This window comes from Cupressus sempervirens, chromosome 3 (genome assembly GCF_028749045.1).
Source record: "Cupressus sempervirens isolate cs-2001-9-10 chromosome 3, ASM2874904v1, whole genome shotgun sequence".
Lineage (NCBI taxonomy): Eukaryota > Viridiplantae > Streptophyta > Pinopsida > Cupressales > Cupressaceae > Cupressus > Cupressus sempervirens.
This window is the reverse complement of record NC_143120.1, coordinates 1,122,172,900-1,122,244,988: the sequence shown is the minus strand read 5'-3', so window position 1 is coordinate 1,122,244,988 and position 72,089 is coordinate 1,122,172,900. Positions and strand designations below refer to the sequence as shown.

At 34.8% G+C, this 72,089-nt stretch overlaps 1 protein-coding gene across 1 annotated transcript; it reads right to left on the bottom strand.

Annotated features, from left to right (window-relative positions):
- Nucleotides 1–14,697: 14,697 nt before the first annotated feature.
- LOC149570749 (heat shock protein 90-5, chloroplastic-like) lies at nucleotides 14,698–56,614 on the bottom strand. The gene is made up of 18 exons (XM_089823297.1): nucleotides 56,104–56,614; nucleotides 55,904–55,977; nucleotides 21,557–21,685; nucleotides 21,375–21,468; nucleotides 21,198–21,278; nucleotides 20,913–21,056; nucleotides 20,720–20,836; nucleotides 20,469–20,576; nucleotides 20,162–20,266; nucleotides 19,899–20,039; nucleotides 19,637–19,729; nucleotides 18,929–19,006; nucleotides 17,893–18,147; nucleotides 17,699–17,801; nucleotides 16,391–16,565; nucleotides 16,106–16,211; nucleotides 15,381–15,470; nucleotides 14,698–15,257 (listed from the first exon to the last, which is right to left on the bottom strand). Exons 1-18 carry the CDS (start codon nucleotides 56,392–56,394, stop codon nucleotides 15,060–15,062), a joined length of 2,382 nt encoding a protein of 793 aa, XP_089679423.1. The 5' UTR covers nucleotides 56,395–56,614; the 3' UTR covers nucleotides 14,698–15,059.
- Nucleotides 56,615–72,089: the final 15,475 nt, after the last annotated feature.

Below are 72,089 nucleotides of genomic sequence, written 5' to 3'. Positions count from 1 at the left end.
TTTTCTTTGTTTCAGCCTTGGGTGCTTCTTTCTTGGCACCTTCCTCTTCTTCAGCATCTTTCCCCATACCTTTGGATAATGCAAGTGTTTCCTAACCTTGTTCCTCTTCATCATCATCGGCTTCTTCACCTTCTTCTTCTTTTGTTGTACCCTCACCAAATTTGGCTTTTAACTTCTTAACAAGTTTATATATCTTTTTTAGTGTGGAGGCAGTCTTCAACTCCATATCCACCTTTGATCTAACCACGTCATAGGTTCCAAAATGTGGTGCACTTTTGTCCACTTACTCAACTAATAATGTTTTTATTGTTGTTGATGCCTCATCTATATTTACTTTATAGCCTAGAGGTCTTAACCATCTGACTCTTGGTATGGTAGCTTGTATGTATGTATAATCAATATCTACAAGAAAGAAAACATCATTTACATGTTTCTCTACTAATGACACTAGAATTCTCAGCCTTTGCTTCATTGTCTTCTTGAAGTCTTCAAAATAGCTAGTCATTAGGGTCTCAAAATTAGCTCCCATCTACTCTATGTATTCATTGACTTGAGCTATGATTGACCTATTTGTTTTTCATGCAAATTTTTCAAAAGAAGGAAACTCATTCTGAACATAAAAGAATATACAAATCAAAATAGCACAAAATTTGCATTGTGCTCCCTTGGTTCTTCTTATAGCTACTAGATTCTCATTAATCTATTGTAGTTGCAGTTCTGCAAGATCATAAGTATGATCTTTTTTCACTAATTTGTAGCCTACATCTACTTTAATGCAAGGCACACTGTTAAGTCTACTGGATTGGTAGAATTTGTGTGCAATAACCCTAATAGCAAAATTGACAAGAGGGTCTTGGATGGTATCAATTGTCATCCCTCTTTTGTTATACTTAGCACTAGTATTTTTCTCAATTGCCTCCTTAGAATCACTCCTAAGGGTCTTTGGCCAATCTAGGGTTGGGTACCCTATCACTCTATGCACAATTATCTTTGTAATTTTCACTGGCCCATCCTCCAACCATAAGCTTCCCTCATGTATTTTTCTTAGCACTAGTCTGATCCATTCACTCTTGAAAATGGTGGGGAATTCTAGGGCACACGTCAAACCCTTTTTTCAACAATCTGGTACTCTTCCTTCAACACTCCATTTTCACACAATTTTTCATAAGCTTCCCTCATGTCCATGTCTCCTATGGATCCAATCCTGCAATTGTAGCATCTCCTAACATCTTGAATTATAACTACCTTAGGAGGTATGATAGATATGGCTCTAGCTGGGTCATTTTTATATGCTACTTCTAGTATTGGGCAAAAATCAGGTTGTTTTACCTCATTTGACACTAGCTGGACTTCAAAAGGTTCCTTCTCCTAAGTTTTCTTAGAGTTAGAAGCCATTTTGTGCAATCTAGGGTTTGTACATGAAAATTTGAAATTGTGTATCTTGGCACAAATGTAAATACCTGGAAATCAATGAAATCATGCTGAAATGTTGTTGAAACTACTTAAATATTGGATTCTCTACTGTGAAGTCACTTTGCATTCTTTTTCTTCTTTGTTCTTCATTTGCGGTGACGAAAAATGATTGAAAATGCAATAATATACCCTATTTTCACTGCATTTAATGCTTAGTGCGTTTACAGTTGTCCACTCAACTTCTGAAGGATTTCTAAATTACTCGGCTTCCATTGGCTTTTCATTACTTGGCATCCTCGGGAGTATTACTCACTCAACTTCAACTAAATTTTCCTCTTTACTTGGTTACCACTACCAACTCGGCTCCAACTAATCATTTGGCCTCTACTGTCTTTGACAATCAACTCGGCATGTACTAGATTTTTACTCGGCATCTGAGGGCAACTTGGAAACACTTGTAAAATCTTGAAAATTTAACTTTACATCTCTATTTATGTTGAAGATTTGTAAATCAGTCCCTCATGCCTTCTCTTTGCTTAGTTTGATGAAATCTAACCACTTGACCTATTAGATGAAGTGATCCCTTCATTTGTTGTACTACTCCCATCTTTCTTCTTCTATGTCTTATTCATTTATCCTCTGATGTGTTCAACATTTACCTTCTCTTTATCTTTGTTGTTCTTTGAGTTGGATGCCTTTGACCTTGTTGGGAAATTGCTACTGATATAACCAGTCTTCAAGCAACTGAAACATGTGATTTGGCTCAACAATCTACTATAGTTCCCTCTAAAATGTGTTCTTATGCAATTTTCAAAAATGTGTCCATATTCCTAATAGTAATGAAAGCTATACTTGGTGTTGTAGTCCCAATTGTAGTGATGTCCATGGTTATTTCCCCTTGCTGGTTGATTGGGTGTCCACATAGGCTTTGATCTGCACTTAAAAGCTTTATGTCCATACTTCTTGCAATTGTAGCAGTGACTTTCAAATATTGGTGTTCTTATAGTCCTAGTCCTACAATTATGTGCTTGATGTCCTTGCTTTTTGCACTTATGACAATGACTCACATTCTTCGGTTTGTCATGCTGATGAGCATTCTTGCTTCTGCAAACATTAGAGGTATGTCCCTTTTTACCATAGAAATGACAAGTAGGTTTAGTGTTCTTACCTTTGTTACTCCTTTCTTCTGCAGTCTTGGAGGACTCTCCTTGTTTAGTGCTAATGTATCCTAGTCTTGAAGTATCATTGCTAGCCCTTGGTGATTTTAGTAGTTTCTCAAAGTACTTGATGGCCTCATTGGATTTGTTGAAGCTCTTTGCAATCTCCTTCTCTCTTTTTAGATCATTTTGCAGTTATTCATTTTGCATCTTTAGTGTAGAGATCTCAATGTCCTTGACATTCAGTTCATGATGTGCATTCATCATCTGACTTAGGGTGTCTAGCTGCATGTTTGAAATTCTTGCAAGCTCAATTGACTTTTCTTCCAGTCTATTGGCAAGGTTTCTCTTGTCTTCTTCTAGCATAGCCTTGTCTTCAATGGCTCTTGTCTTCTGTTCAGTCACCTCACAAAGCATCATTGCTTGTGATTCTTGTTCAAGCTTGAGTATTATGATCTCTTCTGCTTGGGCTCTATTTTTCTCCATTAGGTCTGCTATTGTTGCATCAAACTCTTTGGAATCTCCATTTGAAAAAAAAATTGAGGTGTCAATCTCCTTGTATTGTGTATCATTCTCAGTTATGGCAATCTCTCTTCTTCTCTTTAAGGATTTTCGCAGTTCCTCTCTAGCTTCTTCCAAAGCATGTAAAGCAAGTTGTATGTCAATTGCCTGATTTTCTATTATCTTCCCAAGTTTTTAGACTTCCATTTCTAGATCTTTACTCCAAGCGGTAAGGCCCCTCCTTGTGAGAACTTGGCTCTAATACCAATTGTTGGAATTTACAAGTGGAAAGATTTACTTCTTGGGGGGGTGAATCAGAAGTAACTAACTTTAACCTCTTTAAAACCTTATAACTAAAAACATTCTCATGCATCTAATTAATCACAAAAGTAAAGTCATGCATGAAAATAGATAACACACGAATTTGGTAAGTCATGCATCTAATTGATCTATAAACATAAAAGTAAAGACATGCATGAAAATAGATAACACACTAATTTGGTAACCCGAAAACCCTCCAAAATGAGAAGGTAAAACTAGGGTGTGGATGACACCCACAAAGTATCACTACAATAATATGTAACTGTTTAAGGTTACAAAGTTTCACCACTTCCAATGGTCTGCCCTGTGAAAGGTTTTTCTTGTTAAAGACTTTACACCCTGTTAAAAGTGACTTGGTTAAAGGATTTACAAACATTCACTTGGAATGCTACCCTGATAAAGGATTTACAATCCTATTAAGGATCTACAATATGGCTGCTAAACCAATATAGTTGCTAATCCAACCTATCAACATAGGATTTTCATTCTCACAATACAATGATTAGAAATTATGGTAGAATGTCTTGACCTGATGACTTGCAATCCTTAATTATTGATTCTAGATCCTCATTATGCTCTGACTGCTCTAATCCTTGCTTGATCTGATATGTCACTCTTTGCAACTCTAATACTCTATTCTTGATCAATTGGATTCTGCAATGTTGTTCTACTCTTCTCTAAGTCTTTACACCCTTCTACACTTCGTTATAATTCACCCTTACACTTCTCTCATGTCTATGCATACAATGGGGTTTCGTCTGCCTTTTAAAGATTTTGAATACTTAGGGTTAGGTATGAATCTACGATCAATATTTAGTCTTCATTTCTCACTCAATTCTTGCACTTTTCCTATTGGTTGCATGCCTTCTCCATTTTTCTTATTGGTTTCATTTTGATTACATAGGTAATGAAAAAGATTCAATCTTATCTTCAAAATCCTTCAAGATTCATCCTATGTTGGCTTCAAAAGCGGTTTACATCTGAGTTTATGAAGATACAAACTCATATGTTGATTATGTGTTACTCGGCACTTACTAATTGTTGATGCTCTGGCTCGGCACACACTGTAGCTCAGCTTCTGTATTATACTCAGCATCATCTTGAGAATTGGTTAAGTGTGTTGATACTCAAATGTCAAAAACAATCTGAGACCAACAACTTGGCCTATACATAAGTTTGATATTTGGGGTACTCAGTCCATATTGCAATGCTCGGTCAATATAGACAATTTACTAACGTTCAGCATCCAATGGTTAAATTATTATTTTGCACTATTATTTTCATAGATATGTTCTAATACATCTTTTCTCATGCATATATGAACTTTTGCACATTTTATGTTAGGAACTGATGTAAGATAAATCATTTAGTATACAGTTCCTTACATACCTTTCTTGATTAGTTTGAAGTGGTGTGATCACCTTCTCCATTGGAATGGGTGACCTTAATTTCATTTGTTTCACTATTTTCTTCCTCCGACTTTTTTCTTCCAGGTTTTATGCATCTCCTTCTTTGTTTGTTTAACATCTACTTTGTCTTTGCCTTTGTTGTCTTCATTGTTTGGTACTAATACTCGAATCCTAAAGTTCTTACTCACATGTCCACTATTATGACAATTAAAAAAAACTTTCTTAGGTGCATTGTTCTTCCTTCTATTTGTCCAGTAGGGTTTTTCTTATGATCTGCATTCATATGCTCTATGTCTAAACTTTTGACAATTGTAACAATATCCCTCAAATCTAAGTGCAGTACATCTATTATTCATTTTTTATCTACACTCACATATTTGATAACCTTCCTTCTTGCAATAAAAATAATAACAAGTAAACTTAGGTTTAGGGTTTTGCATACCATTCTTGCTTTTGCAAATGTTTGTAGTATATCCAAGTTTACTACAATGATAGCGTGTAGGTCTATCTTTTGACTTTGCATTCTTTAGCTCTCCACTCTTTAATGATTCTCCTTCTTTAGTCGATGAATGTTGCTTTGTATGTCCTAGTCCAAAGGTGCTACCATATGACCTAGGTGATCTCATTCAAAGTATCTTAATGCTTCACTAGGATTTTTCATTACTTCCACAAATTCTTTCTCAAATCTTAGCTCATTCCTCAGCAGATCAATATGTGATCTCATATTTTCTATCTCCATGTCTTTCTTGTTCAATTCCTAATTTGCAAGCATTAGTTGATTCATTGTGTCTAGCTGAGTGTTTGTAAGATTTTGCACATCAAATGACCTTTCCTCAAGTCTGATAGCCATTTTTCCTTTGTCTTCTACAACTGAAACTTTTTCTTCTTCAGCTTTCTTCTTTTGTTTGGATTTTATGCTCTCTCTTCAAAATGTTCTCTCTTCAATCCTCCAATAGATCTGCAATGGTTGCATCACTTTCATTAGAATTTCTAGTGACAAACAATCCTTGTGTATGAAATTCTTCATAAAGTGTGTCATTTTGTTGAATGTCATATCCTTTCTCTTTCTAGGTGATTTTCTCAATTCCTCTCTTGCTACTTCAATTTGTTGTAGTTTGAGCCAGATGTCAATCACTTAATTGTCAATAACCTTTCCCAATTTGTAAGCCTCCATCTCCAAGATTTGAATTCACAAGTTGTTAGGCTTCCTTCAAGAGAACCAAATGCTCTGATACCAATTGTTGGAAATTTAATTGAGAAATTGAGATACTAAAAGGGGGTTGAAATGGGATCTATAAATATTTTATCCTTCAAAACAACTTTATTATATTCACCATATTAACCATCTCATATCTAATTTATGCATAACATAAATCAAATGTTGTAATAAATCTACCTGAGTGTCATATTCATGAAACATAAACACGTAACAGAAAATATTTGGTTACCTAGAAACCCTCCAAGGTGAAGGTAAAAATGGGGTGGGGATGACATCCACAAATCTCTACTAATATAGTAATAAAGTAACCTATTAGAGTTACAATTTTTATCACTTTTGATGATCTACCTTGTGAGGGATCTGCTTTGTTAAAAGCTTTTAAGACTATTAGGCCTTACCTTGATTAAAGGATTTTACACTTCCAATGAAGTAAGGACTCTGTTAAGAGATTTACAAAGGTCTGTTAAAACCACTTTGTTAAGAGATTTTCCCTAATTCATTTTGTTAAAACTAAGTACCTGATCCTTCGGTCTACACTTATAATTGTTGATTACAGATCTCCATCCAATCTGTTATATGATCTCCAGTATAATATAGCTTTGCTCAGTCCTTCACTGCTTCATTAGGTCACTAAATTATGTTCTTCACAACTTTCCCATGCAACATCCAAAACTTAACTCCTTAACACAATACTTTACTTCCTTTGCAATCTCTTCTGTGATAGCTCACTCCACACTTGTCAAAAATAAGGTTTAGATCTACCTATTTAAAGACATAAGTAGAGTCTTCTAGATGCTTCCCTTTTTGCCCCTTCATCTGATTAGTTTTTGTTTCCTCATAGGGATCGATGATCCATGTCAGAATGTGTAACAAACTCTATGATCATTAAATGTCGTGTTCATGTCGACTCGAAATATTTTACCTCAAAGTTTTTATTATTCTAGAGTTTTATGTTCTCTCTGTGTTACTCAACACTCATTGTCTCTGATGCTTGATAATAACTACTCTTTTTGTTGTTGTCCGGCCTTGATTTTACTCGACTCCTATATAACTTGGCATCTATTTTCTCTATCTACTCTGTATTCACTAGGCTCAACATATACTAAAAATAGTCAAGGACCAAAGACTTGCTCGGCTTCTATAGAGCTTGACATATACATGATTATTTACAAGTCTTTACAACCTCATCTAAGATTTGAGAGGACCCAAACTATGTCATGATTGTGGGCAGTGGAAGTTGTGACCATGTTCAATTTGCAGGAAGTTGTGAGTCGAGTGTTGAGTGCAAGTCGCAATGAGGACGTAGGCTGGAATGTCGTGAATGTCATGACCTCGTGTGTGTCATGGGTTCTCTATTGTGGTTTCTCTACTACTCGTCAGTACCATGGGTTCCCAGAAACTTGAGTAACCCCCCTTCAATGTTGCTCTCTGTTGGGGTCATGTTGTTGCTAGTGTCATGGGTTATCAAGCTGGATGAGTGTGCCTAGTGTTTGTCATAATACCACAAACAGATATTCTACAAACACAATGAATATGGTGGTGCATGTGAACTACTTGAAAGAATATCTAACTTGGGTTGAAGTTGGGAATTCAGCGGCAACATTCAATTGTTTGATAGTATACCACCAGTGCGGGTCTCTATTGCAAGGGTAAGTGGTCGGAAAACTATTTGACAAAATTCCTAAGTTGTATTAACGTAGTGAGTCTTTAATAGTAGACTTCTTATGGCTAGTGTGCACCTCCTTATGCACCATGGACCCCCTACTCAACCCTATTACTCTCCAGCATCTCGTTGACCACTTGACAATAGTGAAGTCTAAGAATGCAATCTTGAAAGATGTAGTTCTATTGTCATCCTCACTCTCTAATAAAATGCTTGATCACTTGGCTATATTGGAAGCTAAGAAACATACTCTTCAAAATACTGTGTAGTCCCTAGTCACTAAAAATGCAGGCCTTAGATCAGATCTAAACTCCATTATCGAGCTCAAGGAATTAAATACTATCAAATAGATACAATCTGAGGTTGTGCAAAGGCATTCCTCTCTGTTGACAGAAACTAAAGCCATTGTAAATACTTGGGCTTCTTTGTGTAACTCAATTGTTGTTGCACCACTTTTAGATGTTGAGAAGTTGGTTCAAGGGAATATGGATGATGAGTGTGTGAGGCAAATTGTGAGTTAAACCTAAGGGTTTGTGGTCTCTCCTCCAATGTCAACCCCTCAGCGGCTGGGCACTCCTTCCTTAAGGACCAACTTGGCATCTCAAACATCACACTAGACAAGTGTTGGTTAGGCCCGGATGGCACTCTATTTGTCTGGTTTCTCTCCCTCTTTGATACGTTGCGGACTCTTAGAGTGAAGAGGAAGATTTGTTCCCTCTTTCCCCAAAGATTTACTTAAACAAGGATCTTACAAAATCCCTGTTGGCAGAGCTGAAACATTCCAAGAGCCTTGTGGCTGAGGCGAGGCGCAATGGTAAGGGTGATTATCCGCAACCTCAAGGAAGTAATTTGGGATTCTCCTCCTAGTGGTTGGGAATCGAGACAGACTCCCAAGGTCACATGATGCCCTCAAAAGTAGGTGGTCAAGGATGGACCCTCCTCTAACTCTCTTCTTATCAACTGTTGGAATGGTAATAACTCTTTGTGGTCCCTCTCAAGTCTCCTTCATGATGTTGTTGGTTCTGTAGATACCCTGGTAGTCACCGAGACACATGAGAGTCTTGTTCATCCTCTTCCAAGTTACGCTAGATATCAGTGGCTTTTAGTTTGTACAGATGAGGTTTGTGCTTCTGGGGGTGTGTATGGCTTTGGTGGCATTGCTTGTTTGATTAGAGATTATCTGTTCAGCACTTCGTCAGTGGTTCATTCTAATACTTATGTTAGATTTATGTGGATCTGCATTGGTCACACCAACTGTTGTTAGAGAAATATTTTCATTGTTGCTTGTTACTTCCCGTCAGTTTGCTCGCCTTACACCTTGTAGAATGTGGAGGATTGGGACCCTTTTGTTGACTTATATGACGCCATCTCCAAGTTTGGGGCTATAGGTGTTGTAATCATCTTAGGGGACTTCAATGTGCAGACTAGAGATCTTCAAATTCCTCAACATGACTGCGGTTCCGACTTGTACTTTGAATAGAGATCTTACCAGTATGGGGCCTCAACACTTATTTAAGGATGATAGTGGGCCTCTTTCTTGCTACAGTCGCCACCTTCTCCATCTTTATGAGTCCTTTGACTTGGTGATCCTGAACGACCTAGCTTGTTTCTCGAGCTTAGAGACTTTTACCTATTGGCCTCATAGTGGGAGTGCGAGTGTGGTTGACTACATTCTTAGTTTTGCTTCCTTCATCCCCCTCATTCACAACTTTACCATTTCTTGCCTCCCCTTGGCCGATCATGCTCTCCTCAACCTCTTGGTTCATGTCTCTTCTTCTTCCCACCCTCTACCTCCCATCTCTCACCCCCCCATTGCTTTGCTCTTTCCCCCTACTTGTTTCTGCTTCTATGAGAGTGACCATGACCTTTTCATCCTCCATCTAAGAAGATTGCTTTGCTCTGGTAACTTTACTGATCACAGCCAAGTGTCCACCATGTTCCACTTGCTTGCCTCTGCGATATGAGAGTCATCTCTCCTCTCTATCCCCTACTGTCCCTCTCCCTGCACCCCTAGGTCTACACAGTAGAATGCATGCCCCATGAACCAATGCTATGATAATACATGTAAAACTTTCCACTGCTCCTTGTGCTTGGTCTTCGATGCTCATTCCCCCACTTTCATGGACTTACGACTCTCTTACTATCGCTTTCTTTGCCATAAGAAGTGGTTATTCATTGCCTCACAGTGTAGGTCCCTCTACGACATGCTTACTCAGTGTCCCAAGTTATATTGGGGCATCATGTTCCCTCGTTGCTCCCAACCCCTATCCACCCCAAGTCTTCGCTCCCTCGCCTCCCACGTTTCCATGCTTTATGACACACTTGGTCAGCTTGCTCCCTGTCCCATCCTGCCTCCCCATTGTCACTTGTTCTCCACCTCCAGCATTCATGAGCCCATCAAACTTATGAGATGTAGCAGGGAAGCTAATGAGGAGGGTTTCGGGTTGAGCTCTTTAAGCTCAGTGCCTCGATCCTAGGCCATTTCCTCTCTACACTCTTTAATAGAGTGGTTTGTACTAGGTTTTCGGGCTCTTGGTCGATGCACACTATCCACCAATCCATAAGTTTGAGTTGGTTTTAGACCCTGACAACTATAGGACCATCATGATCGGCCATACCTTTTCCAAACTCTATGCCACAACTTTGAGTATTATTTTATCTAGCGAAGGTGCAGGGCTAAGGGTAAGGCAGTCTCCCGAGCAGACTACCAGACCATGGACCATATTTTCACACTACGAGCTATTATAGAGAAGGCCCGCCACCACAAGACGAAAGTCTACTGCTAGTTTGTGGACTTTTGTAACGCTTTCAACTCCATCCCTTGTACGGCCTTTTTTAGAGGCTTAAAGATATTGATATTTTTGAGATCTTATTAACATCGATTGTAAGGTTATATAAGAAGGTGGTTGGTAGACTCGAGACTCCTGAGGGCCTCTTTGATCTTATCTAGAGCACCATTAGGGTGAAGCAGGGTTGCCCACTCTCACCCACCTTGTTCAAGATCTACATTGATGAGTTCGAGACCTTTCTCAGTAACTCCTCTTCCTCGAGTAACAACTGCCATCTACACCAGGTACTGATCTCCATTCTCCTTTTTGTTGATGATGTGGTTCTTTTAGCTTCTTCTCCTGAGGGGCTTCAAAGGCTCCTTGATAGACTTGCATCTTTTTGTGACTTGAGACAGCTAGTTGTGAACCTGGAGAAGACTTGTGTTATGGTCTTCAACTATTTGAAGACCTCACATCTCCATTTTCATCTCTAGGGTCGGGAAGTTGAGATTGCTTCATCTTACACATACCTTGGGGTTAAGCTTTATGGGCCCCATTTCAGCTTGCGACCAGCCATTCAACCTCATATTTGCAAAGCGTTGGGTTCCCTTGCCACACTTGAGATACAATGCTTTACACATCACTTCTAGGACATCTCGACTAAGTTATTGCTCCTGGATTCTTTAGTCAGACCCATAGTCCTCTATGGTTCGATGGTATGGGGGGCTTCCCTTTTCAACTCAGATTAGGCCTCAATCGAGTGTATCTAGATTTTGCTCCTTCATCAGATTATCAGATGCCAGAGATCCACCCCTAACAGTGTTATTTTGGCTAAGTTTGGTGCCCACCCTTTCAGACTAGCGGCCATTTTTGACCTGATTTGATTCCTCCACCACCTTCATGGCTTTGCAGACTTTGTTGAAGGCCAACATAGATACCATCACTTGGCATACTGCTCTTCAGTTGCTATTAAAGAATCTGATCCCACATCTAGGGCCCGTTGTTGGTACAGTCAGGCTACTATCCTACTGAGATCGGTCAAGATAGACATCGATAAGTAAGAGATAGACATCGATAAGTAAGAGATAGACATCAACAATCTCCGTCCCTACCAATTCTCACTGGATGCTCCAACTCACCTCCTCCCCTCTCGGTAGGAGTTGAATAGATATATCAAACTTGACATCTACAAACAATTGATTATCCAGACCTGGGTTGATCCTCCAAGAGGTCTACACCCAAGGATGGCATTCTATGTTGAACACTTCTTGGATATTCGAGATGGGATCATTTGGCACCCAGACTACTTACATGGATAGTGGACCCATGCCCTACATATCTCTCTTGCCTCCATTAGGGTGGGTTCACACTGACTCTAGATTAAGATCAACTACCATATAGATAGAGAGGATCGAGTTTGTAGACATTGTACCATGGCAGAGGCAGAATTTGAGACCCATTTCCTTTTCAGATGCCCCATATACTACGAGATCAGAGGGAGATTTTACTATTTGTTTAGAGAGTGCAAATCCCTCTCAAACTTCTTCAGGTACACAAATTAGTGTTGCTTGCACTATATCTTCGAGAATCCATGCAACTTCGTGACCACACTATGCCACTATCTTTCCCCCACGGGTCAAACCCAGGTATAGCTTATCATGTCGTCCTCGCGCTTATCTCCTATTCGGGGTACGAAGTGACTGTATAGTTTCCCTAGCACTAGCCACTCCAGATCAATAAAACCCCGTAGTGTTCCTCTCCACCAACGACACTCCTGCAACACTCAGCTACAGAACAGAGCCCCTGGTTGCCCTCATCCTTTTCATTCATTGTTGTCCTTCCCTTTGAGAAGGATCCCTAAAACCTAATCATGTTAATGGTGACTTGCTCTCTTCCTCATCTTCTATTTTAGGTTTTGTGCTTACTCATTTATCAACGCCGTTTGGTGTTCCGTTTGGTGTTATCTTCTCGGTTGTAAGCTCCCAATCCCTTAGACCCAAGTTGTGGTCTCTTGTTGGACATTAATATTATCTTTACATGACTCAACCTATATAGTGTAGCTTGGTCGTAGTGGTGACCAACAGACTCTGCCTTATATATGACTAAGTGTTTGACACTAATAGACAATAAAACTTAGAGATACAGTACATCTACCCTACTCTACCACCAAATCAAAAATTACAAAGTTTAGATGTCCATTATGTTTCCAATCATCATTTTCTATTAGGATTCAATTGTGTAGTTTTTTAGTCAAACCTATTGACCCATGTTTTGTGAGTAATGGTTCACAAGAACCCATCTCTCATAAGAATGAATGCATTACATCTGGGTGATGCTCACAGAATGAGTAGGAGACATTTTTCATGGCAAGTCAAATTGTTGTTAGTTTGTGGTAACTAATCAAGGAAGTATTGTACATACTTCATAAATTCTTTGAGGTTCGAGGCATCACCCCGAAAAAAAATTTGGTTGGTGGCCGATGTTGTGGCCGACATGTTATAACCCTAAAGAGGCATAAAATAACTTGTATAAAAGGGCTTACGATTAGGGATTGTTTCATTGTGGTGATGTGAATATTGGTTCTTGTGGCAATATTTAGCTGTAAGAGATTACAGATTGTAATCAGGTTGTAATCACTAGATCATAATAATATCAAACTTATTGTTTGGTGGACATAGCCCAAGGATTGGGTGAAACACGTTAAATCTTGGTGTCTTGTGTTCTTTTCTGTATGATCTATTATTTTCTCATATTGGTTATATTTGCATATAATTGTTATTTACGTCTGTGGTTTAATCCTAACAATTGTGATATTGTCAATTTTGCTATCATGATTCAACTATATAATTTTTTAATCAAACTTCGTCACTCGTGTTTCATTAGTAGTTCTCAAAAGCCTCTCATGAAAATGAATAGAGCACTTTGTACTCGTTGCATTTAGGTGATGCAAACAAAGGCCACTCGTCCCAATGCTCCTCCAACTCCAATGCATGTCACAATGAAGTTTCCTCCATGATTAAGTCCACTTTGCTTGCAACCCCATTTGACAATGTTTGAATATTGTTAAGCAACTTGAGTAGTACTGGGATGGGTGACATCTAAAGAAGTCCAAGTACTTTACCCGAGTAGTGTCACCTAGATGCAACAAGTGCTAATTCTCATGAGATGTGGTTTCTTGTAAACTACTACTAAAATATGAGTCAACAAGTTTAACTCAAAAATAACACAAAACTAAATCGTAATAGTGATATCATAATTAGACTTGTCACAAAAAATATATCCTACTTATCAATTGATTAGCTTAAAAGACCTTTATAATGAATAATTCATAAGGAACAATTATTTTTAAAAGTTTTGCAAATGGTGTTGCAAAGAAAGTGAGTAACCTTAAAATAAACTTCATAGCTAAGGTCTTTGAACTAGAGTAGTGTTTGATAGATAGCCTCTTAGAAGTCTCAATGCTTCACCTCTGTGAGCAAGTCTTCGATGCAGTAAGTGATAAGATTCCGTCTATTGTCCCAAGGGATAGGTTTTGTTAACCAAGAGCCATTAAACATAGGTTAATAAATGTCACTCACTAAACAATTAAATCTTTAATTGACAGCAATATCACAATTTAACTAGTTGAAAATATCCAATATCTAATAAATTCTTTCATTCTAATTACAATTGTATAATTAACAAAGAAAACTGAACTCTTTTTAAAACTCTTTTTAACATTATCACATTTGCCAACTTGCAGTTAGAATATATTCATTCATTCTCATTTTATAAGTATACCATAACTCTCCCTTCCCGAGATAAATAAATCAATTCTATAAATCATTTCCACTACACCCAACAAATCATTTTATTAAAATATTTTTAAAAATAGTGAGATACCCTAGTCTGATATAATTAATATTTGAAAGTTTTTATGTAAATTTAATACATTTCTATTAATATGTGAACCATTGATCAATAAGTTTTAAATTTTGATTCTAAAACTACTCTGCTGTGTCATGATTTGAATTGCTACAGAAAGTATCTCCTACTACTTATCAATAGTTGAATAATTTTATATAAAATCAAATGTTAAATTGTTTTATATAAAATGTAACTGTTACACCAACCTTAATTACCTTAATTTCATTTCAGACATACTGCAAACTCTGCATGTTCATCAACAAATCTGCAAATAGGACACCGTGCTCATGCAATGCAGAGTACAGATTCACAAGACTTCTCAAAGATCCAACGAGAAATCTTTTAAAAGTTCAGTTGTCAAAATTATTGATTAAATCACAAATTAAGGCCTGAAATATTTAACAGGCCTAAGGTACCCGATAACATTAAAAGTTTGAAACCTTTCAAGCATTTTACATACTCCAATATACGAGCTTAACAACCGAATCATGCGCCTATCCCAACCTTTCCCTCAAATAAATTATGTCGTCTAACAAAATTCCTCGATAGATACAAGATGCAACTCAATACAGCGGCTTCCAAAAGCTCTCAAATTTTCACCTTTTCAAGAATGAAGTAATCATTTCCTACACTAAATAGAAAAAAAAAATTGCATCTGAAGCCTGTAACATCTCCTTTCCAAGATGTTTAGGAATATGCTTCTTAATCCTTCCAAGGATCACCATCAGTTAAAACTTCAGATGGCTCAACAACCTCGGTCTCTGGAGCTTCAGAATCTCCGGTTGCAGGTGAAGACTCAACTTCGCCTGATTCTGACGTAGTACTTTGGTTCCATCTTCCGCCAAGTGCCGCTGCCATCATCTCGTATATTTTACCCCCCAACTCAGCTGGACTCTCAGGCTGTTAAATTGTCATAAAAAAGGAATCAATTGTCAGGCTCAACTAGACTTTCGTATCCCATCCCCCACTCGTACATCCACCGCCTCCAATATATCAAATCAGAATAAACATTTGAGAACTTACCGCAAATCCACTCGATATCAAAGCAGTATCATATAAAAGGTCGACTGCCCTCTTTGCTTCGTAGTTGTCGGGATCATGTCTGCATGCAGACTGCAGAGAAAAATTTTGAAAATAAAAACATACAGTGAGCATAAGTAAATTTACGTGGCTACTTTTTCAAAATGTAAAAAGCCAATGGCATTGCAAGCTACATCCGAGGCTACAATGAACACAAACAAAATGTCCATACCATACTGTCTCAACATAAGAGGCCAAAATCTATCGAATTGCAACCTAAATTAAGGCTCCAAGAGTATTAGGTACTACGTTAATTGTAGACCAGTTTTCCGTAAGTACATTGAATGCATCGACTCTTACTACATTAAAGTTTGATTGTTTTTAGAAAAGCAACCAAGATCAAGTAATCTAAATTTTTCTGATTTAAACTGTATTCTTCCAATTTCTCATTTTCTGTTCTCCACACTCTATCCCTTTATTATTTCACAGACCTAGATCTACAAGCCACTTCGTTTTAGCTCTCTTCGCTGTGATGAGGAATCAATTAGTGTGATCCAGAATGTTGATGACAAAAATCAGAGTTTAAACCAGAAGCACTCATCATATCTCCAACCATAATTATTGTTAACAGTACAATCAAAAACTGAATGTGTAAATTGTTTTCACCACAAAAAAGTAAATTCCAGCAGTAGTTTTCACCATAAAAAGGTAAAATCCAGCAGTCTTACATTGAGATCTTGAATGATCGGATGATCTGGGTTGATCTCCAAGATTCGCCTCCCACGCATGAACTCGAGTGTAGATGTATCCCCTAGTGTCTGTGCTTTCATAAGCCTTCAGAAACAACTCAAGTCATCAGTGTGAATTATAAATGCGATTCTGTCCATCAAAAATTAAATTAGAGGTAAAAAGCACAATGGTTATCAAATATTCACATAGTACCATATTGTGCAATGGTAATGACTTGCAGATAGCATTTCCATCTTTTTATTAACTGAATTTCAATTAATTACCTTTCCATATTTGCTGACCACCCAAATTTTCCTGCAACAAGCACACATGGAGATGAGCTCAAGCGTTTTGATATTTGAACTTTTGCTACTTTCTCCCCCAGTTGCTGCTTCATCCAATCACAAAGGACTACATATTTCTTTTCATCTTCTCTATCCTTCAGTTCATCTGCGTCACCTATTAACAAGTTCAACAAGTTGCATAAGCAAATTAATTTAAGCTCTATATTCAAATGAACTAGATTGCACTAGAGAATTGAAATATTTTGCAGAAATCATGACAACATGTGCATTTGATGTAAACGAGGATTCCACATCCCATGAACTGACAAGATGAAAGTGCTACTCAAAAGTGAGTGAAACACACTAACAATTGGCAGGCAGCCTGATCTCACCAACTTCACTTAAGGACATAAAATATGAAGTAAAAATAAATGATCTGATAACATGAAGTGCTATTCAAATGCTCAAAAGTGAGTGAAACACACTAACAATTGGCAGGCAGCCTGATCTCACCAACTTCACTTAAGGACATAAAATATGAAGTAAAAATAAATGATCTGATAACATGAAGTGCTATTCAAATGCACAATTGCCACGCAACCCAGCCATACAAAGTTTCCTCCAGAACGTACAATATGAAGCAAAGAAAAAAGACTTTGGTCCAGCAACCAACAAGAAAAGATCAAAATATCCATATGATAATTTCCACATATATTTACAAATTAACATCAAAATTGCTATCTTCTGATGTTCAAAACCTAGTCACTAAACATATTCATACCCATACTTAGCTTCCTCTTGGGATAAATTCATCCAAAGATGTGATGAATTGCCAAACATGAATACAGTTACCCATCTAAACCAAATAAATGTGAACAGATACAAATGCTCCACTGAAGACAAAGGCAGCACATTTTGCTTTGCGAAGACGATGGTTACAAATCCTAGAGACAAAACTGCCAGGTAACATAATATTTCGCATAGAACAGATTTCTCACTTAAATTGGTGCCCCTTCCACAGCTACTAGAAATCAGTTCTATCAACATTTGCTGTTAAAGCAAGTCACTCTCCAACGTAAGAAATGAACTAATGGCGGCCTAGAATGCCATATTATCCTTCTAATGTTTTCTAAAGGCAAGAATTCATCAAAGATCATATACAAAACAATACATATATTTTTCAATATTGACAGACGGTTTCTTTCCATTTTAAGAACTTTACTAGCGTCAGCATACAATGCCAGCTTGCCCTCCTAATGTCTCTTAAGGCAAATATGTCTTATAGATCACATGTAAAAAATTACTTACCCAGGTCTAAATCTTCTTTACTGATATCAACAAATTTCTTTTCCTTGTAACTCTGAAGATTTTGAATAGCAACCTCATCAATGGGATCCACAAGATAAAGAACCTGAGTGGGCAAGAAGGTAGGATTACAAATTAAAATCTCTAGATTATTTCTGAAGTAGATGGCAAAAAAAAATTCTGGCAGAAATCTATACCTCGATATCTTTTTGGAGAAGTTTTTCCAAAAATGGAGCACTCTTGGCACTTTTGATACTGTCTGATGCAATATAATAAATGGCATTTTGATTTTCTTTCATGTTTTCAATATAATCATCAAGGCTAATCAACTCATCTTCAATAGAGGAGGAGAAGAACCGTAAAAGCGGAGCAATACGCTTGTGATTGTTTGAGTCCTCAATGCAGCCTAACTTAATATACTTTCCAAAGTTCTCCCAGAATTTTTTATATTCCTGTATCAAAGGTTTAAGAAAGATCAAGTAGAAGAGCAAAAATCCAGTTCTTGAGGTGATTTTTCTTAGTTGATGAACATAAGTAAGCAAACTTTCAGAATTAAATTTCCGATTTCAAGAAATGCAAACTAATTACACGATTAATTCCAAAGCTTCACTAACAGTAACCCACCAACGCAGTTATCAAGAAATCATCAAGTGCAGTAAAGCATAATTGCCAGTCAAAACCTCAAAAATATTGAAGTGGCAAATTCAAACACCAGAAGATCAGAAACATCAATTACATTTTATGCACTAAATATTTGAGAAATTCCACATCAAACAGAAGTTAATCCCTCAAGAGAACACTCAGAATTGCTATTTTATCAAAGAAAAACATTTCAACTTTTTCAAGGCATTGAAGCAAACAATTCATATATATGCAATTTGTATAGAGCTGAATATCAGAGTTTAGTAAGCAATTCATATAAGTGCAATCTGTATACCATAGACAATTTCAGATTTCAGATTTTATTATAGCAAAGGAAACACGTGGATATCAATATATTTACAAGAGACTATAAAGTTATAAACAGAGAGGGCTAAAGTACAGAAGGTCTCTTCTGAAACTGTGAATAGCAACCAATCAATCCACTCTTAAGATTTTTAAAAAACATTTCTTTGATTTCCAACCTTCCCAAAGTAGGTAGCACTTAATAAGCACCTAATTTTTGGCATATAGCTTTAAATCAACTACACCAATGCCATTAACCCCGTAGACATATTTTTCCAACTGCCTTACCTCTTTATTTTCACGCTGTGCAATATCCTGAACCATATCAAATGTCTTGCGAACAAGTCGCTTCTTCATAATTCGAACCTGGTATACAAAGTAGAAGTTTCAGATCACAATCAAATACAACCAAGGTCCACAGCCCAAAATAAAAGGAATACTAGAATGAAAATAATCAGTTAAATCATTTGATCTTTACTTTTAGGAACATATAGGTGGATTAGTCCCACTAAATTGAAATTACAGAAAATTTTAACTTTTAACCATCATTCACATAATGTTCCTGGATTCTAACTGTGTCAGCTTTTTTAGCATCAGCGTTTCGGAACTCTGTGATCCATCATCAGGATAAATTAGAGCTGCTGATGGATCACAGAGTGTGATCCAAGATGTTGATGTTATAAAATCTCACACAGTTGGAATCCAGAAACAAATTATGAATTATTACTACGGGCTGTGGAAATCTAGTGTTTTTAAATCTAACCATCATGTTCACCAGAATGCTGTGGATTATGTTAATTGATGCCAAATAGTTACCATTTACAGCTACAAGAAAAATGAGATCTCCATCCTTTTTTCATCAATTTATAAAAACTGTATTCATGTAATTGCTAGCGGCCTTTTCATCCAAGAGTAGATGTCTTTTGGATATTAATACTTCACATTTGAAACATCATAGTCAGAGAGTTTAAAAACAGATCTGAAGAAAGAACTTACAATACGGCTTTCTTGAAGGATCTCTCTTGAGACATTAAGAGGAAGATCATTCGAGTCTACAACCCCCTTGACAAAGCCCAAGTAGCGTGGAAACTACACAATTACAGAAATTTATTTAAAAGCAATGATATACGATCTTCAATAAATATCAGACACACAAACATGTCTACAATAATATATGAAAATGCATGCCTATATAAAACAAAAAAACATTTGCAACCCATACATGCTTCACAAAACTCCACAACACCTAAGGTCTTACCAATTCACCATCAAAGTCGTCAGAAATAAAAACTCGCTTTACATATAGACGAATGTTTTTTGTCTTGGGTTGCATTACTTCATCCGAGCTAAGAGGAGCCATACCAGGGATGTAGAGAACACTTCTGAACTCAACTTCACCCTGTTTTACGACGGGACAAGACCAATTTGCATATTAATCTTAGGTATACTAGTTATCTCAACTTAAAAAATACAAAAATTTCATGGTTTATCTCTAAAAATACTGGCAGGTCTAAGGTATACCTCAGTTGTGAAATGAGAATATGCCAAAGGATCCAAAAAGTCATTGAATGTCTTTTTATAAAACTCATTGTATTCTTCTGCTGGGACATCTTTTGGATTGCGCATCTAGAAAGGAAAACCAATAGACATGAGACTAAGCACCACCGAAGACAATATACAAGGACTGCTCTTCTGCTCTAGGGAAGAATAAAATGTAGTATATGCAACATTAAAATATGAAATTGAACCAAAATGTTTTAGCATTCCCAGTGAGAACCATGACACATAAAACTTGATTTTTGAGATCCATAATGTAAATAAACTTTACCCAGATAGGTTTCGTTTCATTTGCCAACTCCCAGTCCCAATATTTTTCTGTAACTGTCTTAGTTTTCTTCTCCTCCCCTTCTTTAACTTCTGCAGAATCATCCTCAACCTTCAAGACAATCACAAATAGATTCAGAAAACAAATTGAACCTAATATAAACAGTTCTTTGTACATCCAAAATTAGGAAAATCAGAAAGTTCAATTCCCTCATCAAAAGAAACTGCAAAATACATATAGCACATCCCAGTTACCTCTTTTGTCTGAGATTTTTCTTGCCATGTGTATATTGGGAAAGAAACAAACTGTGAATAATTTTTTACAAGCTTCTGAATCCTTTGAGGGTCGGCATAGTCAAACTTGTCATCCGGCTGCACGGAAAAAATGGAAATTAATACAAGTTTATATAGGTGTTTTACAGCCAATTACAGTTATTAAATACTTTACCTTTAAATAAAGAGTAATCTTAGTACCCCTAAGAATAAGATTTTCTGGCTCTGCCTCTTCTCTTATTATGTAGGAGCTAGTATCTGCTGCTCCCTCCCACACATACTGCTTGTCAGATTTTGGACTTTTTGTGGAAACAACAACCTGACAATGAACAAATACCAAAATTACTTGTTTGCATGCTGTTTAGGTTTAAACTATCCTCAAATAACAGATGAACAATAGTATCAAAGAATTTTTCCTTGAATAACCTTGCAAGAATTTTTAAGAAAATTCAAAAAATACCTTTTCAGCAACCAGAAAGGCAGAATAAAACCCTACACCAAATTGCCCAATCAAGTTGTTGTCAGGACCAGCCTGGTTTTCCTACAACATAACATGCAACCAAGTGTATTTAGATGAGTTGTAGTATGTTGAGAACACACGTTGTCATGGAGTGTTTAGAGGCATAAAACTATCAACCTTCAAAGCTTGTAAGAACTTTTTGGTTCCACTCTGAGCTATAGTTCCAAGACAGTCAATTAGTTCTTCTTTGGTCATGCCAATGCCATTATCCCTGTGGATTAAAAAAATAAGCCTCTTTCAACCAAAAGTTACAAGTTACAAGCAGATGTTTATTTTCAACTTGGTCATAGAAGACTTACATTACAGTAACGGTCCCATTCTCGGGGTCTGCTTTGATACGAATTTCCAAGTCACTACCCCCTTCTGCAAGTAACTCTGGCTCGGTTACACTCAAGAAACGCAGCTTATCAAGAGCGTCACTTGCATTACTGTGAGAAACAGCGAAGAGTTATTTTATTAGCTTAGTGATTAATTACGTAATTAGTTGAGAAATTAACTGATGCAGTCAAGATCTGGATGAGAAATAAACTGATGCAGCCAAGATTCTACGAGCAACTTCCACTGAAAACTTCTAACTTTTATATGATCTTAAAAGCTAAATGCACTACTTCAAGAGATGCTAGATCACAGTGTAGTTAAGTGGAAAGGACTTCCTATCCTATTTCTGCCAGTAATTCTGGGAGAGATATAGTTCCTCAATATAGAGTTCCAATATACACGAGTGGCTGCAATAATTGTTAAAAAAATCTTAGCTGTTGTTAGAGAAGGATACTGAAGATATGCCACGGAATGTTCAGTTGCAAAACTTGATCCTAACTAAATTATTTATCACTATAAAATATCTAATTGTTTTAATTATGTTTTGGGAATTTCTAGCTTCACCCAAGCCAACCAGGTCACAAACAGGGTGGCTCATTACTGAACTGAACCATGTCATCTGTTACGAACCAACATTACCAATTAATACATTCCACCAGCCTTGAATATCAAGTTTAGGATTTGAATTTGGGTCTTCAAAATGAGAACCCAACACTTCCACCAATGAGTTCTTCCCCTTTGGTTATATCCTACGTCATCTGTTGAGCAGTCTAGGATTGAATCACCTGGATAATATCCAATTTGTTATATTTCTCTAATTGTTTGCAAACCTGCTCATATATACAGAGCAGTGCATTCCCTCCAACTGTTTTGGTCTCTATATTCTGAGTCAACTTGGCTATTTGTTGCTAAAATCAATTAATTGACACTTGTTAAGAAGCTGAAACAGTAAAATAATATATTTCCTTCATGGAGTACCGGAGTGAGGAAGGGTGCAACAGTTTTCAACCCGCTCATTATTCAATATTTGTTTACAATATAGTTAGAAAACTCGCCAGGGCCTCAAAACAAAAAATGGGGAAAAACTTGGCCAGCTTTCAGTTAAAAAACTTGGGAACTTAAAAAATTGCTTAAATTTAATTAGGAATTCTTTTGTTTTTGCAAAATTCAATGAGAGGGTGCATCCAATGACTCCATGACTCAGAATGCAAAAGAAACATGCTTAGTCTAGATTTATTTAAAAGCGAAGTGGGTACAAAATCACATTCTTGTGAGGAATGCTGATGGCTGGAAGCAAAATAGTAAATAATTTATGTAAAACTAAAAGTAAATACATCATTACAATTGGATCTTTCTCATCCCAGCTCTTGTAAGAACCAAGGGAGAGGTAGAACTAGAGGGTCTAGATGTAGAAGTCTGCACTGGGTATGACCATCTCCTCACTCGGAATGTCTGACTCAGTCTGTGGCTCGTCCTGCATCTGAGATATAGCTCTACCTCAAGCTTCTCTCAGCACTAGCATTGACTACTCATATCATATAGTCAGAAACTGAACCCACCCCCCTAATAAACCTACATGCCTTCCCACACATAGATAAGCATGACTCTACTATTTTCTAATCCTTCAAGATCTTGTAGATAATAATATTTCTCTTAGTATTAAGCACTAACACTAGATGACACGAAAATAATTAAATATTTTTTATTAATGATGTACGAAAAATAGAAAGATATAAAAATGATAGCATGTAGACAAGAGTACTAAAGTGGTTCTCAAGACAAAATGAGGGGAAATTGTTGAAGAAATTACATTGTTGTTGGTTAGTTTGAATAATTAATAATATTAGGTTGGTTAGTTTTTGGCGAGTATTATTATAAGAGAAAATAAGTCTTTAAAAAGCCACTACACTATAATGTAGGAATGGACAGAACCAAATCAAGCTTTTATTGCAAGCCCTATTTTTTGCTCTATTGTGTGTGGTTTTCCTATGGTGTGACTAAGAAGTTTTCTATGGCTTCTACTATGGGAAGAGATCATAATTGTTTGTAGCCAATTATCTACGTAGAGTTAGGATTATTAGACATAAATGTAACCATTGTACATGCAAATAAAATTAATAATGCAAAGGAATAAAGAACATAGAAATAGAATAGAAGATGCAAAGATTTAATGTGGCTCATCCAATCTTGGGCCACATCTATGAAAGAGAGAGCCCAATATTCTTATCTAGTAATTGAACCTAAATACAATCTGCAATCCCTTTAAACTCAATACCACTACAAGAAGCTACAATGTTGCCATATAAGAATCCCTATCCCTAAGTCACTTTATCCAATGTCTTATGTCGGTTATAAAATTAGGGGTAGAATACGGTGTCCAATAGAAAAATAACACCTCTCCAAATCATTTAGTCACACTGTTCAAAAATCACCTCAAACCCCCTCAAACATGCTTCAAGTCCACCTCAAATCTGCTTCAAATCAATAGAAATCAGTGTGCAAGTGTTTGGAAGATTATTTTCCCACTCTAGGCAAAATACAAGTCAAGAAGTGAGAAATTAAATTAAATTGGGCCATTTTTTTGCCTTTAAACTGTTCTTATAAAACTGCGACTGAGTTTTTAACAAAAAGTCCCCGAGTTTTTGGCCAAAACTCGACAAGTACTTGGCAAGTTTTTTGTGCCAGTAAATAGCATGTAAAACTCATCAATAACCATGCAAAAATGCATAAAACAGGCTCCCAAAATAAACTATATGCAAAACTGACCTTAACTGCTCCATATCTTGCCAAAAATAGCACAAAAATACTCAACTGCATGAGAAACCCAAAATATCTCCTATACTGAGAATGAACTCCATGTAATGTCCGGTTAACTCAAATAGTCTATCTTGGCTAAAAATAGAACTCCTTGGTCAAGTGTAAGCCACTTTAAGTCTTCTTTATTATTATTGCATTCAAAACTCAACATTAACAAATTGATTTATATTTATCAATTCATTAATATTGATCACATATTATATGCAAATAATAATAAATATATTCCTCTTGAATAAATATTTGCTCATTTGAAAATTTATTATTATTAGATGGCTTATAATATCAACTAAAAAAAAATTATTTTTTTAAATGGACCATAAAAAATATATAAAAATTATATGTTTATTAATATAATAGTATGTGTTATAAGTTTGATATAAAGTCGTATATTATTATCTTAATAAACATATAATTTTTCTACCATAAAAGGTCGGACCCAAGAACTCCTCCAATTTAACAAATTGGCATATAACACAAGGAAAAGTTAGATATTCTTTTCATTTTTTCACTTGTCGATTTATGAAAGAGGGGAAATATGTTTTGGAGAAACCCTTAGCTGTCATGCAAGAAACTCTAGTTTTTCTTTTTCTATTGTTTGTCATTCTCCATGCTTGATGCCATAAGTGCTTGGACGTTGTTTGTCGTGAGCTTCATGGGGTTTCTTATTTCTGTTTCGAGGGTTGTTCTTCTCTGCTATTACATGGCTTCCAAAAGCCATGAGTTTCATATTTGTTCTTTTAAACGCCATAATGGCTGGTTTATTCTTCAGATTTCATAGCTAATATTTCTATGGTTGCCATGAGTGTTGATGTATTTGAGTTCTTTAAGTCATGAGCTTATTCTTCATGCTGGGAACGCCATATGTGTTCACGGGTTCCTCCATTTCTTCTGAGATATTGGCTGCCGTGAGCTCCATATTCTTCTCCTTCACTTGTCGTGACCTTCCATTACTGTTTTACGGGTCTCATGCTGTAGATTTCTGGTTTCTTGCTAGGCTGGGTTATTACTTCAAATGTGGGTGATCACTGGTATTTTATGTAAGTTATTTTACCTCCATTTTGTGCCATATGATCTTCTTCACTATAGTATTCTCTGTTGCATTGGAGGGTTTGTCGTAGTTGTTGTTTTTACTCCATTGTTAGCTTAGATCTGTAGTTCCTTTAATATGGATTACATCACTTGTATTTCACAGTTGCTTACACAGAACCGCTCCTCTATTCTGGTTTGTTTTACCATGATTTGGTTCAAAACCTCACTCCATGAACTACAGCAAGATATGCATCACAGAGGACTCCAACAAGCTCTATTTTGTAGGGTTTCCTCCTTTTGGAAAGCTTAGTATCTTCCACTAGCTCCCAATATCTTTCTATAACAGACCCACCCTCAGCTCTTTGATACCCTAGACCCCTCCTATGTTGTTTCTCATGAAGTGATGAGAGATTCTCTACATTGATCGATGCTTAATGAACCAGTTCTAATATTTCCAATAAATCATGATGCTCACTTGAATTCAAGGCTTGATACACAACATTAATTTCCTTAAAAGCATCCACTTCTACTACCACAGCATATTTTGCTGCATTTGACCAGAAACAACTGTTCATTATATCTTTAACTGCAGTACTCTTTTGGTAGCCCGTGCACACACATGTTGTTATACTGAAAAATACATATAAATGAAATGTTCCTCCTTCATGACAGTGCAGTATCATACTTATATTTCTACCATAGAAGCTTACATACTTTCATTGTTTTGATTGTTAAAAATCATTGCTCTTTGAAACTTCTCTTGTAGATATACTCAATTTACTATTATCCTATAGCATCTTGCACTTCAAACTCTGAAAATCATGTTTACCTTGAAGCTCTTGCTAATTGCATCATAACAAATCTATAACTGATATTCCTTCTTGTTTGAGCATTGAACAATCAAAACTTAATCTGGGAATTACTGATTCTACATTTTGATTTCAACTTGCATCCAAAAAGATAATGATTATAAAATAGTTATGCACAATATCTTTTTGCTTGACTGTAATAAATTCCAGTCTTTATCTGCTACCGAATCAACCTTTAAGACTTTATGAATGAACATTCGTTTGAGCATCTTTGTTTCTAGTTTAGCTTGTGGCTATGGTTGCTTGCTAAAAACTTTATCTCTGATTGTGCACTCGTAAACTTTCCAATCCCTCCATGATTCAACTGAAAGGTTTCAAACCTGTAACATATGTATATCCCTTTAACAATCTCCTCATGTCTTCAGTGGACTACTTTGGTTCAGCCAGAAGGTCTCATACTTGTAACATATGCATGCCCCCTCAACGGTCTCTCAGGTCTTCAGTCTTTACCTCTACATGATTTGACCAGAAGGTTTCACACCTATAATTTACGTGTGTCCCTTCAATAGTCTCCTCAGTCCTTCAGTCTTGGCCTCTACAAATCTCAGTTGAAAGGCTTCATGCGTGTAACTTATGCATGATCCTTCAACAACCTCAAACTTCATACCTGTACCTACACATGAAACAAACTTATTAGCATAAAACCTGCTTTGCTTTCAGATATTTCTCTTGCCTTTGCATATTTTCATGCAGTTAACTGAATAATTACGTTGTAGGACCACTAAGTAGTGTAGAGATAACTGGAATGATTTCCATTGCTCAATTTGTATGAATTGACCCTCTCTCTTTTTTTTACATTTTGCAGGTCTATTCCCAAATGGAGATGCGGGCTCAAATCTCCTTCAACATTCAAATCAACGATCCTTCTATTCAAGCAATGGAGGCTCTTACCCTTATTTCTTCAGTACTTTTATGTTTATGCAATGTGTTTATTCAAATATTATATTAGGAGCTGCCACAACTTATGTGGTATATGAATGCATTGTATCAAGCACTGTTTAAAATTTGAACATTTTGTACCTTACGAAACAATTCTGAAATATATTTCAACAAAAGTGTACTATTTTAGTACTTATAAAAAATGATCAATTTCTCTTGTTTATTGATTTATGTACTTCATATTCAACATCCAAACTATTCTGAAATATGCATGACTAAAGACTTAAAACCATGGTTACAAGGAGACCCGTCTCCCCCCCTAAAAGTCGCATCTCGGTCTCAGAGACTTTTCGCATCTCCGGAGACCTCAAAAATGGTTGGAGACTTCATGACAAAGTCTCCTGAAGTCTCCCCGTCTCCTAATCCAAAAAGTGAAGTCTCCTGATAAAATATAAATGTAAAATATAATATTAAATAATTTTATATATTTTAGCCCTCTTTTTAATGTTTTTAATGCAAAAATTAAGACCAAAGACAATTTAAATGATTAAATCATTTAAAATATTTTATTTAATAAATTAATAACTTTAAATGGTCTTAATGATTTGCCCCCGATTGTACTACCATCAGAGGAACCTAAGTTGGAGAGTGATGATTTTTTGGAGAGCATGATAGTTGAAGACCTTGATATGGATGATCACAACCTTGTGGAGTAGATGATAGTACCATCGACATACTAATACTAGATATATTTCTGTTTTTTGTTTTTTGTACAAAGTGTTCATTTTTGTTTGCATATCAACAATTCAGCATCAAACTATACTTTTTTGAATTTAAAATTTGAATATGTAATGATAATCTCAGCGATTATCAATCTGATATGATGGTGATCATATGCAATATTCGAAAAACAAATGTCTATGAGATACAATATTGTTATCATGTGAGTTTTGAAATCTTTGACTCTATGAGTCTATTTTAATTTTTAATGTGACATTACTATTATTATTTACTTTAGTCTTTTATTCTTACAGTATTACTATTTTCAAATTTTGTATTTACTTTTAGTATTAGACTCTTTAAACTATTAAAAAAATAAAAATAAAGAAATTCCCGTCTCCAAGTACCCCATCTCCTATTTGAAAAATTGTCATACCGGTACCATTACTAGTACCAAAGACCTCAAAGTCTCCCCGAAGTCTCCCCTTCTCCCGGTGACCTTGCTTAAAACACATAATGCAGTATATAAACAATTTTAACATAGCAATTTAGGGGGTAGGCTAAATTGGTCACAATTTTGAAACAGTTGGCTATTTGTTAGGAGATTTTCTAACAGTGGAAGATTTTTCTTCCAATCTCTTTCATTCTGCTTATGTTTGCATTTTGGTAGAAATGGGATGTATCTGAGGGGCTTCCAGCTCAGATTTCAATCAACATTTTATTGGGGTGTTGGGTTGAGTCCCTAGACTATGAAGGGTTTCTCTTCGAGTGTAGGCGATGAAGGGGTTCCCCATCTTAAAATATAATTTTAATAATAATTAAATAAATAATGATAAGAAAATCATATTCAAGTACAAAAATTAAAAATAAAAATTTGATATAATATATTATCAATAAAATAATATTTAGTATAACATTTTAAACAATTAAATAATAATAAATTTAATATGAATAAATAAATAAATAAAATTAAATAAAAGAGAATATTGTAGAAAGTATGTTATCCCTCTAAATAAGATTCAATAATAAATGATAATAAATACAAAAAGGACAAATAAATAAATAATATAATATAAACTAACTAAATCTAATAAAAAGTCAAGAGATGTAATAAAAAGATGTGTCTCTTTAAAAATAAGATCTCAAAGGGAGGAGAGTTCATTTTAAAGAATAAGGAAGAGGAGAAGAAGAGAAGAGTTAAAGAAGGATCGGAATGAGAAGAAAACAAGTTACTTTTTCAAATATTTTCAATGATGAAAGGATATGACTCTTCAAAAATATTTTAACTATGAAGAGTTAAGAATTTTCAAAAGGATTCTGATTATGAAAGGTTGTGACTATTTGATGATACCATGATTACAAAGTGTTGTGAACTTTTTGGTAGTATTGTGATTAGGAAGTGTTATGACTTTTCAAAGGATTTTGATTATGAAATGTTATGACTTTTCCAAAGGATTGTGATTATTAAGGGTTGTGACTTTTCAAAAGGATTGTGATTATGCAAGTTTGCAACTCTTTGAAAAGGACATAGATGATAAATGAAAAATGGGAGGATTAAAAAACAAATATACTTAGAGTTGAACTACAAAACCATCAAGCTAGAGGAAGTAAAGAAACTAAACTAATATATACTGAATGTTGAGAATTGAAATAATATATATTTTATGAAGGATAATAAAATGAAAAACTAGAAGGAACTAGAGGTATGTTCATTTGATGCATTTATTTCATAAATAAATATGAATCATTTGGTAGATAAAATTATCAAGATCAAGGATTGAGATGAGATATTTATAGTTCTCATAGAGATAAGGTAAGAACTTGGTAGAGGGCATTCATTATAATGTTGAGTTTCTTTTAAGAAAACTCAAAGATTAGAGGGCATTCTTGATTGAATGTCAAGATTCCAAATTGGAACCCAGAGAGAGATTTGTAGAGAATCTCTTAGAGACAATATATATTGTAGTGGTTAATCATATGCATATGTTAGAGACAAGAGGCTTGGTTAGAGATGGGATCTCTACCGTGTGTGTATTGTAAATGATTTACTCATTAATAAAGATCCCAAAGGCCTTAGAAGGTGCTCTTAACATGGTTTCCTAACTGAGAGTTATTCTCATTAGAAGGTTAGGTAAGTCTGAGCAGAGCCTCCTTCAAAGGATTAGGTGGGTTTAGTATGGGAGTTATTGCTTAGATGATTTAATAATATTCATCTTGTTGATTTCTAATAATTGTTTTATACTCATATATTTATGTCAACTTGTCCATCTACTAACATTTGTTATAGGTTTTAAGCATCAAATATTCTAGATGGGAGAAGGGACAATAAACTCGACAACAATATACAGTCAAGAAGAAGGGTGTGAAGAAATAGAGTTTTTGGTTGTTGAGGAAATGTGTCAAAATCTGTTGCAAAGTAAATATAATCAATGTAAGTACATTGAAACTAACCCAATTGGAGGTACAAGTTGCACAATGATAATGGTTTGATTGGAGCCAGAGGTATAAGAAAATCAATATAAGTTAAAGATGTACCCATGAGAGAAGAGAGACAAAGGTAGATCCTCCAAGTTGCAAGGGATGGAGAGGACTACACGACTAGTAAATGGTATAGTTTAACAGGAAGATGATTGTTTGGAGAACCACAAGAATACTCCCAAGGTTTTATTTTTTGACTGGCAGAATGAGGCTGCCAAAATTGAAGATGCTTGGCACATTGTGAAAGGGAAAAAAGAAATAAAATTGAAGAAAGACACTCTCAATAAGGTACTATGATCTCACTCAAAGGGGGGTGTCAATTTTAAACAAAAATCTTAAACTTGTGTATTGTTGTATTTTGGGATGTTATGATTTGTTAATGGATCCTTCCAGTATTCATGCTCTTCGAGATTATGGTACCCTTAGTTAACCCATCCTTGGTCTCAACCAAGTTTTTCAAGATTCTTCAATAAAATAAAATCAATATTACTAAGCAAAAAATAGATTAATAAATAAATTTGATTTACCAAAATACTTTAAAAGTGAAAAGGCACAATTTTTACTTTCATTTACATTAAATATTATTTTAATTTGATTTTCCAAAATAATTGCAGTAAAAGCTATTAAATAATATCTCCATTTATTACTATTTTTTATGGTCAATATTGTAAATCTTGTAGATATTAGAATGTTTATAATATTGTTTTTATTCTTTCCCCATTAGAATGTTTCTAATAACAATGATGTTTCCTAATAGAAACAAATGATTGTAGTAAAAGGTATTAAATATTCTCCATTTATTACTATTTTTATTGTCAATATTGTACTTATAGATATTAGAATGTTTATAATATTGCTTTTATTCATTCCTTATCAGAATGTTTCTAATAACAACGATATTTCCTAATAGAAGCATTATCTTTATAAACTATAAATGAGCATATTGCTCATTCATTAATTTACTAAATATTTTACCAATTACCTGTGTAATATTGTATCAGAGAAATTAAATTTTTCTCAAATATTTATAATTTCTAAATTGAAATTATCTTCTCTAAATTTTCAAAAAAAAAAAATTGCAAAACCTAACTAGGGTTTTTGCATTGGTATTAACATCATTTCTACTAACTTTTCTAGGTTGAGAGTTTCCATTTGTGGTTTTCTTTCCTAGCTCGTGACCTTTGAGCGACTATTTTCGTGGCTTTATCTACAACCTACGACATTTGAACTCAATGTCACCTGCTCACTTTCATTCTTGTGGATTTTGACCTATTGTTTATGACCAATTTGATGTCTTTTTGGTTCCTCCAATGGGTAGTAAAGGCTCAAAATGAATTCATTTGCTTAAAATGATTCTCGGATGATATTTGTTTGCCTTATATTAAGCTTTAGGAGATCCAATACTATCTTAAAGCAAAAAATATTCTTATTGCTCAAACCTTAAAACTAACGCATAAGCCATATATTGCCCAACCATTAAAATTGACCAATATTACCCTTCTTTACACAACATTTTTGACCTCTAATGAGCCTCTCTATGTCAACAACATCCAACAACATGTAGAATCGATGATATTCAAAGACTCAATCTGTGCTAAGTATCTTTTTTCTCTAATACAAAGATTATTGATTCTTATTGCTCAAACCTTATAACCCTAACGGGTAAGCTATATATTTCCCAACCATTAAAAATGACCAATATTACCCTTCTTTACACAACAGTTTTCACCTCTCATGAGTCTCTCTATGTCGACAACATCCAACAACATGTAGAATCGATGATATTCAAAGACTCAACCTGTGCTAAGTAGCTTTTTCTCTAATACAAAGATTATTGTCTAAGTATGTGTAGTGTCGTGGCAATTAGATTTGGCTCTGGTAAACACGTGATGAAGGGTTGCTTAAGAAGACCTGTCTCTTCCTTGACGGCACCTTTACATATTAAACATTATTCCTTAACATGCTAATGAGCTGATACAATAGTTAGTATTCTTACTATTGAGACCTAAGTTACTAATGTTGGTTCTGATGCTGATGCAGGTGCAGGGTGCTGATGCACAAATGCACAATTTTTTTAGGGGGGATTTTGGATGTGTTTGGGTCCGTCCATACATTTTTATTTTATTTTTAAAGATATATATGTATACTATAATTTATGTATGCAAAGAAATACAAGAAATATACAAAAAATAAACCATTATGTAGCAATTAGCATAATCAAATTGATATAACAGTAATGTCTAATTAGTAAATTACTCAAGTTCAAGATTCTGAATTACAAAATCAAAACATAGTTCATGGTGCAATGTTTGATCAATCAAGAGTCGAGGCTCAAAATTCACAAATCAAATTCAGTCAATCAAAATCATAAGGATTCTCAAAAAAATCCACATTGTCATCATCTCCTTCTGCTGCAACACTTGCAAGTTCATTTGAACCAAACATAGTTCCAATTGTGCTAGATGCACGTGCTATGATGTTATCAACATCAACCTCTGTCATCACAATAAGATCCCGAAGTGTTGCATCCAAGTTTGCAAATTCAAGGGCTACATCCCAAAGCTTGGTTGACCCTTCCTTGTATCCATCCTCCTTAAATGACAAAAGATGCAAGTTGGTATGTATAGTTAGTATCATTATAGTTTTAGATATATGTCTCTAATGGGATGATAATGATCTATGAGATTTGATTACTATGAGGTAGAAGTATTAAAATATTACTTTTAAGTATGGTTTATTTATTTATTAATATAATATTATATATTATACTATTATTTTATGGATATTTATTATTATATTGAGAATATTTTATTTTATTTTATTTCTCAAATTCTCTTTTATTATTGTCATTTATTTAATAAAGTTTTATTATTTAATTATTATTTGTTATTGAATCCTATTATTTAGTCTTTAGTTTCCCACTACACTGAGTTAAGGTTGGCTCAAAAGGATCGGGCCCTACATTTAAATTAATTGCCAAACTTTAGACCCACAATTAAAAATACTATTCTTAAAAATAAAACAATGTAATTGGGCACAATACAAAATATCACCAAATATCTTATTAGAGACTCCATCACAAATCCACCCCTTTGGAAGAACTAGGTTTTTGTCTAGACGACCTATTAAAACCCCTGAAAGGCTTCATCTCCAAAAATTATAAATCATTGTATCAAACCCATAAGCATTACCCATACAATACCAAGAACCCCCTTTATAACAATCACCAGAGGCATCTAGAAAATGAGCCAACTTGGCATAACCAAATAAATATATTTAATAAAGTGACCTGATTATAATATTTTATTATTATATAATTAACTAAATTAATATTAAGTCATTATTTGATGTTTTTTGACAACTAGATAAAAATCAATTTAATTAATTGTCACCTTAAAAATTGGAGATATTACAACACAATGGATCCATGAGCTGAAAGTCACAGGGTTTCCAACCAAATAGTATAGGGAGCTAACTATTACAAATGGCAAACATCTTAACAGTCTCAACCAAGGAAACTTGGTGACATGTCCACATTTCCAAGGCATTTTAGGATGGGGAGACCCTTGGGGGACGACCCTAACCATGCCCAAAATCTGGAAAGTCACAGGAAACATCCCAGACCCAAGGGAATTCACCGGGAGACTAGAAGGAATGGTTGGGAATGTCTATGAAGTCCTCCAAACCTCCCAGGGTCAACCAACCATCCACTTCCAAAAGTGACATTAAAGGATGCAGAAATGAGTTTTATTTTGATGATGCCATACTCATTATAACTTAGAGATGATGACATGCGAATAGATAACGAAATTACGGCTAATTTCTTGATTCTGAGAAAACATGAAGTGCAATTCCCCATTTAATAGGAATGTGCTAAAATATGGCAAGGGAGCTATTGTTTAAAACTTATAAAAATGGCCCATATTTCTTTAGCGAATTTTCACTCACCCTCTTAGAATGTCCACACTAAGATTTCTACTCATCTTTTCTCATGCAATGTGCTTTATCTAAATAATTTTCTAATTTTAGCCAATTGTATATAACTAGGAATGCCTTGCAATATAAATTCTATGTAGAATTCTCATCTATTAGTTCTTTTTTGCACTAAACCAAAAAACCCAATTCTTTTTTGGAGTCTGAATTTTGGTTGTGTGATAATATCCTTGCTTGTTGGGATTGCAAAGTGCTTTCCACTAAGCTTGGGTGCTTTATATGTCATTGAAAGCTTTTGATGTCAAAAGTTTTGGGAATTCACAGGCAACAAGTGTCAATTAAAGGGATTTTGCTTCATTTGTTGAAGGATCAGTTCTAGGCACATCACCAAACTCAAAGTGATCTATCATGTTCTATTACCAATTGTGTATCAAGTAAGACAGTTTGCATTTTCATACTAATTTTTAGTATCATATGATATTGATGATGAACCATGAATTTGAATTAAGTTTTGACATTGTCTAATTTGTTTGTTGGTAACTCTCATGTGAAATCTCAATTTGACAACATTGCTATGCTAAGTTTGATAATGTAAATATTATTTATGTTATGGTAAATTGGTGTTATTGTAGTTGTATTAAACAAAGGAGATGAAAGCTCCTTATATAGATTTACAAAGATTGTTTCTAAAAGAAACACTCGTAAACTAAAGACAAAAAAATAAAAACTACTGAATAAACTAAAGATTAACTAAGATGACCGTTAAAAAATCGTAAGAATATTTTGATACCCTTCCTTGATAGTCAACGTCTAACTGTTGTCTTTTGGTCACAAATTTTTCAAAACATTTTGTTGCTACTAAGACCCTCCCAAGATCTGTAAAATGTAAATGACCAAGAAGACAAACCTCGTCAAAAAATGAACAAAAAAAGGTACCCCCTTCTTCAAGATGCTCTACAAAAAGCGACAATAGCTTGCCACTAACTCTACCACTAAGATGAGTCTACTACTAACCCTCCCAAAATCAGCAAAATATCTAACCAAAAAAATCACAAAACATCCAACTTGATGTTGGATAACGAAGTTGTTCTGCCCTAGAGACAGACAAACACAAAGTACAACTAGCACGATTGAGGAAAAATCGACAAGCAAACCCTCCAAAATTTGCAAATGAGCATGATGCTCCAAAACAAACTACAAAATGCCATGATTTTTTTTGGAGAAAAATCATCGAAAACCCAACATAATTTTGAACTGAGAATTTTATCAAAACCTAGTATGATTTTTGAGGTAAAAAATCAATCAAAAACCAAACAAAATCTGAGTCACGAATAATAGATTTTTGAGGAAAAACGATAAAACCCAAGAGATAGTTTTTAAGGAAAAATTTATAAACCCATTAATTAATTTTTTAGTAGAAATTAAAACCCACAAAGGAATCCAACGCAACTTTGTAAATTACAAAATCAAAAAAAAATTGAGGGGGAAAAATGTGAAACCTCATCATAAATTATTTTAAGAGAAAAATTTATGAAATCCGTCAAAGAAACCTTCATGCAGCAAAATATGAGACTTCGCATGGTAAAATAGTACACATGCAAGTAACAAAATGCACATTCAAGCAACATGAAAGAACATGCAACTCTCATGCAAATACATGCCACCTTCAAAAATCAAACTCTTGCTGAAACCAAGAAATCATGCGATCAAACCTTCAACTAGGCTTGCGATTTCCAGCTAAAATCTTAGAAGACAAACCACAAATTTCATAAAATACCACTTACAATTTTTTCTAAAATCAAAAAACAAATTTCTGCAAAATAATAAAGATTAGAAGAGGCTTGAATTTTTCTTTAAAAAGTTCCCAAATTTTATGAAACCTCATCAACGACTCTAATACCATGTTATGGTAAATCAATGTTATTGTAGTTGTATTAGACAAAGAAGATGAAAGCTTCTTATATAGAATTATAAATACGTTGCTTCTAAAAGAAACATCCTGCACCAAATACAAAAATAAAAACTACCTAGTAAACTAAAGACTAACTAAGATAACCATTAAAGAAACATTAGAATATTTTAATAATTTATTGATGCCTATATCAATGTTAGCAAATGAATATATTTAAAACTTTTCATGTTTTTTATACAGCCCTCTCCTTTGCCATTCCTTGGCCATCCCCAAAAATAGCACAAAAAGTCAGGCTCGAAAATGTGTCCCCACATTCTTGTCATCCCTATCCTAAAAGCTCAGGATAACATAGGTCTCAGATGATGGTTTCAAGCATAAGCTTAGTGCTTCATGGATTATGTTTAATTGTTCAAAACAGCCAACAGTTAAATGTGTTAATAAATTCAATCCATTACATTTTTAAATTGACACCTTTTTATTAATAATATTATAATTATTACAATGGTCATCTTAGGTTCTATATTTAGATTCATATAATTTTAGCACATTAGTTTGTTTTTTTAGTGTCACTATTTTTAACGACTTCTTCCTTGTAATTTATTATTTAAGGAGATTGTCTCCTCGGTTTAATGCAATCATGAATTCCATTTTTCAATTCATTCAATTTAACTAGTTCATGGTATTAAAGCAAGTATTCTAGGAGTTCTTTTTTTCGTAATTCATGTTTGAAAGTGAAGAAAAAATTAATTAATATTTCTCCATGAAAATTTGGCTTAAACCCATTTGGGGTTACCTGCTTGAGAGCAACTTTTGGAGATTGTATCGCTTCACCCAACATCTCTGATTTTTTTAAAGTCCCCAAGATTTTCGTTTGGCTGTTATTGTGTCTTTGAACTACGTTTTTTGCTTTGACGAATAACAAATTTGACTTTCCTTCCTTGGCTACGAGCAGTCCTTGGCTCAAGGGCACCCAACAATCAAACTTCTATGTACGAGCACCCACATCAACCATGATTTCAGCCTTTTGTGAAAACAATCTAGCACCCAATATCTTTTCAAGACTTGCAACCAGGCAAAGATTTATTTTTTCCCATCTCCAATGCCCCAACATTTCACCACACGTCTGTCTTCTGAACCATGTCAACAATGTTTGATTAAAACAAACAACCCATCTACCAGGACCGCGTAAGGCATAAGTCCCAATTATTTCACCATTTTTTGCCCACATGTCTTCAGCGGTAGCTCCTTCAAATTTTTGGCATTTTCTGCAACAAAAAATTCAGAAAATTTTTATTCCAATTTTTTTTTAGAATTAGTTTTGGGATTTTTTAGATTTCGGTTTTCTTTTAGAATTTCTTCCAAATCCTAAACCTACTTATTTTGGGTTTTTAGTTTTCAGTTTCTAGTTTTGTAACCCTAAAACAGATAAAGATTTTTATATTTTTTAAATTAAAAATGTTTTTTTTTCCTAATGATATTTTTGCAAGTTCATCTACCTTCCTTTTTTCCAACATTTTTTATTTGTCTCCATTTCTGAGTCTTCACTAGGTTGACCAGCAACCTCAGTTTCAATGATGGCCTCTTTGACCGACATTATGTTGGACGGGAATCAGCAGTTGAATGGCTGCAGTTACAACACGTGAAAGCAACGCATGATGACAATATTTGAATATTGTTTTCTTGCGAATATGGTTTTGGGTACAGAACCACGTCCTACAACAATTCAAACAAATCAAGATAAATGGGATGAATGAAATAGCTCCCTCAAGTGCCTTACAATAAAAACAACTAAAAAGATCTGGCACATCTTAAAGGATCTTTATGAGATGTGCAACAAGAATCGCACTTTCTTTTTAGAGAATTTGTTGTTTTCTATCATAATGGATGAGAAGACAACTCTCCAAGCACATCTCCTGACAATCAAAGATATATACGACCAGTTAGAGGCTACTGGCTACAAGATGGAGGAAGAAGATATGGTAGTGATCACACTGAAAAGCTTGTCTCAATCCTATGCGCACTTTATAGAGACACTCAATATCACTTCTACTAGAATTGTCCTAACATTCTCTGATCTCTATAGCAAGATAGATGGAAGCAACAGTTGAAAATCATGACAGCTCCTCTTTTAAACAAGTGGCCTTTCCAACGCAAACCTCAAACAAGAACACAGGGACCTCTTAGTTCCCTTAATAGAAAGGATCAGGCGAACCTTTGGCATCTTCAAAGAAGAAGAGTGTTTAATGTAATTATTGCCACGAGCTTGGTTACACAGAAAAAGATAGCAGTAAACGGTTGGTAGCTGCACAATCTTCACAAGAATGGTCTCAATAGAATCCGCCAACTACTCTATGTTCAGATGAGGAGATTGCCTCCTATGCATTTTGATCAGCTCATATTATGGGAGGGTTTTAACAATTTTTACTCAAAAGTTATCTAGAGGGTTTTCATAATTTTTTCCCTTTCAAAAATTCAATTGGGTTCTACTCTATATTCAGATGAGAAGATTGCCTCCTATGCATCTGATCAGCACATATTATGGGAGGAATTTAATAATTTATACTCAAAAATTATCTGATGGATTTTCATAATTTTTTCCCTTTAAAAAATTCAATTGGGCTTTACCGTTTTCCCTCAAAAACAGAGTTTTGCATTCTTTGATCTGCATCTTTACTTATGTTTGCTTTTGATCAATTTTTCAACTCAAATGTTGTGTTTGGTTTTGCTCGATATTTCTCCTCAAAAATTGTTCTTGGATTCTATCATACGCAAAGTTCGCTTGAGATGTTATTTCAGAGCTTTTACTCTTCAAATTATGGTATTTTACTATTTTGCAATCTGTTTTGGGGCATTCTACTCATTGACAATAGTTTGGAGGGTTCCCCAACTGTTCTCAATGTATCTTTGTTTCCAAGGTAGAACAGTTCAGTCATCCAACATTAGATTAAATGTTTTTGTGATGATTTTTGCTGAATTGTTTTTCAGACTCTAGGAGGGTTGGTTGAAGAGTCAATTGCAGGCTCTACTCTCTTGTTGCAAATCATTCTAAAGGAGGAGACAACGTTCTCTATACTCTTGGTCATTTACACTCTATAGACCCAAGGAGGAGTCTCAGCAGCAACAGAATGTTCTGAAGAATTTGTTACCACAAGATGTGTAGTCTTTTGTAGGGTAGTATGATGACCATTAAGGGAGAGTATTAAAATTAAAATTATATTTATTTTAATGGTCATCTTAGGTTCTATATTTAGATTTAGATATTTTTAGTGCTTCAGTCTGCTTTTTTTAGTGACACTATTTTTAGTGACTTCTGCCTTGTAATCTGTTATTCTTTGTCTCCTCAATTTAATGCAACCATGAATTCCATTTTTCCGTTCATTCATTTCCTAAGAATTTCACTTAATTATTCTTTGTGGAATGATGTACAATTGAAACTAAGCTGCTAAAGAAGGTTTCTAAAACTGAACTTTGACAGAGCAGCACGGGAAATCCACCTCAAGCTAGTGAATGTGTTGTCAATTTTAACCCTCCGGCTGTTTTATTGGAGAAAGCTTCTTTTTATTTTGGTTCCAAGTCAAACAGCATAGTAAAATCTTTGGTAATTCTAGAAGGTTTCAAAAGCTTTGGCTATACTAGAAGGTTTAAAGATGGCTATCAGCTTGAGTGTTGGGAAGTGTGTCGTATACCTTGCATAAAATATTAAACCTTGCAAAGTTATGTTCTACATTTAAGTAGGGTTCCACACTTTGGGCATGCAATTATTTTCTCCGTAGTTGTTGTTAATAGCTATATGACATTGAAAATGTGTTTAATTAAGGAAGTCATTTAAAATGCATTTAATATAAAGCATTTTATGTTTTCCTTAGAGGTAGTAATGACTCCCGAGTGTAAAGTCAAAGTTGAATGCCCACCTTGGGAAATCAATCAGGTGCATTGATTAGACTTGATAATTTATTTTAGTTATACAAATAAGTGCTTGGGATGAAGAAGAAAGGTAATTGAGAGATGGTAAATGCTGCTAAAATAGCTCCACCAAGCAAGTTAAGATCCACTTGACAGTTTAAGCAACTTCACTTTCATGTTTTATGGGTATATGCTTTTGTTACATTAATTAAATATGGTATCAATTCCTACATTGATTATATAGTTAGTTTCAATTTGTTTGATCGTGGCAGAAATGGTAGTTTTGGCCCTAATTTTAATCTCTGTTTCAAGGTTAATATTTTGTATAGGTGAGTGTTTTTCAAGTTTGCAAAGGTAACTAGCACTTACAGAAAAATGGAAATTGAAAATCTTTATCGAAGTTTTGAGTTTATGAGGCTCCAAATGAAAGACATATTGATGAATCAAGATCAATGAATTAAAGTGACTAGTTTTATTCCTCAAAGTGCGAACATTTACAGAGAAGATGCTGTGCAATATTTGTGGTACAGTAAATTATTATTGGGCAAAGCCCCTACTAAAAACTTTATCCGTGGGTTAAAAATGGTTCATAAAAATTCATTAACTGTGCATTTAAATGCTTATAATACCCTTATCAATAAACTTTTATCAGTATACATCAAGATATATGAGGACCATAAGCATATTACTTTACTTTGTTACTTGTCAGATTTGTGGTCGACATGACGTTTGGTAGGACTACTTCTAAGTTGAAACTTCCAGTTTTCAATTCCTTGTTTTAAGCGAGACTGAAATCAATGATGACTGTTAAAGATGCTTTGATTGACTGTTCAAAGGAAAAGGAGAAAGGTGATCTCGAAAAATATCTATCTAAAACCACCTAAGGTAGGTTTTTTAAACTTAACTTTGTTGAAGCAGCCAAAAGTAATCCAACTAAAGCAGGTGCAGTTGCTGTCATTGACTCCACCTCTGGTTGTCTCATCAAAGTATCCAACTCGAGCCATCTTTTTATTTTGAAGCTAACCTGAACACTGAAGTGGAGGCAAACTGAACAATGAAGTGGAGGCTTTAGTGATTCTTGTTATTATATAGCTTAGTCGGATAATTATAATATTATTGAAAATTATATTGATGTACACTATATTTCTATTATTATGCTATTATTGCACAGTAAATGATTGATATATATATATATAAAATGAAACTTAAAATCAAATGTAAATTTAATAAAATTAGAGACCGATCAAGTTATGTAATCATAAATATGGTCAATTGCTGACAAATCTATGGTCAGCAGTTTGTTTAGCTTTTGTTTTATTTATACTAGCACTATGAGTCATGTGCCCGATGAGATGTGACTCCACAGTGGAGTCACTTCCCATTGGAGACCTGACTCCCACCTTGCACATATATACTTTGTCATCGACCTGCAGTTTAACATATATCGAACAAGACAAAAATACGTCAGCCTTCTACATATCTGCAGTGCTCAGGCATCACCATCAAAACATATAAGTCATCTGTATAATCTGGGGCATTTGAGCATTCTCAGTCTTGGACAAATCTGCTATTCTACTGCAGAGATCGACCAAGTCTTAGGTCACTGTATATTCATTAACTCAGTCAAATTAGGATTACAGTCTTTCGTGTTTATCAGAGATAAATCAAGGTTGTTTTACAGTTCAATTGCTACCTCACTCAAGTGTAATAACAGGAACCATGGATAGATATTAGAATATCTGAAACAGAATTTTCTCTATTTCTTATAAACATTCATCCGTCTCATCTTATTACATGCATACTTACATATACCAGGAATTTGGGATAAGAATATATTTCACAGAAATAACGAATTTATCCTTCACAGATAAATCTGATAATTTCAACAATTATTAAAGGCAAGACTCTCACCTTAGTTGCTAACGAACTGGAAATCTGAAAGTGGAAGAAGACTGTATGATAGTTATTCAAGGTTTGACAATAACTCCATCAAAGGTTGGAGATTGCAGAATATTCTAGAAACAGTGTGTATGTTATATCAAAGCTTGGAGAATGCTTCCACTTACACAGAACTTTTACTTGGACATGCTAACAAGATAATTCACTTGGGCATCAATATAGAAAATGCAATCATGTTGTAAATCAAGTAGCAAATGGTGGCATTCATTAATTCTGTAAAATCAGCGACATCTCAAACAAATGGGAGATATCTCTTTGCTAAACAAAAAAAGGTTTTACGTCTTCTCAATTTCCAAACCCAATAAGAGTTGGATGATCTTGAATTTTCATTATTTAGAGGCGTAGGGCTTTGGCATGTACACCATTTCCACCAATGTTTTCCTCATGTCTGCTTTTATCATTTTTGGATTTCATGAGGACCTCCAGAGAACCTTCTACCATCACAAGGCAGCCCCTATCAAATTTCTCAAAATGAATTTGGGGTGTGAGGAATAGAAGATTAGGTTGCAAAAAAGCCTGATGAAGCTACTACAGGCTGGATCCTCAACCATATTACCCCAGTGTTAATAATGTCATTTTCCTTGGCATCTGCTCAGAATTTGCAAAGCCAGAGACAGTGTAAAGATATAAACCATTGTGTTGTCACAGGAGACAGATGCAATTAAAGATTGAGACCAAATTCTCCATCATGAGCTAAAAAGTAATCTGACTAAGCTTTACATTTATCATTGTAAGTAGCAATCTCCACTTCATTGTAACCTGGCTTATCTATCTAACAAGCTCTGATCTATTTCATAATCACCATTCTGATGCCAGACCATGTTATATATTCAAGAATTCTTTTAATTTTCTGTACACAAATTTTCTGAAAGCTGTGTTACTAAAAATTGAGTTTTTTATTATATAGAGGAAGCTTCTTTGTCTATTTATTAAAAAATAATCTCTCTTGCCCTGTGTACAAAAGCAACCAATACTTCAAAGTAACATTGCATCTAAAGCGAATTTCATTTTGACGAAACCAATAGTTTACCTATTAGAAACCCTGATACAACAAACCACTTGAGGCAGAAAGAACTTGACAGCTAGACAATGAATAGTTAGCATTTTAAATGTTACATCCCAATTTTTGACCTAATTTGAAATAGAGCCGTTGAGGTTCGCATGAAGTCAGTTGGCAGTTTAATTTGTTATAATCTGGCGAAATGGTAAGATGGTTACTCGTTATGATTTCAAGTGAAGATGACATGTTAGTTGATTGTTAATCACGAATTCATGGAATAAAGATGAAGGTTAACTTTTATGATTATTAAATTTAATTACGGAGAAATTCCTTGCAGGAAGCATGTTGAAGGGTGGAAGCATTGTCAAAAAAGAATTACGCAGGGCATCACCATCACTGGACAGACGGGTAAAGGACCTAGCGATTTGTAACAGGATACATCTGTGGAACCGCATGAGTTATTTAAATAAATAATTTAATTAAAATAATTGGGTTAAAATATATAAAGTATCTCAAAAGATTTTAATTTATCTTTCATCATATTATTTTAATAAATATTTAATAAAGTGATGTTTAGTTGTACATTATAATAATGTTCGAATTACAATAATTGAATTATTATAATTTTCAAATTATAATCGTCCAATTCTTCTTTCCAACTTCTTATTTGCTTTTATTCTTTTCTCTCTTCATAGTTGATTTTTTAATTAGGAATTCGAATGGTTTTACATCTTTTATGTTTTGGAAGCCAATAAGTCATGGGTAGTTCCTTATATTGGAAGCCGTGAGTAGAGCCAGGGGATATAGAACATTAACATAAATGTTTAGCCTTTTTAGCGATAAAAACGAAATTACCTTCACTCATGGTTCGGCTTTCTTTTCCTCCTCCTCCTTTTCTGTAAACGTTTTGTATAGCATTTGAATGAAATCTTGTAACTATTGGGAAGCCGATGAGTCAAATTAAACTTTATATTAGTCTCTTGAGTTATCGACTCACACACCATATTTCCTCTCTAATCCCAATGAAACTCGGCTCAAATCCTTGAAGGAGATTACCTGCGAAGTATTCTGATTGCTATTTTCCTTGCACAAAACTCTCCCGTCCTCAAAACTGCAAATCAACCTAGGCTCAAGGCCATAACTTGTCGTAACAGGATACGGGACAGTCACGTAAGGGTATTCTTTTCTCTTGCACATTTTTAATATACTTTCATATGCCAACTGTATGCATCATCCATATTATCATTGCTATGCCGACTATAAGCATCTTCCATAACATTTGCTATGCCGATTGTAAACATCTTTCCTATTATTTGCTATATAGCCTGTAAGTATTTTCCTTATCATTGCTATGCCAACTGTATGCATAAACCTTACTAATTGCCATGCCAACTGCATCATTTTGTTATGCTCACTGTAAGCTTGTCTATTTGATGAAATCTGGCTGAAGTTGGAATCAAATTATAATTAAATCCCAAGTTGTGAATGTGCTACATTTTAAATTAAATACTGAACCCACCTTTTTCCTTCCACTCTGAAATCGATTTGATAAGAGAAGATTCTTGTTCAATTATTTTGTTCAATATCTCCTTGATAATCTTTGTTTTAACTTAGAGTATCAACATTGAATAAGCCACAATAACCTTGCATAATAATTTTGATCAAAACTTAATACACTCTTTCCTTTCATAATGAGATGATAAATGAATCCACACAGAGGAATTCACGGGCGATAATGCCATAATAGGTGGAGAGGTGTATGGTGGATACAACTCATGAGCACCTGGGAATCACCGGCATGGTAGCCTGAAATGATGAGGAGGTGTAGAAGGTCTACAAGAACGCGGAAGAGAATTCAGTTCTGATTAAATTAAGTAATTAAGCATTCAAATTTTGAAATCTTTAAAAAACATAATTTATGTAAACATAGAATGTGAAATGATGGTTGTATGTAATCTTCTTGAATAATTGATAGAGTCGTCTGCTCTGAGAATTCCAAATACCTGGGACTCACCGGATTGTGTAGCCAAGAAGATGAGTGATGAGGTGTGAGAAAGGAATCATCAATAATATGAATCAGTATCAATTATGAAACTTCAATATTTATCATTTAATATGAATTAATTAATAGCTCATGCATATTCCTGTTATTGTGATCTCCTGCTGCCAAGTCGTATGGTGAGTTAATTACTAGGAAGCCCAATAGATGGCAAGATAACCCCTGTCTATTCCGGGTAGGGAGGGCCTTTCTCGTTAGAGATCGTGTAGGGATAAGTTCTAGTCTAAGGTTGGGTGGTTAAGCCCCTAACAATGTTTCATCTCTCCCCAAGAAGTTGAGTCAGACAGAGATAAGCTATGCAGTCAATTGTTTAACGGAAACAGGTAATATCACTTTTATTTATAAGGAGGTAAGATTAAATTGAGTTATATCATTCTTACTATTATTTTACACCTAGATATAAGAGATAGATTCATGGATTGCTTTTCATTTATATGAATATCGAATATAAGTACATTTCTAATCTTGAAATACTATCACAGTTAAGTAATCGGATGGAAAGGAATCTGAAGCCCTAATTGATTGAGTGATAGTTGGAACCCTAAATGATATAGCAGTATCGAAAGCCCTAAATGAATCCAGCAGTATTAGAAGCCCTAATTGAATCCATGGTATCGAAAGCCCTAATTGAATCCATGGTATTGGAAGCCCTATTTCAGTGGTATCGGAAGCCCTAAGTGATACAACAATCCTAAAAGACTCCAATGGTAATCGATGCCCTAATGATTTCAGTGGTATGTGATGCCCTAATTTAAAATATAGTGGTATTTAATTGTAATTATCATTTGATTTTAAGATAGCGGTTTCTAGATGATAGTCATCATGTGAAATTGTTATAGTGTATTTGTGGACTAACCCGGGTGGTTACAGAAGCATCCATAGTTGATTTCGATCTCAATTTTCCGAGGTATGTGGTTTTCAATTTCTGTAGTAATTTTATTTGATGGTATTTCAAGTTTTTAGTTAAGAAATTTTGATTCATTGATTTTAACGGTAAATCTTATTCACATGAACATGAATGATATAACTATCTTCCTATGGAACGAAGTAATAATTGTATTTGAGTATGTTAGATGTTAATTTAGACCCAAGAAAATCGGATGTTACATTAAATGTCATAAAGCAATCCACCAATAAGAATCAAAACAAGCAATGGCTAGCTTGTATGAGTTAATTTTCCATTCAGTTGCAAGGACGCTAAATTTGATTAGTAACTAGGACTTGAACTCACGCACCTTGAAGATTGAGGATTCAATTTTCAATCTTCCAACATATTGAATATTGCAAGAAATGCAAGAAATGAACACCCTTTCGTGTTTTCTGTACCTGCCACACATCTACAATGCAAGCGGTAGATGTGAAAGGCAATTTTGTTTTGCTTTACAAAATGCAATAGCAGATTTTGACACACTCTTTCTTTGCTCTGATTTATGTATGATCCTTTGAAACATTGTTCAACTTAGCCTTGTCCTCCTAGGTCCCAAAGGCCTCCCAAATTATTCATTTCTTTTTTAACATTTAAAAAAAAAAAACTCAACTAATAATAATCATTAGAAAGATTCGCTGGAATAAGAATGTGACAACCGTGGGCATTTCCACGTGACATTGAATTTCAGTTTTAGGTAATTTTATCATCTCATCTTTGGTTGTAAGACTAGGATATCATCAAAAGCATTGTGGATGTACACAATTACATGTTTAATTAGAGGCGTTTATCGACTTATAAGCGCAGCCAAGTAGAAATAGGGAATGAAAATTTAGCTAAATGTACACAATTACATGTTTAATTAGAGGCATTTATCGACTTATAAGTGCAGCCAAGTAGAAATAGGGAATGAAAATTTAGCTAACAGGTCTCTATTAGTTCATAGAAGGGGTTGATGGAAGTCAAAATGAAGTGATTTCTTCATTCTCTATAGATATGTTAGTTACTCACATAATATTTGTATGTTTAGAGTAATCAACCTTAGACATACACATGCCCATAATCATAGTTTTGGTGGATTTTTTGGTTTAATTGCTAAAGAAAATAAGAAAAATGTTTAACGTAAAGAATATAAATGTGAGGGAAAATGCTTTCTACTTCATTTCTTATGTGCAACCTTTACATAACTTTGCTCATTTTGTTGCCCGTTTAGGGGCTGAAGGGATATAATCCCTCTTTGGAGGCAATCAATCTTGTGAAATAGTCTCCTCTGAAGGAAGGATGGACAAAAATAAATTTTGATGGGATCTCAAAAGGCAACCCAAAGCTGTGAGGTGTTGATTACATTATTAGAAATTGGGCAACAAATACTGTTAGAATTTAAAGATACAAAAATAACAATTACATGCAAATATAACCAATATAATAAATCACACAAAAGAGAACACCAAACACAAAGATTTAACGCATTTCATCCAATCCCTGGGCTACATCCACCAACAGCAAATCCAATATTTTATTATCTAGTGATTACAATCCATAATCCCTTACAGCCCAATACTGCCGCAAGAAGCTATTATCGCATCACACATTATGAAATCTCTAACCCTAAGTCATTTTTTACAAGTATATTTGTCGTTTTAGGGTTAAAATTAGTTACAATATGTCAACCCAAAAAAAGTCAATAAAATAGCCCCCCAAAAAAATTATGCAGCCCCCAAACCCCCGCTTGAGGCCCAGCCTGACCCCCAACCCCGCCGAGGAATTATGGAGAATGTACAGTACTTCCATTATCAATCACTGCAAACTAACAATCTCACACTTGAGAACTGATCAGGCTCCACACTAGACAACAAATAACTTGGCAATAGGGGCCAAGAGATTATTAGAAGGAACCAATAATGAAGCTATATTCCAAGCAGCTCTCTTAACAATGCATAAAGCTAGACAATTCAAGGTAAGGAAATTGCCACTTGGAAGGGAGTCCCTGATCACAATTACAACAATTTTTAAGTCACTGAGGAAGGTAGGAAGGTTATTTAGTGGCAATGGATAGATAGCTTATTTCAATTTGAATTTAAATAGCAAGCTCATAGCTTGGCGGTACCTATCCCATGTTTACAAATGATGGATGGAATAATGACGCGTTGATGGAGAGTAATGATGTGATGGAGTATGGAAATGGCATAAATGCCAAGCGTGCGAACCATATTGAGATTATCAAGAATGAAAATGAAGGGAAATGAGAACATCTCAGAAAGCTATTTGAGATCACTATGTAACTCCAGTAATAAAAGATTTCTTTAATAGCTTCTAATAAGCGAATACAAGTACATACTACTATGCTATAAAAGCGAAAACATACATGGTTGATTTCCCACAGTTAAAACCTCAAAGGAACGTGGTCGCAATTTACAAAATCCAACATGTTTCAGCAGCATTACAGCATACAGATTTAATATTTTAGAATCATAAGTGAAAGAATGAGACATGATTAAAAAAAATATACGTGGAGAGAAACCTTTTCCAAGTAAAGAAACCCACACTCCCAAACATCAAGGTAACGTGTTATTCAACAAGAAGTTACAATACATTTTCAGCTTTCACATGGAGATTTACATCTTGTTCCACCCTAGAGAAAATTCGGAAGTATAACCCTGTGCAATGAACTCCTCATCTCTCACTCACGACTTCAGGAACACATTGTATTTATATAGTTTTCATGCAAAAGGAAACTGTTTCTAAAACATTTACATTCAATGCATTTAAAACATATTCGAAACTTTCTTTCTAAAGAGTCTTGCATAAAAACAAATCCAAGAGAATATGCCAAAAAGATAAACTTTCTGATTTTTGCTCCAAGTCTATCCTTGTAGAAGATTGGGTCTCGTTTAGCATCTTTACAAACATGCATAAATAATAAACCAATAAAATATTGTAAGGTTGAGCCACCTTATCCCAACAAGAAACTATATGATTAGAGAGTGGAAGTCTCTAAAACAGTGCATTATGGTAAGGGCAATTGGTTCTTGGCCAAACTGATATGCCCAGCATTACAAGAGAACTGAGGAGATTAGGGAGAGATTGATGTTGGCTAAGAGAATGGAGGCTAATTTCACTTTGAAAACCTTGCATCGATAGAGGCCTTTCTATGAGAGATATCAAGGAGGATAAAGGGATTTTCATATACAAAGAACCAAGATTCTTACAGATTCTTGATGTCTTGTTGAGTGGGGAGTTTATGACAAGCGATCACAGTTATTGGGTGAATGTGAATGTTTCGTCTACTATTTTTGCTTGGGCTCTCTAGTTGGGAAGCATTGTGCATAATGAAGGTCATAATCAAGTCTAAATAGATGGGAGTAATGGTTCAAAGGCAGCGTATGCAAAGGTAGGCTGATGCAGAGAAAAATGCAACGGAAGCAAACACAACAGGAACCAACACCAACAAGATGATAAAAATTCTTCTAATTAATTTATCAAATGCACAGTACATACACTTGCTCTCCTACAAATTTCTTCTCCCTATGACTTCGTATCCAAAAACTTTGTTCTTCAAAAACTTGCCCTAAACCTAAACCTAAAAACTCTATTTATACTTTCTACGACAATCTACAGAACATTCTAGATTATTAAAATATAGAAAATTCTAGATTAATATAGAATAGGGAAGAATGACCCCTAAAAACTCTATTTATACTTTCTACAACAATCTACGGAACATTCTAGATTATTCCAAGAAAAGATCTTATCCTAATGATAAAATTGGAATAAATTTCTCGGGTCGGCTCATGCATAAAACTTGACCTAAATACTTTATGTGGGTGCCCCTGCACCATACTCCCCAGGAAATTTTATCTCAAGCCCACTTGAGATGAGCTCTTGTAGAGTGGTACCCTGCTTCTTGATATCTTGTTTGGTCATCCACACAGCATCTACATCCGAATAACCTTTGAGTTTTACCAAATACTACTTGGACTCCTTTCCTCTTCTCTGCTTTATGACTTTGGTGTCAAGTATCCTTTCTAGTTGTGGTGTCTACTTAAGTGGTAAACGTTGAATGTCTTCTATATCAGCAATTTGTCTTGTATCAATTTCTTCGGTGGGTGCTTTGAATGGCGTGAGGTCTACTATGTTGAAGATGGGAGAAATGCTAATCTCAGGTGGCAATTGAATCTCATAAGCATTCGGTCCAAACTTCTTTAATATTTGACAAGGACCTAGTTTTCTCAACATAAGTTTGGCAGATTTACCTTTTGGTAGCCTCTCCTTCTTGAGATTTTCCCATACTAAATCTCCCACTTCAAATTCTAAGTGTCTCTGTTTCTGATCTGCATGCTTCTTATACTTGTCAGAGGTTTGTTGGAGTTGTGCTTTGACTTCATCATGGATTTCTTTTATGGCAGTAGCAAATTCTTCTCCTTGGGCACTAACTTCTTGTTGTGAACTCATATCTCTTAACTCAAAAATCCCTCTAGGATGAATTCCATATACCACTTGAAATGGTGACTTTCCTGTACTTCTATTGATGGAGTCATTATATGCAAATTCAGCTTGGGGTAGGATTACATCCCATTTTGTTGCATGTTGTCTTATGAGTGTTCTTAACAAATTGCCCAATGTTCTATTAACTACCTCTGTTTGGCCATCAATTTGAGGGTGGTAGGCTGATGAGAATGATAAATTGGTTCCAAGTTTCCTCCATAAAGTTCTCCAAAAGTGTCCTACAAACTTCACATCCCTATCTGAAACTATGTTGAGAGGTAGTCCATGAATCCTTATGACTTCCTTGAAAAAGAGATCTGCTATATGAGAAGCATCATTGGTCAACTTACATGGTAAGAAGTGAGCCATTTTGCTAAAACCTATCTACTACAACAAATACACTATCATGCCCCTTTTGTGTTCATGGTAGCCCCATTACAAAATCCATCATTATGCTTTCCCAGGGTCTAGATGGTATTGGCAAAGGTTGATAAAGCCCTGCATTTGTAGCCCTTCCTTTGGCCTTTTGACAAATCATACATGTTTCCACAAAGTTTCTAACATCAGTCTGAAGTTTAGGCCAATAGTAGCACCTTCTAACCAATTCGAAGGTTTTATTCAAACCAAAATGTCCACCCATTGTTCCACTATGCTTCTCTTTGATAATGCTTATTCTCATAGAGCACCTGGGTACACATAATTGTCCTCCTTTGAAAAGAAGTTTGTCTTGTATCAAAAAATCAAGAAAATCAACATGGTACCTTTCACCAAACTCCATATATACCTTGTAGATGTCGCCAAAATCTGGATCTGCTACATACATGTCCTTGAGTGCTTCAATTCTCACACTTTCTAGCTGTATCTAGGAGACAGTCAGATTCCTTCTACTAAGAGCATCAGCAACCTTGTTTGATATGCCCTTCTTATGCTTGATGGTGAAGGTATATGCCTGTAAATACTCCATCCATTTCATGTGCCTATGACTTAATTTGTCTTGGCTATTCAAAAAACTAAGTGTTTGGTTATCAGTATACACAACAAACTCCTTTGGCAACAAGTAGTGTCTCCACCTTTTGAGTGCTTGAACCAATGCATACATTTCTAGGTCATAGGAAGAATATTTCTGCTTGGCTTCATTGAGTTTTTCACTTGAGAAAGCCACTGGTTTTCCTTTTTGACTAAGAACTACCTATAGCAACCTTGCTAGCATCACATTCTACTTGGAAAACTTTGTTAAAATCAGGTAAAAAAAGAATTGGCTGCTCACTAACCTTTTTCTTGAGCAATTCAAAAGCTTCATTCGCTGATTGACTCCATGCAAACTTACACTTCCTTCCTCCTTTAATAGTTTCTAACATAGGAGCACATATATGAGTGAAATTTCTTATGAATTTCCTATAAAATGTAGCAAGACCATGAAAGCTTCTAACATCTCCAACTGTTCTCGGGGGTGGCCAGGATAGTATAGCACTTACCTTTTCTTTATCCATCTTCAAGCTACCTTGGGAGATCACAAAACCTAGATATGTCAGCTCCTCTTGCATAAACAAACACTTTTCCAAATTTATTACTAATTTCTCCTCATGAAGTCTTCTCAAAACCATGTCAATGTGCTCTAGGTGTTCTTCCTTTGTCTTGCTGAAAATTAATATGTCATCTAAATATAATATGACGAACTTTTCATTGAAGTCTTTGAGTATTTCATTCATAAGTGTCATGAAGGTACTAGGAGCATTAAAGAGTCCAAAAGGCATTACCTTCCATTCATATAATCCATCATTGGTTTTGAATGCTATCTTCCACTCATCTCTAGCTCTTATCCTTATTTGATGGTACCCACTTTTTAAGTCAATCTTGGAGAAATACTTTGCACCTCCCAAACAATCAAGCAAATCTTCAATTCTTGGCATTGGAAACCTATATCTGATTGTAATCTTATTAATGGCTCTAGAATCAATGCACAACCTCCAAGTTCCTTCCTTCTTGGGTGCCAAAATAGCAGGTACAGCACATGGGCTTAAGCTTTTCGTAATCAAGCCAAAATCGAGTAACTCCTTTACTTGTCTAGCAATCTCTTCATTTTGTTGTGGTGTCATCTTGTATGCAGCCTTATTGGGTAAAGTAGCTCCAAGAATGAAATCAATACAATGACTAATGTCTAGTATAGGTGGTAAAGACTTTGGCATACCTTCTGAAATCAAACCTTCATATTTATCCAAAAGTTCTTTCACTTCATTAGGAATTGCCTTCTTTGTTTCAGCCTCCTTTCTGTCATTTCCAACAAGTTCTTGTGGTTGTGGGTTAGGCATCAAAAGAAAAAAATGCTTAGGTTCATCCTTCATATCCCGTAAGAATTCCTTTTTATCAACCATCATAATTTTGGCTTCCCTCTCTTTATTTTCTTCTACTTCCTCATGATCAACAAACGAAATCAATCTAATCACCTTTCCATCCTTCTTGACGGTGTATGTATTGAGTTTTCCATCATGTTGTGCCTGCAAATCATACTGTCAGGGCCTACCAAATAATAGGTGGCATGCATCCATGTCAACTATATCACACAAAATTCTGTCCTTATACTTTCCAATCTGAAAATCAACCCATGCTTGCTCATTTACAAGAGTTTGTTGACCCTTTGTTAGCCATGAAACCTTATAAGGAAAAGGATGAGTTATTCTCCTAAGTTTTAACTTCTCAACCATCTCAAGAGAAACTAAATTCTCAGTAGATCCTGAATCAATAATGACTTTACATACCTTACCTCCAGATTTGCAGGCAACCCTAAAGATAGTTTTCCTTTGTGGTGGTTCCATGGTAGTAGGCACTTTCAAAAGTGTTCTTCTCATCATTAAACTTTCTCCTCTTTCAAGTACACTATCTGAGTCAACCATCTCCTTCTCTTCGTATTCATCATCTTGTACCAAATGTGCTCTTCTTTCACCTTGTGAACTTGAACTAGCTCTATCTGGACACCTAGATGCATAATGTCCCTCCTTATTGCAATTGAAACAAACAGTCGAGCTCGCCCTTTTGCCACCAAATCCACCTCTTGAATTGCCTCTTCTACCTCTAAAGTTACCTTTGAAATTTCCTTCGCTTTGACTGGTTTCTTGCTTTATCTCCTTATGATATTCTTGGTTTTGTCCTCTTCCTTAGAAATTTCCTCTTCCCATTTGATTTCTTCCTCTTCCTCTACTATTTCGTTCTTGCCTTTTTTTCAATTTGGCTTCCACCTTCAATGCTAGTTGATAACATTTTTGTACTGTATCCGGACATAATAAATTAAGTTCTTCTTGAATGTTCAACCTCAATCCATTGAGATATCTAGCAACTTTTACACTTTCACATTCACTCTGCTTTGCCCTCAGGCTTAGTTTTTGGAATTTTTTAGTATAGGCAGTGATATCTAGCTCCTTTTGTCTTAAACTTTGTCTCCTTCGATGAAGTTGGATTTCATAATCCTCAGGTAAGTATGTTTCTCTCACTTTGGCGCACATCCTTTCCCATGAAGTTATAATGTTCTTACATTCTTTGACCCTTTCTCCTTGAATGAAATTCCACCAAGTGAAGGCTGGTCCCTTCAACTTTGACTTGGCAATTTTTACCTTATCCTTCTCTGCTATATTTTCACATTCAAAATGGTTGTTCAAGGCTTCTATCCAATCCACAACAGCATCAACATCCATCTCTCCTGAGAAGATGGGTAGGTCACCTTTGGCATCCTTCTTACCAACTCTTTCAAGGGCTTCTATAAAGTATCTCTAGTCTACAAGTAAGTTAACCACCTCCTGCTCAGGGGTATCCTCTTCTTCCCCTTCTTCCTCTTTCTCTGAGGAAACCTTTGCTTTCTTTTCCCTCCGGCCTTTCATCTTCTCAAATTCATCTAATAACCACTTATTGATTTTCTACTGTTCTTGCATCTTCTTTGCCAGTTCCGCATTGGTGACCATGTTTGATATTTCAGCTTCTAACTCCTATCCAGACATAAAATTTAATTGCCTCAAGAGCTTTCCCCAAGCTCTGATACCAAAAATGATGCAGAGAAAAATGCAACGGAAGCAAACACAACAGGAACCAACACCAGCAAGATAATAAAAATTCTTCTAATTAATTTATCAAATGAACAGTACATACACTTGCTCTCCCACAAATTTCTTGTCCTTGTGACTTCGTATCCAAAAACTTTGTTCTTCAAAACTTGCCCTAAACCTAAACCAAAAAACTCTATTTATACTTTCTACAACAATCTACGAAACATTCTAGATTATTATAATATAGAAAATTCTAGATTAATATAGAATAGGGAAGAATGACCCCACAAGGGTTTGAACAAATTCCAAGAAGAGATCTTATCCTAATGACAAAATCGGAAAAAATTTCTCGAGTCAGCGCGTGCATAAAACTTGACCTAAATACTTTATGTGGGTGCTCCTGCACCATAGGCTCAGGTTTCTTGGTGGAGGAAGGTAGTTAGCATCTGCTTGACGGCTCTCGGGGCTCCTATCAACCAATTTTGGTGTAGAGTGTAAAGACACCAAAATAGCTTCAATAGGTAAGGCCACGCACGAGTAGGACCTGCTAAAAGAGAATGTGACAGAGAAAGCACTAGGGGAGCGGAACAAGTTTCAAGGGCATAGAAGAGTAAAGTGGAGCAAGTGTAAGTTTCCTAGGTACCCAAGACCCCAGTGCACAAGCAAAAGAGGAAGTAGAGTGGTAGGCTGCATATCCAGTGGACTCTACGTTAGGAGCTGAAATTTGTAAAGCAAAGAAATAGAGAACCCAGGAGGAAAAGGAGGGTGGTTTTGTTTGAGGTGCTTCTTGTCCGTCGCTTAGGGCCAAATGTAGTGAAACATTCTGTCAATTTCCGAAGTAGTTGTAGTATGTTTTAGCGTGTTATGACATTCTGATCCGCATGTTAAGTCCAACTTTGGTTTTCTGGACACTGTGTTCTGTCCCTATATGCTGTTAATCGTACATGTAGCAAGGTTAGGGGTAGATTTGGAACTCTCCCGTCTCTCGGTAGTATATAGCTAGCGTATGCAGATTGAAAAGCTTCTTTTGATTAATCAAATATTATCCTATTACCAATCAAAGAAAAATCTTTGCCATTTCTGTTGTGTTTCAGAATTACATAGCTTCCAACAATATGTTGTAGGGCTGTAGTGTGATAATACCGATTTATATACATTCTAGTGTCACACAAGTGTACAAATGGTAAGGATTCATTCAAAACTTATCCCACGTGCCTATTAAACGTGGCCTATAAAACACCCAAACTTAACGCGAATAAATAAAAACACTTCATTCCCCATCTGCAGTGAAATTTCACTATGCTCAAAATTCAAAACACCAATACTAACCTGACGAGTTCCCGAAGGAAAACTTCTTTGTGGCTGTACAGACTGTGAACTATCAAATCTAACAGCCTACTGACCTGTAGTCCAATTACAAGCAAATAACGTTGAGAATGTTAACAAAACATCAAATTTTATGCAAAAAGTTGTTACAATGAATAGTATTATGTTCAAAAACTCTTTCCTCCGATATGAAACCAGGTTACCTCAGCTTGATATTCATGCTTCTCAACCGGGGGATCAAGTGTGTCCTTTTCTACTACGGTCGCCTCGCATCTAATGTTGCCAGCTATAAATCTTCTTGACAACGAAGTTTTAGCAAAACCAAGGCTAAACTGATTGCAACCAGTTGAAGTGCCACGTCTAAACCCGTTTTGGGCTACAGAAGCCACGCAAAAGCCACGCCTTTGAGATGTTTTAGAAATTACAGGTCGACTAGGAGTTGCTAAACGGATGGAAAGTGAAGAAGCAGCAACACTAGAAGCAGAGGCCAACATCTCTAACTAGTGTCACTGTTCTCAAACCACAAATGAAAAAAAATCCTGCCTGAAATACTAACGCTACCAAATTTAGCCAAGCGACCTGTCAGTAAGATGTCCTTAACCTTTAAAAAAGGCTAGTTCTTGGACATCAAAGCAACAGCTGAGAATGCTACGCAATCGCTGTTTTCTGAGATAAATTGGCTGCCTGGTGGAATTGAAAGCCTGCAAACAAATTGAATCTAAACCCTCAGAATGAATGAATTTATTTCAGAGATGTCTCCAAGGGTTTAGTGAAAGAGGGTTCTAGAATCTGTTTATTTAATCTTTTATTGAGGGGCTTATCCGAGATAACGTATTTTTTGACTGCTGCAACCTAATTTGTAGGGCCTTGATTCCGCCATGTCAACATTTGCTTGTTTTTGTGTGGGAAATATATTTATCTATTGAAAGAAATGATCTATAATTCTAATTTTTACATTGAAGAATCTTCTAGGGTCTTCCAGTAGGGTGCCTCGTATAAGTATTTAGATTCTTTCAGGGACTTACAATTTGTCTCGACCCAATAAATCCGTAATGCGAAAATTTAATTTTTTTTTCTTAATTAAAAAATTATATAAATTTGGGATAAATAGTTCATTTTTATTAATTAAAATATAAAAGTTACATATTTATCAAAAAAAAGTTGGGGATAACCCCGCGGCAAGCTTTTAAGATGGAGATTATTTTCACTTTTTGGATAGAATGTTGTTCTTTTCACTTGTTGCTTTAGACATAAATGTTTATATGTATACTAAAGCTTGTATACAACGTAATGATGTAGATACAAGCCAACGAGGTGGTACTTGAGGTGGACCACTTGCAAGAGTTACTCAATCATTAGGGCAATGTGCCATGTACGATTGGTCGGCTTCCATGGACCAAACTCTGTCATCAAGGTCGCAGTTCCTTTGCTTGCCACTCCCGAACGCCACTCTTAGGTGCCTCACTGCTCCCCTAGCGGTGACTTTGATGATCGGCATCACCGGTCCTCTCCATGGAAGTTCTAGGTAGCCCCTAGTTGCTCCTCCTACTACTCTTGTTACCTCTGGTTAATTCACAAAAAATTGGAAAATATATTCTTGTGTCTTTAAATTTAAAGATATATAATGCATTTATTTTATAAATATTATTTAAGAGGATAGTTCTACTAACATTCATTTCACATGTTTTGATTGGTTACTAGAGAGAATATTTTTTTGTGAGCATTAATAGGAGCATGTACATGATTGTGCTAAGAAATAATGTTCCATATGGAGTTACGTTTAATCAAACTTCTTACATAACTTGTGAGATAAAAACATGCATATAAGTGTGCAAGATCAGCATTATGTAAATATCAAATAGACAAGCCACGAAATAACACGAGATATTCCCCAGGAAAAACCTAGCCTTCGAAAGCATGTTAATTTGTGGTGATTCATAGGAAAGTATGTACATTTTTCATAAGATGTGGGGAAAAAAATTGGTTAACTCATCAAGCATTTCTGAGTTGACTTGTCAACCATTTCCCAAGGTTGACTCCTCAAGCATGTTTATGGTTAACTTGTTAAGCCATGTAATATTGGCTTAGGGTTGGGGCTTCTCTTAATGTAAATTTATAGCTTTTTGCAGGGGTATTAAGTTGTAAGGGAGATTACAGATTGTAGTCAAGTTGAAATCACAAGATAATAATATTGGACTCGTTGTTTGGTGGATGTAGCCCAAGGATTGGGTGAACCACATTAAATTTATGTGTCTTTTGTTTCTTTATGTGTGTTTTATTCCTTTGTGATATTGGTTATAGTTACATGTAATTGTTATTTATTTCTCTCTAATCCTAATAAGTGGTATCAAAGTCTAGTTGTTTCAATTATCCTCTATGATTGAGTGAGAGCAATGACAAATGAGGTTAAGCTGAAGGTTGAGAAGTTTAATGGGCAAAACTTTTAGTTGTGGAAAATGTAAATGGGACTATCTTTATCAGAAGGATTTATGGTGGCCATCAGGGCAGAAATCTAAGAAAGACCCAGCTATGTCAAAAAAGGACTGGAATACTTTAGAAAAAAAGGCACTTGGAAATATTCATTTATGTCTTGCATAATCTGTGATATTTAATACTACAAAAGCAAGATGATTAAAGAGTTAATGGAAAGCCTAGTAAAGTTCTATGAAAAGCCTTTCATTTTGAACAAGGTATTTCTCATGAAGCATTTATTTAATATGAAGATAGTAGAAGGTGGGTCTATTGTTGACCATTTAAATGAGTTTAATACAATTACTAGTCAGTCATCTTTTGTAAATATCAATTTTGATGAAGAAATTAGGGCTCTCTTGATTTTATGTTCATTGCCTTAAGGATAGAATGACTCGGTAATGGTTGTGAGTAAGTTTGTCTTAGTTTTAATACCCTAAAATTTGATGAAGTTATTGGTGTTACTCTAAGTGATGAAACTCTTAAGAAAAATTCAAGTGGATCTACATTTTGTGAAAGATTGTGTAAAGAACGACATCAAGTGAAGATATTGACTATTTTAGAAGATTCCAAGATAAGGATGAAGTCAGTTAGCAAGATCAATGGATTAAACCAACAAGGTAAAATCTAATGGTGAAGATTTGAGACGTGTTTTAAGATCCCAAAAAAGTTCATGTCCAAGATGAAGATACAACTAGCAAGATTCAAAAAATGTTTTGCATAGCACCAGATTGAATGAATTTGAGTTGGTTAGTAATCGTGTAGATGAGAGGAATTCATGGAAACCCTAGGGAATGAGATGAAGCTGCAAAAATCTATCCATATAAGGAATAAACAAGAAGGCAAACATTGTTAATCTATTTTGTTAGTTGAGTTGGTGGCAAACTTGTTGAAGGAGTTGATATTGAGTAGATCTGAAGTGAGAAGTAGAGGATTGAAATAGTTAGTGATGGCCAGTCAATAAGGAAAGAAATGAGCAAAATAAAGATTTGAACAAGCAAATGTGTTGCACATTTATTATATCATTTCATTGTTACTCTCTAACCATTGTAGTGGAAAATCTCTTAACTGAGTGGACTTAACAATTCTATTTGTAAATCCTTTTGTAAGGTAACGTTTCATTGAATGTTTTTAAGTCCTTTAAATATGCCACTCATTTAAGAGTGACAATGTCTAGATGATCTTTGGTGAAAATCCTCTAATAGGGTCACATCTAGCAAATGTGGATTTAATCTTTAACAAGGTTGGCTCTTAACTAAGCTCACTTTAGAAGAGTGAATCATTTTTGGGTGATAATTTCGAAGTGGTTTTTGCCCTACTAGATATGTGTTATTGTCATGTTGTGATTGGCTTCTATTATGGTTTATGCATCCACCATTATTTGTTGTTAATTATTCTAGAGTATTATTTTTATAAATCAGATAGAGTTTATATTTTGTGAATTTATTGTGCAATAAATCTATAACTGGATTATGAGAAATTAAAATGAATATCTGCTTATTCACCCTTCTCATGCTTTCTTTGATAAAAATGGTTTTTGAGGATAGAAGCTACATGAGAGAAATATGAGCTGGACTAAAAAAATTCATCATTTACATTTAAATTTTAATGGAATAATTTTGGTTCTTCTAGGTTTAGAAGATTATAAATCACAACCATAGAAGAAAACTCCTTATTGTTATTTTTTTGTTCTAGGGAAGCTTTGAGTGTCACCAAAATTTTAACTCTAGAAGAAAGAGAATTCAAGTGATGACAATGAGGATGATGAAGATGTTAGTAGGGCATGTGTGTGTGTGTGTGTGTGTGTGTGTGTGACGAGTTGGATGCTAAAAAAGAAGGTAATGGTTTATATGGGGAGATTGTTTTCTTCTTTTCTAAGTGTTTAGTTGTCTCTAATTGACTTTTAATGATTGATTACATACCAAGTAAAGAAATTAGGATCTATATATGTAAGATTGTTGTACAAAATTTGTGTTGGATTCTATTGGTCTGAGAAGATAAGTTTTTTATTGTCAGGTTGAATAGAAGATGCAAAATCCATAGGTGGATTTCTTGACTTTATGTGTTATTGTCTTGTTCTAATTGGCTTCTTTTATTGTTTTTGCATCCATTATTATTTTATGTTAATTATTATAGAGTATTGATTTTTATAAATTAGATAGAATTCATATTCTATGAAATTATTACACAATTAATCTATAATTAGGTTATGAGAAATTAACATGAACATTTACTCACTAAGCCTTCTCGTACTCTCTTTGACTTAAAAAAAATCGTAAATGAGAATATAAGCTACACGAGAGAAGCATGAGCTAAATTAAAACAAATCAAGATTTACTTTTGAAAATTTAATGGTATAATTTTGGTTCTTCTATGATTTTATAGAAGAAAACTTCTAAGTGACGTTGTTTTGTCCTAGGAAAGCTTTGCATGTCACCAACATTGCAACAATAAAAGAAAACTTGTTAAAGTAAGAGGGTTCAAGAGATAATGATGAGGATGATGAAGGCACTAGTAGGACAGATGATACATATGACAATGATGAGTTGGATGCTAAAAAGAAAGTAACAAGTTTTATGGACAGATTTATTTTCTTCTTTTCAAAGTGTTTGGTGTCTATACTTGGCTTGTAATTATGTCTTTCAAGCTAAGTAAAGATTCTTGGTATATGTAAGATTATTGTAGAAAATTTATATTTGATTCTATTGGAATGAGAAGGAAATTTGGGTTGTTAGACTAAATAAAACTTCCAACATTTGTAGGTTTTTACCCACACTTGGGTTTTCTTTGTATATGTGTTTATTTTCTTGTTGTGATTGGCTTCTATTATTGTTTTAATTTTTTGCTATCATTTGTTTTTAATTTAATACAAATTATTGTTATAAATTAGATAGAGTTTCTAACTATTAATTTATTGTACAATTAATCTATAATCAAGTTATGAGAAATTAACATGGATATCTACTCTTTGAGCCTTCTCATGCCTTCTTTGATAAAAATGATTTATGAGGATAGAAGCAACATGAGAAAAATGTAATATGTACTAAAAAAAACCATGATCCACTTCTAATGGCATAATTTTGGTTCTTCTACGATTTAGAATATTGTAAATTTGAATTACAAAAGAAATTTTCTAATCAAGAGATGAGTATTGAATCATATTATGCATCCCTATGCAATGCATGCAACCACTTAGATTAAGGGAAGCATTAGGCAACAATATAGATCAACCACATTCGTTGATTATAACCTAGCCCATCTACACCAATGCCTATTCAACAAGGTAAATCCTAAGAAGCCTATCCATGTGTGAGGAGATGAATGCTAAGAGTTCAGAGAGCATTCATGGTGGCATAGATGGCTATGATAGATTTATACAATGTAGAATCAGTTCAAGGAGAACATAGTGAAGTAGTGAAACGATAGAGGAGACATATCTAATAAGGAGAGTCAAGGTTTAAATAGTAAAGATGAGATCTAACATTAAGCAGTAAGGTGCTAACTGAAGGATCAGGTGTTGGATCATTCTAAGAGGCGATATAGAGTAAATCTCTTAACAGAGTAGTCCTAGCAAGCTATTGTAAATATTTTAACCGAGTGCTTACTATAGAGAATCTTGTCAAATTCGTCAAGTTCTTCAAAGGCCAAAGGTCCTAGCCCTTTTGTTGATGAGTGGTTACATTTCTTGCCAGGTTGATCAAATCTTCAATCTGTAAATGACCACACCTTTAAAGATTTGTATAGCTTTTGCACAAATGTAGAGGTGCTAGGCAAAAATGGCAATGAACTGTAATGGTTCTTCTATAATAATAGATTAAAAGAGGTCCCTATATTGAACCCTTGCAATAAAAATTTGGGTAAGTTGATTGTGCTTGAGGTTTTTGTTGATGCTAATTTGCTAAAGGCATTGGTCAAAGCATACAATCCTGCTAGTTATGCATTCCATAAAAAGGACAGAAGTATACTCTACACGCTAGATAAGGAGATTTTTATTGAGGCCTTCAACTTAGGGGGACCTATGTCATTTCCTATTGAATTAGAAACATTTAATGAGAATTTCAAGAATCGCAAGAATTTCTACATTAGCAAGGCCATGTTGAGGAATATTTCAAAGGCGAAGAAGGAACAAGGAGAGATACCAAAGAAACTAGGAGATTTTGTACCTCTAGGGTATCTCCAACGATATCTTTAGAATATAGTATTTGGTTTGAACAAGGTCTTAAGTTCAGATGGGACTATGGATGTTATTGGTGGAGTCTACATTACAACATTAAATATTCAAGACCCACACACTAGCATTGGGTATGACTTTGTCACTTAAATATAAAATTACATTCACGATGGGAATGTTGCAGCATAGGAAAGAAAACTAGAGAATTTCAAATTTCATCAGTATTCTCTGCTGATGCATTTGATTCTATACAAGGATGTGGGATACATTGATTCTATTATTTTATGATATTGTTTATATTTTCATGTAACTATTATTTTTGTCTAAGGTTAATCCTAACAAGTGGTATCAAAGCTAGACAATTGTCATTTTTTTTTAGCTCTGACTGTAGTCATTTTTTTAGCCAGACTGTCGTCATTTTTTTATTGATCCTTTGCAAGAAGGTTTCATGACTGAGTGGGATTCTAATGGTTGAGTGAGAGCGATGGAAGATGAGGGTAAGCTAAAGGTGGAGAAGTTTAATGGGCAAAACTTTTAGTTATGGAAAACACAAATGGAAGACAATCTTTATTAGAAGGACTTATGGAAGCCACTAGAAGGAAAATCCAAGAAATAGGAAATTATGATAGATGAGGTCTAGGAGATTTTAGATAGAAAGGCACTTGGAAGAATTTGATTATGCTTGGAACCATAAGTGACATTTATCATTACAAAGGCAAAGACGACGAAAGAATTGATGCAAACACTAGTGAAACTATATGAAAAGCCCTCCACTTCAAACAAGGTATTTCTTATGAAGCATTTATTTGATATGAAGATGACAAAAGGTGGATATGTTGTAGATCATTTAAATGAGTTTAATATGATTACTAGTCACTTATCTTCTGTAGGTATTAATTTTGATGAAGAAATTAGGGCTCTCTTGATTTTGTGTTCTTTTTCTAAAAGCTAAAATGATTTGGTAATGGTTGTGAGTAATTCTGTTTCTGGATCTAATACCCTAAAATTTGATAATGTGATTGGTGTTATTATGAGTGAGGAAAGTCATGGGAAAACCTCTGGTGGATCTACATCAGGAAGTTCTTTAAATGCACAAAGAAGAGGCAGAATGACTGAAGGAGGAAATAATTTTGGAAATCATGGGAAATCAAGAGGAAAGTCAAAGGGAAAGAGGTCTCAATTTAGAGGACCAAGGGATTGCTCATACTGTGGTAAACTAGGGCATAAGAAGAAATATTGTTGGACTCGAAAGAACAATGAAGGAGATAAACCATAAGGGAACAAGGAGGAAAATGTGGTAAGTAACAAATCTGAAGAGGATGTTTTTCTTCTTTCGTTAGAAAGTATTGATGATTCATGAGTTTTAGATTTTGGTGTCATTCATGCTACACCCCATAGAGGTTATTTTATTGAATATGTCTAAGGGGATTTTGGGCTTGTTTATTTGGGGAATAATGAACCTTGTCAGATTGTTGGAAAGGGAAAAGTTAAGATTAAGTTGCAGAATGGGAATCATTGGCTACTACATGAGGTAAGACATGTTCAAAGGGTGAGTAGGAATTTAATTTCAGCAGGGCAACTCAGTGATGAGGGTTATGTAGTTACTTTTAATGATAAAATTTGAAAGTTTCAAAAGGTTCCCTTGTAGTAGAAAAAGGTGTGAAAGTAGGCACCTTATATCTTTGTACAGGTCATATTGTTCCTCACTTTGATTGTTTTAGAGAAAAATGAATGTTCAGGAACAATTACTACAATTGAGCAGGGAGAACAAACAATTGTTGTAGATTCTGATACAATGCTATGACACCATAAACTTGGGCACATGAGTGAGAAAGGTATGAAATAAATTCATTCAAAAAAGTCCTACCAAGTCTGAAATGTGTTAATATGGATTTTTGTGAAAGTTGTGTGTATGGAAAACAAAAGAGAGTGAGTTTTGTGAAGACTGAGCATGAAAAGAAAAGTGAGAGATTAGAGCTTGTGCATACAAATGTATGGGGACCAGCTCAGATATCTTCCCTTGGTGGCTGTCATTATTATGTTACATTTATTGATGATGCAAGTAGAAAAGTATGGGTTTATTTCTTTAAACAAAAATCTGATATATTTCAAACTTTAAAGAAATGGAAATGCTTGGTTGAAAATGAAACTGGAAAGAAATTAAAATGTCTTAGATCTGATAATGGTGGTGAGTATTGCAGTCATGAATTTGAAGATTATTGCTCCACTAATGGTATTCATAGACAAAAAACTATTCCAAGGATTCTACATGAAAATGGAGTGGTTGAACGCATGAACAAGACTATATTAGAGCATATAAGGAGCATGAGGTTTCATGCAAGGTTGCCCTTAAACATGTGGGTAGAGGCTATCAATACTATTATATTTTTTATTAATAGAGGTCCCTCTACTCCTTTGGGTTGTGGTATTCCGAAGGAAGCATGGACTAGTAAGAAGGTGAATTATTCTTTTGTCAAAACCTTCGGTTGTAAAGCATTTGCTCATACAGATTTTGAAAATAGAACCAAGCTGGAAGCTAAGTCAAAGAAATGTATAGTTGTTAGATATAGCATTTATGAATTTGATTATAGGCTTTGGGATTTTGAAAATAGTAAAATTGTAAGAAGTAGGGATGTCATATTAAAAAATTGTTGTACAAAGTTTTGTTGCAGCAACATGAGAAGAAAGAAAATGATTATGTAGTGCTTGATGATATTCCAAAAGTTGATGTTCCAACAAGTCCTCATGATTTGCAACAACAGCAACAACAAATACCACACACCCTAGTGAATGTTAGACGAATAACAAGACTAAGTAGACCTCCAAAAAGATTTTCTCTTTCTTTGTATTCTATTTTACTTACTGATGTTAATGAACCTAAATGTTATGATGAAGTTGTGCAAGTGGATACTAAGTTTTAGTGGGAGTCTGCAATGACAGATGAAATGGACTCTGTGATGAAAAACAAGACATGGGATTTATGCAACTTTCTTGCAGGTAAAAAGACTTTATAGAATAAATGGGTTTATAGGTTGAAAGAAGAGGATGGAGGTAAGAATAGATTTAAAGCCAAGGTAGTGGTAAAAGGATTTGCACATAAAAAGGGCATTGATTTTGATGAGATATTTTCTCCTGTTGTTAAAATGATTTCTATTCACATTGTTTTAAGTGTTGTGGCTACTGAAGATTTGCATTTGGAGTAGCTTGATGTTAAAACAACCTTTCTTCATGATGATCTGGATGAAGAGATATATATGGCACAACCAGAAGGATTTGAGGTCAAAGGTAAGGAGAACTTGGTGTGCAAATTGAAGAAAATTTTATATGGTTTGAAGCAATCACCTCAACAATGTTATATGAAATTTGATAGGTTTATGCACGAGCATGGATATAGTAGGTGACACTCAGATTGTTGTGTTTATTTTAAGAGGTTAGGTGATGACAGATACATTATTTTATTTTTATATAATGATGATATGCTTGTAGCTGGGTCTAAAATGGATCACATTACAAAGTTGAAATGTTAGTTAGCACATTCATTTTCAATGAAGGATTTGAGGGTAGTAAAACAAATCCTTGGTATGAAGATTTTTAGAGATAGGAAGAATAAAAAATTGACATTATCTCAAGCTGATTATATTGTGAAGGTGTTGCAATGTTTCTCTGTGGAGAATGCTAAAACTATTAGCACACCTTTACCTGGTCATTTGAAGTTGACTAAAGAGATGTGTCCAAAGACACAAGAAGAGGAGGATAAGATCTCCAAGCTACCTTATGTTTCAACTGTAGAAAGCTTTATGTATGCTATGGTATGTACAAGGTTAGATATTGCACATGCAGTGGGAGTCGTTGCAGGTATATGAGTCAATTAGGGCTTGAGCATTGTAATATAGTTAAATAAATTCTCAAATATTTGAGAGGAACATCTAGTAAGTGCCTACATTTTTGGGGATCTACTAATGATTTATAAGGATATGTTGAATCATATTTAATAGGGGATGTTGATATCAGGTGGAGTAGTGCTAGTTATGTATTTACTGTTGGTGGGGCAACAATGAGCTGGGTTTCTTGGTTGTTAATTCAATATCCGCTACAGAGGTAGAGTATGTTGCTACTATAGAGGTAATCAAGGAGATGATATGGATTCAATTCTTCATGGAAGAGCTAGGACACCCATAGAGGGATAATTATTTGTTCACAAATAGCCAGAGTGTCATTCATCTTGCAAATAATTCAGCTCTACATTCAAAGACAAAACGCATATATTTGTAGTACCATTTCATTTGGTTAGTTTTGGATTATGGACAGTTAAAGCTGGAGAAGATACATACAAATGATAATCTAGTAGATGTGTTTACCAAGGTAGTAACAAGGGAGAAGATACATACAGATGATAATCTAGTAGATGTGTTTACCAAGGTAGTAATAAGGGAGAAGCCAAACTTCTCTTTAGCTTTGGTTGGTCTTCTAGACTAAACAAAATAAAAGAACAACAGAGTCTAGGGTTGTTTGATATATTCCAATGGGAGCTACAAGTTTGGTAGTACTATGATCAGTCTCCAAGTGGGAGGTTATTATTGTTGAGTCTAACCAGTCTCCAAGTGGGAGGTTATTGTTGTTGAGTCTGATCAGTCTCCATGTCAGAGATTGTTGTAATGTGGAGCCTAATTAGACTTGGAGGTTTATTTGGCACGATTTTCTCCCTGTATTATTTCTATGGGGGTTTGGGGGTAGTGCCCCCAAGATGGGGTCAAGGGGTAGCACCCCTGCGGGGTCCTGAGGTAATGTCCTAGGTGTGCTCCCTATTACAGTATAGGGTGGGGTCAAGGGGTAATGCCCTTATAGTGGTTTTCAGGGGCAGCACCCTTGAAGCCAAAAATGAACTTATATTATAAAAAGTGTTAGCTGCTATTTTCCTATTAGATGACTTATTCTAGCCCTAATTTTTGTAAGCGGCAAAAGCTTGTATAAAATGCTTAGGATTAGGGATTACATAATGTAATGGTGATATTGTAGCTTCTTACTGATGCAGGAGCATCCTGGGTGTAAGGGAAATCTTGCATCACCCAAAAATATTTTGTTTTCAGCCTTTTCTATTTTAATAAGGACTAGTAGACAGGGTGTTTACTATTTATGGAAACTTACTATTTTTAGTAAGTTTTTCATATGAGCTTAGAATGTTCTCATTTTCTATAGGAAGGTTCATTTTAGAGTTATAAGCCTACCATAAAAATCTCATTGCTCAAGCATTAGTATTAGAGAAGTTATTGCAGATTTTTGGTGGAAAAATTTGCAGAAAAATCTTCAGGCTCACCATTGGAGGCCTTAGAGTGCTCAGATGAGGTCTGAAAACTCGATGGAAGGGTGTTAGCAATGTTTCAAGCCTGTAGATCAGAAGCTGGTGTTTCTGAAAAGTGGTTATAATAGCTAATCAGAGCAACAGTTTGTGAATTATGACCTTTGAAAGTTGGGCTACCGAAATTTCTAAAATAATTTATCAAAGATGTATTTGGTTGACTCTATGTGTATTGTTAGGTTCTATCGGCCCTAGGTATTAAGTTTAAGCATTTAGAACCTTCTCGGATGGCATAAAACTGCCTATTTAAGAAAGGCCCGATGATTGTTTGGGACAACTTTGGGTGATAGTTCGCAGCACTATCTTGTAGATTACTTTAATGAAGGCACCCATTTGGGTTAGCATATTGTAATTGAGAATTCTGTAATTCCACATTTGTGACAATAATAAGAAGTTCATATTTTGTTCTCGTATTTGTTGTTGTTTCTTTGTTTTTGTTATGAGCTTATGGTATTAAGGGGAGTCCCCTGCATGACTTACAGTGGTATTGAGCTATAAGGGATTGTGGATTATAATCACTAGATAATAATAATATTAGAGTTGTTATTGGTAGACGTAGCCCAAGGATTGGGTGAACCACATTAAATCCTAGTGTCTAGTGTTCTCTTCTGTGCGATCTATTATTTTCTAATATTGTTTATATTTGCATGTAACTATGATTTCTGTATGGGGTTAATCCTAACACTTAACTATTGAAGAAGCAAGAGAAATGATAAAGAGAAGTGGCATGATCATATTTCCAAGATGGGAGATCAACTCTTCATTCTTGCTGGACCAAATGATAAGACAAGAGAAAATAATTTCTTTTGAAGATGTGAATCAACAAGGAGAATTGAGAGGGTTTGGTTACAACTTTGATGCTCAGAATAAGGCATTATGGAGCTTGGATCCAAAAAATGAAAAACCAACTCTCATGGAAATTAAAGACTCCCTTAGTGGGAATGTAATATTTTGGAATGTTCATTCCACATCAAGCAATCAAATTTATGGGTTGTTAACCTCAACATCATTGCTTGGAAAGAAAAAAATTGATGTGCTAGAAGAAAAATTATATGTAGCTTTTGATAAGTATGTGGATACAAGGAAGCACTATGAAGAGGAGATGAAAAAGACACATGTCTTAGAATAGAAGAATCTCTTATTAGAAAATGAGGTAAAAACACTTAAATATACTGTTATACATGTTGTTGAGGTAGGAGATAAAAGTGTACAAACAGAAGATCGTGCAACAGACGTAGGTGATATAGAAGGTCATCCTATGGTCACTGATGAGGAAGAGCTAGAATCAAGCAAAGAGACAAAAATTAGAATAATGCAAAATTTGTTGATTCATAAGATAAGCTCTCTGAAACATCTTTCATAGAATGTACATAGTTGTTACACTGCTTTGCAAGGGGTTGAGTATCAATCTTCAAAAGTAGTTTCACTATGATTCCCTTTATTCACAATGTGGGGCCCATATGCACCATTCTTTGAGAACCTTGTGCCAATGTTGACACAAAAGAAGGAGTTTCCAAAAGGGGTAATTATACCTATAAGAAAATTGATTCATAAAATCAAGGAATTCAATGGTTTCTTTATAGGAAAATTGCAAATGATCCAAAATAAAATGAAAATAGTTGCTACACAAATAATTGATCAGTTAACTTTGCGATCTGGAATTTACCCATTATGTCATCCTTCCTACTCTCTAGCTATCATAGTTAGTCATACATGTTTCTATACTTTTCTTTTAAGTCAGAATAGATTTCATTTTGTGACTTAGTCCCCATTTTCACTTTCCTAAGTTGTTTAAAGTGTTGATTAATTTGATATTTGCCTCTTCTGCTCTTTGGTTAAGAGCATACCCTCACAATCCAAAAAATAAATAAAAATCATTGCAAATCATGCATTCAAAAGGGAGTTGTACCTTTCAATTCAAGGGTCTTTGATAGATTACTACGCTAACCCATTCTATTGTTAACTTCTTTGTCCTCAATAATCCATAGGGTAGTTTAAGAGTCAAGGTATAAACCAAAGAGATAAAGGAGACACATTGTTAACCAAAAAATAAGCTATTTATTTATATTAAGAAAAACCCTAACCCTAATCCAATATTATGAATTATGTCAGCTTAATAAGTTAACTATAAACATTCTTGATGAGTCAACCTTGGGAAATGGTTAATGAGTCAACTAAAAAATACTTGATGAGTTATCCATTATTTTCATCCATGACTTACAAGAAGTGTACAATGCTCCCTGATCAATTACCACAAATCAATAATTTCCCACTTGAGGACTAATCAAGCTCCATACTAAGCCACCTCACACTCAGAGACTGACCTTGTAGCCACACTATTACCCTTGAATCTCCCATTACATGGATGCACCCTAGACTCTATTTTTGTTTTGTTATGTTCAGTTTAGAAGACCAACTGAAGATGAAGATGATTTCATTTCTCCCTTGGCATTGTCATTGTAAATATATCATTTGGATTTTCATATGTATGTACCTTTTCGAACTTTAACTATCCATCATCCAAAACCAACAAAATGAAATGGTAACGTAACTATATGTGTTTTGTCTTTAAATATAAAGGAAAATTCTTGGAAATATGAATAACACTTTGGCTATCTATATATTAAAAAAATATTTTTTGTGAGTTTTCCAACTCTTCCATGAAGAATTGAAGTTATATCGTCTTGTTAACTGCCCTTGTAGTAGAAACATACTCTGTCTCCATAACATATAAAGTATTCACTTTTTGAAATAGAGAAATCCAACTCATTGATGTCCCACTATTAAAAAAATACATATCATATCATGTAGTACTCTACCTGGTATTTAGATCCCTTGCCAAGTATGAGTCAATATATCCCTATAACTTAGTAGTAGAGCCTCCAAAATGTAAAGATTTACTAGATGTACCTCTCAAGTACTTGAGAATCCATTTAACTATATTTCAATGCTCAATCCTAGGATGACTCGTATACTCACTAACAACTCCAACAACATGTGCAATATCTAGTCTAGTACACACCAGGACATACATTAAACTACCTACAAATAAAGAATGATATGCCTTGTATATTTTATCCTCTTCTTCCTATGTCTTTGGATACATCTCCTTATTCAATTCCAAATGACTAGACAAAGACATGCTAATAGCTTTAACATTATCCAAATGGAATTTTTGAAACACTTTCTCAATATAATCAGCCTGAGCTAATGTCAATTTTCCATTTTTCCTATCTTTGCAAATTATCATACCAAGGATTTATTTTGTTGCCCCCAAATCCTTCATAGAGAATGAATGTGCTAACTATTATTTCAACTCATTAATGTGATCCATGTTAGACCCTGCTACAAGCATGTCATCAACACATAAAGATAAAATAATATAGTTATTGTTGGTGTTTTAAAACTACAAATCTGAAACAACACCTGAATATAAAATAAAGGTAGATACCTAGGGGGTCATTTGTTTCCCATCTTCAAAAAAACCTATTTTGGATATGGACCAACTTTAAAAAGCACATGGCTTTCTACACATTAAACTCTATAGGGTAAGGTGGGCATACCCAAGGATCATATCTTTTACTTATTATCTTTATCCATTATTCATCCCTTGTAGCAGAAAATGGTCTAATATCTTCTTGAAATTGGAATTAACTATTGATTTATAGTAGCCAACTATAAACTCAAAAGCTATTTCGATAAGTGAATGACCAACATGTAATTCATTCTTACAAACTTCAGATAATTGATTTGATTTAAATTTGAATTGTGCAAGTAAATGACTGCCTCAATTTGTATCTGAATTAATGACTAGTGCCTTATCAATAATTACAAAGAGTCATATCAGTAAATTTTGATCTCTTCAATTGACTTGCAATTAAATATATTAGTTGTTAACCCTAAATCATATTCTTATGATATCCCTCCCATATGCTTAGAAACCTTATCAATTCATAGAAATATTTATTTAATTGCTTGAATCAAAAGTAACAATGAATTAACATACAACCTATTCAAGATGCATTGAACTAAAATGAACTTTTCTCATTTAGTCTCAAAGTGACAAGTATATGAAAATGGAGACAAAATTTAAAGACACATATATGCAAAAATTTCCTTTTATATTAATCCTATTGAGAACAATACACATATTTGATATGAAAACTCAATATATAACTCAAAACTTAACAAGT

Bases quoted from the DNA above. Each gene is read 5' to 3' on its own strand.
- LOC149570749 (XM_089823297.1), bottom strand. From the start codon at position 56,394: ATGTTGGCCTCTGCTTCTAGTGTTGCTGCTTCTTCACTTTCCATCCGT. The intron at 21,469-21,556 runs GTAAGTCTTCTA...TTTAATCCACAG, and splicing joins AATGGGACCGTTACTGTAAT to GGATAATGGCATTGGCATGA. The intron at 16,212-16,390 runs GTAATTAATTGA...TTGTTTCTGAAG, and splicing joins TGGTCAGCAAATATGGAAAG to GCTTATGAAAGCACAGACAC.